Source organism: Calidris pugnax, unplaced genomic scaffold, assembly GCF_001431845.1.
Source record: "Calidris pugnax isolate Ruff unplaced genomic scaffold, ASM143184v1 scaffold175, whole genome shotgun sequence".
NCBI classification, from domain to species: domain Eukaryota; kingdom Metazoa; phylum Chordata; class Aves; order Charadriiformes; family Scolopacidae; genus Calidris; species Calidris pugnax.
Window position 1 is genome coordinate 132,757 of NW_015090888.1, and position 72,089 is coordinate 204,845.

Below are 72,089 nucleotides of genomic sequence, written 5' to 3' on the forward strand. Positions count from 1 at the left end.
ACAACAGTTAAGTGCTTGTGTTACAAGCAAAACGTTCCCCTGATGCAAGAGGATGACAATTCACTCAAGGATGATTGACCGTTGGACAAACGTCATGAAGGCAGAGAGAGCTTTCTGGATTGAAGAACACTTGTCCTCAGTGTCTTAACAGCAGAGTGGTGCAAGAGGGAATTATACAACCCAAGTCTAGGTAAACTACAGCCACTTAGAAGAAAGTTGATCCTGAGAAGACAGCAGAAGAATCCTTTTACCTGTGGGATGAGGAGCTGGTGCTAAGAATGACCAGACAATAGAATCACAAAATGAAACAAGCTGGAAGGAAGGTATAGAGGTCATCTTGATCAACACCCCTCTGAAGACCATGCTAAATTACAGTAGGTTGCTCAAGGCTTTGTCCAGCTGAATTCTGAGTATATCCAATTGTACACGTACATTGGTAGATAATGCAAAGGGCATTAGGGTAAAAGGTAACATTCAGAGAGTTTGCTTTGTTATGCAGCTGAATGCCCCAAGCTGCAAAGCTCTCTGGCTTAACAGACTTCTTGAAAAGAACTGAAATATTATGGGGCTTATTCTGCCTTGTATGATCATGCACTGAACATGAACATGTAGGAAGGCTACGAGGGCTGGAAAGAATTCTTCAGGCTTGTGCAAAAATACTGTTAGGGGTTGGCCAATTCAGTAATCTCACATAAGCAAGGCTGCTGCAGCTCCATGTCCCCAGGTCCAACCAATAGCAAGACTGAGAGGGTATTCCCAACAGGCACACACACACAAATACACATAGGCACTGCACATGTACAAATGGCCAGCCGTGAAGATCAACACAGACAGAAACACTCACCAGTCATGCAAACAGAAATAGCACCACTAACGGCCTCATTCTGCTCCCCTTTCTGGATGGTCAGGATGAAGGTCTGTTAGTGGGAAATATATATGCATTTATATACAATACGAATGTGCCTGCAATAACTGTTCTTAACCATTCGGTCTCCAGTGGCTGACCTCTGGGTCTGAGGACTCCCCATTTGCTGGCACCTGTGCATATAAGAACCTGAAGCTTGCAACCTCACACCAGTTCCTAGTATTCAGACACCCTCGCTCACTGATACATCCCGTCACACTCACACGAGGACACCTTGCAGATCTTCTACTGACTGGTTTTAGGCCAGCAGTTGGCCCTGGATTCTTGTTCTGCTAGGTTGCTGGCGCTTGGACATGTGAGCCACTAAGGCCCTCAACCAGTTGTTGTAGAGCTGCCCCACTCCACCGAACCCCACTTACACATACAAGCACGTGCACAGCTACATGCACTATGAATCCCTCTAGTACCTGGCCTTAGACAATTAGCCTGCCCAGGAGCTGGTCCTTGGATCATCCTGCCTCCAATTGCGCAGAGATACACAATATACAGATAGGACTCTCAAAGAACCCCCGGAACTTATGGTCTTCCTAATAGTTGGTCTGGACTTCCTAAATCCTCTCAGGAGATAGCTCCTCCAGCTGTCTTGCTCGCAGAGACACAGACATACAAACAGGTGTCTCATTCATCCCCCTGACTCTGGTCTCTCCCTGGCTTCCCAACCCTCTTACTCTACTAACCAGCTAGTCTGGCTTGGCATTTGCTACAGATCACAGACTCACTCATATAAGTGTGCTCACTCCAGTTGCTGGCATCACAGATCCTATGACCTATGGTCAAACTTGAGTTCGGGACACCTGATTTTCATCCATTCCAGGCTCTCCAGTTGCTGGCAGCAGCGACACATGGGACCCTATGACCTGTGGTTCAACTCCAGTTGTGGGTATTTAAACATCCATATGCACACATATGCACGCACACAAAATAAAACCCCCTTACCCAGGTAACTTGTGAAAAATTGAATTTAATAGGAAGACAGGATAGGCTGTGATGATCAGATGCAGATCAAGACCTGACAGGCGTACTGACCAGCAGCCTGTTTACACATGACTGGCTTCTTATCTCTCTACTTTCTCATCCTCCCCCAAACCACCTCCGCTTCCCCCCTAAACAACCCACAGTAAGTTTTGCAGAAGCCCCAAATGATCTCCCCTACATTCCATAGTAAGTCCTGTGCCCCTGTTGGCAGTTACCCCCCTCAATCTGCAAGGTGGTCCAGAGAGAGCTTCCATTGACCCACCTTAATGCCGTTCCTGCTCAGTGGGCTGATCACACTCCTAGGAGTGTGACCCAGGAGAAGCTGGGTGCATATTTCTCTATTACATTATTTAGGTTTCCCTGCCTTTCATTGTTCCTCTTTGCTCATTTGAGTGTGGGGAGAGGAGCCTTTTATCATGCAACTGAACAAATACACGTACATAGAGGGGCTACTGCTTGGAGATAGAATACAGTGAAACCCTAGGGAAGCCTTAAATACACTAGAACTTCTTCCAAAACTAAACAGCTACTGTGGTGAAGTAGATAATACGTCAACGGCTTGTGACATATGTAACTGTAACAATTACTTCATTTTTCAAGAATGAGTTGATGTGAAAGTGAAAATCCAAAATAGCCAAAAAATCCCACTTGTTCATTACTACTCAATACAAAGATTGCAGTTAAACTTCAACAAAAAATGTCTTCTTTACAGTTCAGCTATGACTTAATATGAAAAAACAAGATACAGAATTATAAAATACGCCTACTAATATAAGACAATTTCTTGGATAAATCTGTATATTGAAGTCATTTCTGCAATGAATGTTCCCGTATTGCTTCTGTAGTCATAAGCAATTAATAAAAAAAAGCTATTTGGAGCTAATGGGATATGTATTTAGCGAGTTCCATAAAGTATAATATTTTTTAACTATTTGCTATGTCAGAGCAAAATGCTGACACTATCAGAACATCGAAGTTGTCATCCTCATGGAGGAATTTTCACACCCCAATCAGGAGTTATGTACCATCTGTGAAAGAGAGAAATTATAGCCAAATGATCTAAGATATGGAAATACAGCTTTTTGCAAGGTAGCACAGCTTTTAAGCTTTATGAATAACTGTATTTTTCTCTTTAGCTCTCCTATTCTTTTGTTAAAGCTCTAGGGAAACTGCCAGGATTAGCATGTCGCACTAATTCCTCTGCTGATGTCAGGAAATGCAGACATCAGGAAATTTAAAAAAAAAGACATTAAATGCTAAGTTTCCACTTTGAATAAGCAATCAAATTAAATTATTATCTACAACTTTCCTAGTAATCCACTATAATACGTATTCTTTCACAGCTTAAGGGATTTATTCTGCAAACACCCACTGTTGAGTCTAGAACTTATCCAACTGCCACTGACATCAAACTGGCTACTTTTGATGACAGTACAGCGTGAACTATATCTGTTCCAGGCGCAAGTAGCTCAGGAGATAAGGATTTCTTCTCACCTGGAAGATTACCTCACCTCTGATATATTTCAATTTTAAAAGTTTTAGGGGTTAAGTTATTTGAGTAATGTCCTAAAGGGTAAGGACCTTTGTTAGAAGGAATATAGATTGTATGACATTATAAGATACTGGTATCTATAATTCTTTAAATACTGTCTTTTGCCCCAGAAGGTGGAGTTTGAGAAGTACTTGTATATAAACCTTTTATGCATAATTACAACAAAGAAGTGGACATGTTTGAGATCCTAATTGGATTATTTTTAGTAAAGAAAACATATGTGAACATACAAAATGTCTATGGACTATATGACTAATAAAGCAAACAATATCACACTTGAGATACTTGATTTGGAACACTGGAGAGTTTTTCAAGAATAAACTTAGTTTAGGCTAAGATTGTGACCTAATACTCTTGAAATTAGGACTCAACCTTATCTTAATTTTGGCCACAGGGTATTTCTAGAGCAAAGTTGGTGGAAAGTCACCACGGGAACCTGGAGTAGTGTTGCAAATGAAGAGGATAGCTTTGCAGTTATCTGTGATACCCATTTGTAGAACCTCTTTACTAAAGTAGTGCTGAGGCACACCAAGCTTGTTGAAATCTATCAGAACTAAAATACTCAGCATGTCTTAACATTCATACTTCAGTTTGCTCCACTTAAGCTAATGGAATTTGTTGGGGATGGTTTTGTAATTTTTGGCAAATAATTTATTTGCCAGGAAAACGCAGTTTGGGTTACCTTAAGGAATTCAGGAAATTGGAACTAGTTCTGCAACTTGTTTATGACCGAAAAGTATGAATCATTTATGGTATTTGAATTGAGGTACAAATAAACAGAACTATCACATATAAAATTTAAAAGAAAAGGAAAAAAATATATTATGTCTTTCAATTCAGTCACCTAATCTGTGGAAGCACTGAATTTAAAACCTTATAATATATGTTTCAAAGCAGGATTTGAATCAAAGTCTCAGGAAATGGCTATGACCCGGCTCCTACTAGGTATTTCATATTAAACTACTTTCAGTATCTCTGGGTGAAAGATAGTTTTTCTCTTTTGGGGCTAATTATAAGGAAAAGCTAAAAAGATAGAGAACTGCTGATTCTGGAAGAATTCTGTAGTTCAGCAATGTGGGCGATCTCCTGCAAGGAAAGACTCATCCTTACTTTGAATCATGGATAATGAATTTTAGAGCATGAGTTTCTGATATCACAGTGGCAGGCCATCTCCATGGTGCCCATAAAGCTGTCCCTCACTTTTGTTAAAAAAGTGCAGGCCTGCCAAAGACACCTTTTTTTTTGTAGAATAGAGCACAAATCTGTGTTTAGGTTGATTTTTTTAGCCCCATTTACTTCAATTCACCGAACTTACTATGCATGTCCGTTTCTCTGATGAAATCATGTACAAAAGGCTTTGGGATTCTGGGGAGGGCATTGCTGACTGGAAGCTAGCCAACACTATTCCAATTTACAAGAAGGGCATGAGAAAAGACCCAGGAAACTACAGACGTGTAAGCCTAACGTCAGTACCCAGAAAATCATGGAAAAAATAGTGCTAGGTGCTATTGAGAGACATTTAAAGGTCAATGCAATCATCAGGCACAGTCAACATGCGTTCACAAAGGGAAAGTCCTGTCTAACTAACTTGATATCCTTCATTGATAAGGTCACCTTCCTAGTGGATGAAGGGAAGGCAGTAGATATATTTTGTTCTGGCTATTGATACTGTCCCTCACAGTATCTTTCTGGACCCGTTGTTCAACTGTGTAATAAGCAGGTACATGGTGCACTGTGTGAAGAAATGGCTGAAGGGCAGGGCTCAAAGGGATGTAGTGAATGGGGTTACATCTGGCTGGTGACGAGTCACCAGTAGCATTCCTCAGGGTTTGATTCTAGGGCCAGTTGTGTTCAGTATTTTCATCTGGATCCAGGAGTTGAATGCACCATTAGCAAATTTGCTGATGATACTAAACTGGGAAGTGGTGTTGACTCTCTTGAGGGACAAGAGGCCTTGCAGAAGGATCTGGATAGATTGGAGCACTGAGCAATCATCAATGGCTGAAATTTAAGAAGAATGAATGTTGGATTCTGCACCTGGGATGGAGAAATGCCAGACAAAAGTATAAATTGGAAGAGACATGGCTGAAGAGCAGCCCTGCAGAAAGGGATCTGAAAGTGCTGGTTGACAGCAGGCTCAACAGGAGCCAGGATTGTGCCCTGGCAGCCAAGAGGGCAAACAGCATCCTGGGGTGCATCAAACACAACATCACCAGCCAGTCAAAAGAGGTGATCATCCCACTGTCTACAGTGTTGGTGCAGCCTCACCTTGACTACTGTGTGCAATTCTGGGCCTCGCAATTTAAGAAGGATGGTAAGGTCCCTGAATACCTCTAGAGGAGGGTAGCAAAGCTGGTGAAAGGGCTGAAGGAATATCCTATGAGAAGTAGCCAAAGACACTGGATTTGTCTAGTTTGGAGAAAAGGAGACTGAGGGGCAACTTCATTGCTGTCTACAGCTTCCCAGGGAGGGGAAGTGGAGAGAGAGGTGATGATCTCTTCTCCCTGGTATCCAGTGACAGGACATGGGGGATTTGTTCAAAGCTGCATCAGGGGAAGTTCAGAATTGACATTAGGAAGCATTTTTTTACTGAGAGGGTGGTCAAATGCTGGAACAGGCTTCCTAGAATGGTCGTCAATGCCCCATGCCTGTCAGTGTTGAAAAGACATTTGGACAATGCCCTTAATAACATGCTTTAATTTTTGGTCAGCCTTGAATTGGTCAGGCAGTTGAGCTAGATGATCGCTGTAGGTCCCTTCCAACTATGGTCGTCAATGCCCCGTGCCTGTCAGTGTTGAAAAGACATTTGGACAATGCCCTTAATAACATGCTTTAATTTTTGGTCAGCCTTGAATTGGTCAGGCAGTTGAGCTAGATGATCGCTGTAGGTCCCTTCCAACTAAAACTATTCAATTCTATTCCATTCTATTCTAAATTAAAAGAAAAGCAAACTGTATTTCAAACATTAAAAAAAAAAAAAAACGCCAACTTATTGTGTAGCCTCATGAGACAACAGAGGAGGAGGTGAATACTGGTCAAAAGGTCATCTGTTCTTGAACCCGCTTGGACAGACTAACTGAGGTCAACAGGTTTGGACAGTGTCACTGAGAGTAGGATTAACTCATAAAAATGCAACGGCTGTGGGCTGTTTGTGTTACATAATAAACCTTTAGATAAACCTGTTAGAAAAAGTCACTCTTAAAAATACAGTCATTTATGGTAATGACTACTTTCCTAATACTCTATTAGCAGTGCTGCATTCCTCAACATGTTATCTATGTAATCATCTAAAAGAATGTCCCAGAGAGTTATACATGAAATTCCAGTTCCTGCTAGGCAGTGGGGTGCTTTTTAGATATCTGAATAAACAATGTTGGTCTAAACATGAAACATGAATGCACTTGTCCTTACCTACATCAGGAATGCCTGTATTGTTGAAAAACGTTATACATTTTCTAATAATATACGCATAATTCATAGAAATAAAAACCTTTGGAAGATCAACCCAGTCCTGTTTTTAATGCAACCAAGAATTACAATATGTTATCCCCTATGATATAGTCAAAGTTTTTAATCAACATGGACCTACTGGGAGACATAAGTTATCCAAAAAGGGAAGCTCTACTCTGCAGATTCTAAGGTTGAAAATGGGGAGAGGTAATACAAGTTACTCAAGGCCATGCACCGCAACTAAATTCAGGGTTACAATGTGCTTGTAACAATTTGCCTTTTTGTTGTGTGAAACTAGGCTAACATAGGCTTGGCCATACTGTGACACAATGATAGCTCACTAACTCAGTGTTCTGTCAGAGAACACGGCCAGTGACATGTATGACAAAGATGTCAGAGGTTTTTAAAACACTAATATCAGGAACAGATCTACTCATGAAGTATATAAGGCTCTTAAGCCTGCCTTTGCGGGGCAGGGGGCACCGTGTAAACTCGCGTAACAGCATTGATGATGGGGGAATTTGCAGTACATTTCACTGTCCCTTTCCTGGTAAAGCTTCACCTTGAGAATACCATTAAACAAGCCTCTTGCATCTCCGACTGCATATGCTACATTTAAAGTACTAGGCATTGTATGAAAGTAATCTATCTTAAAAACAAACAAACCCAAACCCACAAACAAACTCTAGATTCTCTGCGCTTTATTTTTTTTTATTGCGCTGTGCTTTTTACCTGACTATATCCTGTTCCAGAAGTAAATTACACCTTCTGTAAAAAGCACTGGTCTGGTGTTGGTTTTTTTTTCAGTTGCCAACATCTCTTATTTCTTCCATTATATGAAGGACAGGATCATCATCCTCTTTCTCATTCACTGTTTCAGGAAATCTTCCCTCTATGCACATACCTTCCCACTTACTAATCTTTCTAAACCAAAAAATTTCAAATTTATCTCACATTGTAGTTTCTTCCTGCTTTAAATAAGTTTTTGTACCCATTCTTATATTCCCTTCATTTTTTTAAGACAGGATAACGAAGGCTGAACATATGATTCCCAGAGAAAGTTGTCTCACTCATTTACAGAATGGTACAGGAGCAGGTTTTCTAAAGGATGTTAGCTCTGTGACTGTTCACTTCTCTCATTGAACTTGTAGCTGTTTCTAGCCCTAAACATTACAATATTCTCATTGTTATTCTCTTCCTACTCTAAAACAGGCTAAAATTTAAAAAATGAAGTCACTACCAATGAAAATATTCTAGGATCTCACCCCTTTCCTGTTTTCAGACACGTTCCATTAATTTCATTATTTGCTTTGAACAGTTCATTAATTCAGTGGTAGTGAACATTGGTAATAGAGTAGGAGGGCCTAGAGGAAAGGTTTCCAGTTGCTAACCTTCTAGTTACTGTACAATTACTGGCCCTCTGGACTTCTGTTCTTAAGCCAAGTTTTGCTGCCTTCTTGCTCATGAATTTCTCAGGTGCAAGTCATCATGATTAAGCCAAATAGAATTACAGTATGCACACCCTAAGACTTAATAGAATAAATAACTAATCAAGCCAGTCCGGTGATTCACCCGTTTGGCCACCCACAGGAAATAAACATCCACATTGCAGTATTCAATTTCCTTAAATACCGTGCAAGAGCGGAGTCCACAGCTGCTACTGTGTTAGCATTGTGAAAATTTTTTTACCCCAACAAAACGTTTTTTTTCCTTGCTGTATTCTGACTGTCCAGCTATAAAGCATCAGCTCAGCTTTGTCATCCCCTCCCTCTCCTAAATATCATTTAAGTAGCACTGATGCTATGGGCCCTATGCTATGGATCCTGAACATTAGTAACAATGACTGTTATATGTAGCTTCCCACAAGTAAGGATTAAATACTTCTTAGACAGCCAAAACTCAGAAGAACTAGTTTGCTACCCGTTCACCAAGCACATTTCAGCGGTAGTCCCTTTGATAGCCTCCACCTTACTGGACATCACTGTCAGAAGAGGAGGATGTCAAAAGCATGGCAGCAAAGCAGGGTGGATCAGCAGTTGGCATGTTGTGTCTTGGGATGCAGATGCAGAACCATTCTGAGGGGGGAAGCTCAGACCCACCCTGGTCTCTGCACCAGGTAAGGCACTCTCCTGTACCTCCTTGTGCTGGCGTTAATTCTTGTTCAGTTGAAACCTATCCATCTGAAAACAAACCTTTTTTCTCAGGTTTCTAGTCTGCAACAAGCTCACTTCTCTGCTACAGCGCACAGCACGGCCAAGTTAGCATTAGTGTTGGCACAAGGAAGTTGATAGAGTAGATGTAAAAGGTTTTGGACATGGGGAGAAGACTGCTTTCAGTGGCAGCCAAAGCAATATAACATCGACTTACCGTGACCATGTAAATTTAGCCTCATTGAAGAGGCTGTACAATTTCTTATTGGCTGACTTTCTTCTTGCTAGGACTTTGCGTGTGCATGGGGGAAGATTTCTGTAATCTCTGTTTTACTCTCCTCTACAGTCACACAATTTTAAAATGCTTTAAAAATTCGTCCCTCTCCACAAACATTTCAGCAGAGAAGAGACCTATCAGAGAGGATATGTAATAAACATGGGTGTGACACGTAAAATTTATGGTTGCAATTGGGCCAAAGGTCAGAGTATGGCTCCCTCAAGACCACAAACTATTAATTATGGCAACAGATTCATGATCTCTGTTGTGCTTTCCCTGACAATTTGGAGCTACTGGATTCTCAGTTGTCAAATCAGCTATGCCATTGTATTGTAGTGTCCTTCAGTCTGTCCTTATAGCATCTTTGGAATGCCCATTTCTTCACACCCAATTATATATAAAATGAAGAACTGTTTCCAAGCTACCTGGAGACCATAATTAGTCTCTGCATCCAAGTCTAGGATACAAAACACGTAAACACCAGGTGGGGACAGTGGACAAGGAAAAAACCTGAAGCAAAAGGGAGAAAAAAACCACCAAGTCTTGGGCATACCCTTTTTGCTGCAGTAGGTTGATTTCATCCAGGAAAGTATCCTGAGCTCTTTCACTCTATTAGCAGTGCAAACCAGAGACTCCAGGGCCAGAGGAGCAACCCATGATCCTCAGGCAGGACCATCCCCCTGGTTGTGTGCCCTCCTCAACTGAACTCAAACTGCCACCTCCACCTCTTTCTTCATCTAGTGCCTGTCTGTAAATGACACTTTCTCCCCCTGTTCCATCTGGGATAAGACAATCCAAAGTGGAAAACAGGTGCTTCTGCAGAAAAAGTCATTGCCAAAGAAGGGCAGAAACTTGCAGCATTCGGCTCAGGCAGACCACTTGGCTGAGTTCCCAAGGCAGCCAGCCCACTGGAGAGCTGCTGAGTGAAAGAGAGCGAGCATGCACCCGCTTTCCAAACTACTTCCTGATTTAAAAAGATGTGGCTTTCTCCAGAAGCTGTTAAGAAGTCTACTGTGTTCCCCAAATAGACTCGTTTGTACTCCACACAGGACTTCCAGCACATGTGTTCAAGAACAGACGTTTTAAGAGAACCAGCAGTTATAAGAGAAGTACCAAAGGTTGTCAGGGACTACTTTTGCCTCCTTTCCCTCTCACTTTCTTTCTCTTTCAGGCACGTTTTTGTCCTTGTCTGCAGAAGAGGGAACAATGATAGTGACTGGAGACTAAATGGGAAGGATTGCTTGAAGCTCTTCTGCTTCAAGTTCTAGGCAAACTTCTCCCTTGTGTCTCTTTTCCACCACAAGAAAAGCCCGCATGCATATGCTTAAAACCCAGCCCTAAGTAACTGCTACCCATGCCCTTCAGCTATCCAAAGATGTTCTTTTTCACCTGCATGAGTCATTAAAACAAAAGTTTATCAGCAAAGGGACAGAAAATTAGTCTCTTCTGTAAGTTACCTTTAATGCAGACATCTGTTGCACCTTCAAAAATACCCTTGTGGGTACTTGCTATCCCTAAATGAAAATTTCACCATGCTAGATTGACAAATAAAAAAAAATTGAGGGCCCAGGCTGTCATTTCTTCTCTCTCATGCTGCTCAACTGAATGAGCAATGAAGAGCACACCAACCCAAAACTGCTTGAGAGGCTGAGTTAGGTCACAAGTGTCTTGTTAAACAGCTATAACAAAGCCACAGTATCATCTAGCTGTCACCATAAACCAAGGATGCCAGCCTTATTCTCTAATCACGACTAGAAATCAAAGAAAACTTGTTTTGATCCATAAAGCATGACTTGGAATGATTGTAATCTGCTGCAGGTTTGGCAGGCTGGTTTGACCCAGGTCTCTGGGTACAGTCTGCCTGATGAACTGCTTGAGGATAAACTCTGTGAACTCGGAGTCTCACCAACTTGATGGGTTTAAGATCACTGCTTTCCTTTCAAAGGGACTGGGGGGTGGGAAAGGGAGGGAGGGAGGATTTACATGGATAAGTGTGAGAACTTCAGCAACTGGGAACAATAAAACTCTATTTCCTCTTAGAATCAGGGACAGTCAGGATGAGAAATCTGTCTTCATGCAAATGAATCAATGGCTTTAAAGGGGTTGGGGGAAAATATGTAACTCCATCTATATAGCTGTCTATCATCTTTCTTACATGAGGACCTTTGTGAGTTCAGGTTAGACAGGAATGCAGGTGTTCACACCAGTAAACATACTTTATATATGACTGCACTGCTGACGGTTGTGACCAACCTTTCCTTTAAGGATAGCAGTGATGATTGTATGCACAGGAAAACTTATCCAAAATATCAGACAAACAGCATTTTTTCTGGTTCTCTTAGCAGGAGAAGAGTCTCTTGAAAAACGGTTAAATATCAAGGGCCTGACTTCTGACAAAGAAAAGGCCTAGAAGGAGTAAAATACTGTACTGCCCTCTGAAAACAAACTCACTCCCTATAAGCCATTTCATAGAATAGAATCATAGAATCACAGAATCATTTAGATTGGAAGGGACCCCAAAGATCGTCTAGTTCCAACCCCGCTGTCATGGGCAAGGACACTTCCCACTAGACCAGGTTAATCAAAGCACCATCCAACCTGGTCTTGAACATTTCCAGGGATGGGACCTCCACAGCTTCTCTGGGCAACATGTTCCAGTGCCTCACTACCCTCACAGTAAATAATTTCTTCCTGGCATCTAATCTAAATTTACCCTCTTCCAGTTTGAAACTGTTACCTCTCATCCTATCACTACATGTCCTTGTAAGAAGTCCCTCTCCAGCTTTCTTGTAGGCCCCCTTCAGATGCTGGAAGGCAACAATAAGGTCTCCCCAGAGCCTTCTCTTCTCCAGGCTGAACAATGCCAACTGTCTCAGCCTGTCTTCATAGGAGAGGTTCTACAGCCCTCTGGATGCACTCCAACAGGTCCACATCCTTCTTGTGCTGAGGACTCCAAAGCTGGAGGCAACACTCCAGGTGCGGTCTCACGAGGATGGATTAGAGGGGGTGGATCACCTCTCTGGACCTGCTGGCCATGCTTTTTTTTGTACAGTTCAGGATGCTGTTGGCTTTCTGGAATGCAAGATAGCATTGCAGGCTCATGCTGAGCTTCTTATCCACCAACACCCCCAAGTCCTCCTCAGGGCTGCTCTCAATGCATTTTCTGCCCAACCTGTATTTGTGCTTAAGATTACTGCAACCCAGGTGCAGGACCTTGCGCTTGGCCTTGTTGAACTTCATGAGGTTGGTGTGGGCCCATCTCTTAAGCCTCTCAAGTTCCCTCTGGGTAGCATCTCTTCCTTTCAGCATGTTGATCACACCACACAGCTTGATGCTGTCAGCAAACTTGCTGAGGGTGCACACAATCCCACTGCCCATGTTGCCAACAAAGATGTTAGTACCAGTCGCAGTATAGACCCCTGAGGAGCACCACTTGTCACTGATTTCCATTTGGACATAGAGCCATTGACTGCAACTGTTTGAGTGTGGCCATCCAGCCAGTTTCTTATCCACTGAGTGGCTCATCCATCAAATCTGTGTCTGTCCAATTTAGAGATCAGATGTCATGCAGGACAGTGTAAACACTTTGCATAAGTCCAGGTAAATGATGTCTGTTGCTCTCCCCTTATCCACCAATGCTGTAACCCCATCATAGAAGGTCACCAATTTTCAGGTATGACTTGCCCTCATTGACAGTGACCTCCTTATTTTCCATGTGCCTTAGCAGAGTTTCCAGGAGGTGCTATTGTAGAGCTGGCCCATTATCTTTACTTAGAAAAGTCAAATCAGGCACAGCATGTAGATAGAATTTGTTTTCCTCAGAGTTCATTAGGCACCTAAACAAAGTACAAGTTTATCCACAATAGGACACACACAAGATTGGATGCCACAGTGCTCATATTGGTGCATATACCAAGGGGGAATTCCTACAAAACAGTGACAGGGCTGAAGTATGTGTTACAAACAGAGCAATCAAACTGAGAATTATTGTTTTAAATAAGGCTACTCCAATACATGCACATGAAAATGGAAATTTGTCCAGACAGAAAAGATTATATAACAAATGCTCAGGAGACTGTTTGATTGACTGATTTTCCTAAAGTTTGTGGGGAAAATATTCTCAAATATCAATATTCTTCCATTATTTTTTTTTTTTCAGTTCCACTTATCTATTATAATCTTGCAGCATTCATATTTTCCTCAGAGTACAAGTTTGACTCATACATTATTTTTCATCTTTGAAGCATGGAGGTCGAAATACTAACATGACCCAACACGAACAGGTACTGAAACTGTCAACTGTAATTTAACAGTTTATTAAGTAAATCAGGCAACTGTCATGAGAAAAACCTTTTGATATGACACCACTCAGCTAAAAACTGTTAAAGCTAGTAAAAACTATCACTGAGATATAAATGTATCCCTAACAGACTGCCACCAGACTGACATCCATCTTCCACAGGTACTGAAAGGAAAAAATTATGACAGAAGAAAATTCATACACAAATGTGCATACATGAATATTCACAAAGTGACAGGCACACAGATATGAATGAGGCCAAAGCTGAGAGTCCTTTATACGCTTATCTAAAGGATAACATTTTTTATTTTAATCTTCTGTAATGAAATTGCTGTCCCTGGTAAGCACTGTGGGAACATCCAGACAGTCAAGAGTCTTTTACCCTCTGAATAGGCAATAGTTTTTCTAGTTTACTTTTCTGTATTTCATTCCATGTCCTCATAGGCACTCCTCTGTCTGTAATGAGAAATCAGAGCTATTTTCTGCTTCTACCTCCTTCAGTCTATGCAGGATTTTTTCATCCTCTTCATTCTTTGAAGCCAATGAGTTCACAGGGAGAAACGTAAATAGTCTATCTGCCTTCAGTCCCTCTGATCCTCTGTTATCTCCTTCTTTTATCTTTAAGATTTTTAAGGTGAAGCCAAAACAATACTTCATACCATGTCTGACAGGCCAATATCTGAGGATTGTTGTCTTCTATTTATGCCTTAAGCAAAAAAACATAAAGAAAAAGACCTGGCGGAATCTGGTGTATGCACTGAATTAGATCCATCCTTATGTCACAATGTTTTAGAGTTTCCTGTTGCATTTGTTCCATGTCTCTAGGAAACATCTCTCTTTCACATATGTACCATCAGCCTCAAAGCTAGGGAAACAACTTTCCTGAGATTCAACTTCCATTGCTTGTTTTCACCATGGGTTAGCAAAGGCTGCTGATCAGGAAACTCTAAGCCACAAATGGTAATTTCAAAATATCTTTCAATCCTGATTCACTTGGATCTCTGCTGTACTAGGATTTCAGTATATGTTAAGGAAAATAATTCATACTCCTGTTCTAGCAAATCTGGGCAATGTTGGACCTGTTTGATTCTCTTCTTTCTTTTACACCTACTATTTTTGAGAAGTAGCTTGAAAGAGTAATTAGTGCCTTTAGTTTCTAAGTACTGTATACTTACGATAATGCTTGGAAGTCTTAAAAAACAACCCCAACATTGTTCTATTAGAAAAGAGGCATTGTGAAACAATGTGAAACAATGTCTATTGTCTTGACAAAAAAAAGAAACAAGTTACTGGAAAGGAAATTTTACTTGGCAAGGAGGATACCACATAGCAGTAGAGGAGCAGGAATAATTGAATCCACATCTCCAGATGGAATGATTCATGCATGTATCTTCTCAAATACAAAATAGAACACGCACACAGCTCTGAAGCAAGCTTAAGAGACACTAAACCAGATTCCTCCAAGCTGTCCTTTCATAAAGAAAATACTTCAGATATTCTTTATTTCTTTGATGAGAATGGGTGAATGCTGGGAGTTAGCAATGCTCTACTGTCTGGAGCAAGAGCACATCCTCTCTGTGTTGGCACATCTACAGATGTTGCTTCCCTTTTTGCATTCTTCAAGTCAAGGCTGTATGAAATGAAGTCCTGCACCGCCATTCCAATGACAGTTCAACCAGTGATGTAAAGCAGAACTTCACTTGCTTATGCATAAACATCCTACGAAAGTCATGCCTCCTCCAAGACTAATATAATTTATATCCATTATATCCTCCACTCGCTTCAAGGCTATATTCCTCTTTATCCCAAGATTAAGTCAAAATGGACCATGGAGACCTTTCTTTTCTTCTGTCTCAGACTGTGATATTTTACTACTTGTAGTTAGATTTTACTATATTCATATGCCCCATGCTTACACAATGAAAAGAAATCTGAGGCAATATTTTTATTGTTTCTTTTTTGTCTCTGAAGTTGCAACTGCAGATCACCATGTCACTGGGTAGAAATCTCCCCCCTTCATCTTCATTGGAAACACCCATCACTACTCCCTGCAGATCTGTGATCACATGGTTGGTATATAAACAGGGTTCAAGCTGTGTTTTAGAGGGAGCATTCGCTTCCTGTGATGATATTAGAGAAGCTTAACCTCATTTTTGCCATAAAATCTTACAGATCTGATCTAAACCTTTTTGTGAATCACTTGACATTTGCTTTCCCCCCCATTTTTCTCTCTCTTATTGCTGTCTCTCCTCTGTTCCTCCATTTCCAGTCCTATCATTTTTCCTTTTTCCTTCCCCTCATCTTCTCCCACATGAAGAAACATGTTTATTAGAAATGATGAAGGTAAGAAAGTAGAAAGACAGGATGCAGAAAGACTGATTGCTCTAGTCAGACAGTAGTCTGAATCTACAATTGTCCTCTTACAGCTAAAAATTGCATTTCTGCTGACTTAGGCGTGACTCTCCGATTTTGAGCCCAGTTTTTAGACTGTAGGATTGGAGATCAATTGCCTAGTCTTCCAGACTTCCTTTATGACATCAAAATTCTTGGCCAAAGTGACTTACCTTAAGGTGTTCAGGAGTCTACTTTTAAGAGAGGATTCTTTGAGGATCTGCCTGGGTTATGGGTATTACTCATCTCACAGAAAGTCGAGAGGGTAAGTGTACTAAAACATGTGAGATCTTCAGATAATATGGTAATCCAATCTTAAAAGCACTCAACAAGATGGGCAATCCTTTTTAGATTTTAAAAAAGGATAAGATTAAAATATTTACTTAAGTTTAACTCCATAAAGTAATCTTGATGAAGTGCACTGAAGTGAACTAGATTAAAAAATAATTTAAATATTGTCTCAGTTTTTTGTTCTTAAATGTAGGTCTGTGCTTAGCAGAAAATTTTCCTTTACAATCCAAATGATTGTATGCCCAGTTCCATAGTCACAAAGCCTTCTGAAAACATCCTGGTAGTACTATCACTGCGAAGAACAAGGTTGTTCTCAAGGATAGAAGTTCCTGAATAAAGCAATTACAGCAATTACAACATTACAATTTACAAAAAGCCATTGTAAACTGTTTTTTTACTAAATGAACAAAGTTAAATGAATCCTCAAATGGAGGAATCTCTGACAATTTCATAATGTTTTGATAATAAAAGACTTCCCTCATTTACTTGCTAAAAGTTATTTTTAATTGCTTTCTTTTTATAATTATGTTTTTTATCAGACACATTTCTAGTTAGTAGAAATGTAAAAATGTAATAAAATTATGAGACTTGTCAAGCAATATTTTGCATAAATTCTTAATTTCTAGAGATAAGTGTCTTGACTTACTGAGCTGGCATAACTTGAATAGTTAGGCTAATGTCAGAGGCCTGCAGTCTAACCATCTGTTTGTTGCTATTTGAGAAGTAACTTCAGTTAAATAAGCACAATTAGAAACACGTTATGAAAAAACCCCACATAACTGAAAGAAAGAAAACTTACAAAAGGATTTTTGTCTGGCTTCTTGCCATATTAATCAACAAGCAGCAACTTGAAGCAGTTCACCAACTAGTAAAGATCAAACTATTTGGAAGATGCTCTAAACCTTATAGAAATGATCCACCTCAGCACAAAGTGGGACAGTATACAACCCTATCATCAAGGAAGTCTGACTGTGGTGGATCTACAGGGATGTCTGGGACCCAGCCTGACCCAACATGGTTAACACCCTATTCCTCCTAACTACTGATAATTGCCATTTTGGTTATTCAAGAAGCTGGAAAATAGGACCTGAATAAGCCCTAACAAATAACTGTTAGCATCAATATTTAAAGTCTAACATTAATATTAAGACTTCCCCAGCTGTGAAGCTCATTCAGTCCTGTGGGGCTGGTATTCATGGATTATTTACTTTCTCACCTACCTCGAAAACAAACTCTTCATCATAAAGTTTTGAGAGAGCGCCACAAAGGGCTTTCTCAAGTAGAAAAGCTTGAAAGAACTGAGAGCTGCCAAAGAGTCTTGTGCCACTCTGGAAAACATAAGCTCAAATTCAGGCAGGATATGGGATGTAGGAGCTGTAGCTCTGTGTCCCACCAAGGAGCAGGCTAAAAGCTGCCATTAGCACAGCCTGAGAACGCGCCTAGAAGATCGTGCTTAACACATGAGGTTTCCAGGGGAGTCTGAGAATCCCTCCAGGGTTTAAATACTTTATAAACCAGGTAGTCGCATGCACGTCTTGCCAAAGAAATGTTGGCAATTAAGGTACCTCATGGGCAGAAACATGCGGTCAAGAGTATTTAGGAGTCTTCAGCATTAGACAGCACTTGTGCTAAGGATTCTGTCAGAGGAATGGGAAATTACTTTATTCTAATAAATCATTATTTTCATATTATTTTTCTCATAATTTTTTCTAATAAATAATTATTTTCATATTATTTTTCTCATAATTTTTGGATGCCTTTGTTTCTTTTTTTTTTCTTTAGTGATACATAGGACCTGATCTGACAAGACTTAATGCAATTACACTGTAACTTTGATGTTGTACTTGGAGATTTTCCCAGCATCTGTGTGAATAAATCAGAAAGGGTTTAGTTCCCAACATGCCAGATCACCAAAGTTTCCATTGCTCCATATGTAAACTGGCATACACTACTTCTTCTTACATTTTCCAGCAGAGCTGGACAAAAATGTGTCCATGTTCTTCCTCAGCCTCATGTGTAAAAGGACCTGTACATCTTCCTTTTCATTGTTAAGAAATATTTATAATTCAGTGCATAGTGTTTCCACCCTGTAAAACTACCTCCATTAATAGGATCTGAACTCATCATGCACTCTGTTCCAGCTACTGTGTAAAATCGAACTACTAGGAAACCACTGTCACTCACTGCATTGCCTGTGATCATGTTTTCTGCACTCTAAGTGGAAAACCCCACATTGTCTTCAAGTCATTTGGAAAAACACTTATTTTCAATGGAGTTCTCATTGCTTTAATTTACCTATGTATGGTCAGCACAGTGTTACATCTGCACACAATCTAGTACAAGATTTTTCCACTTTTGTCCAAGAAACTCTTCCTTTTCTAATGCAGAGGGTGTGTATCTCCTCTTATGATTATCAGATCTTACAGTTTGCAATTCTCCACGACTGCATAATGACTTCTAAATCTGGGTCTTAATGAAATAGACTGATTTTTAATTATTTTTTTTAAACTTAGCTCTGGTTCCAAAACATTACATCTTCTTTATGCTAATCACTTCAATGTAATTAGTGAAGAATGAACAGAGTCTTATGGTTGTGAACCCTGTAACAAAGCCCTGCCTCTGTCATAGTCTGAACAGTAAGAGCAATACCCTCGTCTAGTAGCTATCCTAGAATAAATACTAGTAACTGTACTAGAATACACCCCATGATACTATGCTGAAGTTTACTGTGAAGCAGACTTCAAGAACTTCAAAATCATGTCAGAAGCTGATGAAAAGTTGAGTTTCAACTTTCTTCTTTTGCTTATGCTTCCATCATCCATGGTAACCTGACTAATTCAGATGTGTCCTTTCATTAGATAAGCAGAAAGCACATTTATGCGCTCAAGAGATATGACATGTGTACTCATCATTAGTGGCCAAGCAGAATAAAATTACACACATATACCATGATGACATTACAACTGCTGAAGGAGCATTTTTAACATTTTGCTTTGTCAGTCAGCCATCTCTTTGCAGGGATATATTAACGCAGGATTTAAGGAAGAGATCAACTTCATCCTATTTATCTCCATTTCCAGAGAATGGGTATCAGATAAACACCAGTAATAGCTCCGTCTTACCTGCCTTTAGAGCATAGGCCTACCCATACTCAGACACAGACTTAGCTTATTTATGTTTAGACTGTTTGCATAAAAGACCATGCACCAGTAAGGATTTGGGCAAGGGGGTAAAGACACACAACATATACCCGAACATGGAATTGTTTAGAGTATGGATGGATCAGACACATTCATTCCTCTTTTGTTGAAGTCTAGCACCAAGTGTATCTCATAACAGTTTATCTTTGTTCAGCACTGGGTGATAAATAGGGTATGGCTGTTGTAGATGCTCCCTCCTAGTTGCTGTATGCAGCAAAGCAGGATGAGGTAAACAGGACAGCCTGAACTTAGCAAGGGCATGCTGTACTTCAACAAAAGTACATTGGCCCAGCGGGCTTTCCAAGGGACAAGCCAGCCCTAAGGTCATCATGCACAGCCAAGGTGACCTATTGAAATGAACTTAGGAAACCCTCAGCAGCAATAAAACACACCATTTTTCATGACGCTTTACTTCTATTGGTATTACCTCTAGTGTATCTGATGGATGTATTTGGTATGTTTTCATGATTATTATGGTACTATGCCTGAACAAAGATGGACAAGAAGTTTCTTTTGAGAAAACCACTACATCACTCCTCTACTCTGACACTGGTAGTTTTTAGGCAAAATGGAAGAATACTGTTTGGAGGCAGAACAGAGTGATTACCATCAGGGTGTCTTGCCTCATGTCAGCAAGTTGTGTTTATTCATTTTGCTTGATATAAAAAACCCCAAGTCACTTAGATAACTAAGCATCCAATGTGTTATATATATATTGTAGGATTACATTACAGGATATGTTACATTACAGGATGACAGCATCTGTTCTTAATACTTACTTTGACACCTTTTCCAAATTAAGGCACATTCAGTCCAGAATAAAACATTCCATCTTTTTGCCACTGTAGTGAAATATCATCAAATAGAGAGTACCAAGCACTCACTAGAAAAGGATTTTCAAGGCTTCAAACATACTTTGTTGTATTTTGTTGAAGTACAACAGCCCGTGTGCCCTAAGGAACACAGACACTATCATGTAGGTTAGGATGGGAATTTACAAAAAGCCTGGCCCCACAGACTAACTGAGCAAAACTGGGAGCGGAAGGGCTACCTAAACTCAATGCTGCCCACATGAAAAGGAAAGAAAAAAAAGCACTGTTGTTCAGTGAATCTTCACTTAAACTCTTGTTGAATTATTATGCAGCTACAATGAAAATGTTCTCAGGACTTGACAAGCAGGAAGAACTGGTTGCAGCGGCATCCTTGAAGTAGGGGAGTTCAAGATATGGAAGGGCGTGAGAGTAGCAGAGTACAGACCCTGGATTTCAGGTAAGCAGATTTCAGCTTCTCCAGGTAACTAGTGGGTGGGATTCAACAGGACAAAGCTCTAGATTGAACTCTTTTAGAGTTCAGAAAAACTCGTAGGTCTTTAAGGACAGCATCCTCCAAGTGCAAGAACAGTCACCCCAGCACTCAGGAACAGAAATAGATCTCTCAAGATACTGGTTTGGCTAATCAAGGAATTAATGATGAAGAACCAATGCAAAAAGGCAGCATGTAGAAGTGGAAGCAAGGCCAGGTTACAAAGGAGAAATATTGCATAAAGAGGTAGGAATGATAGGACAGCTAAAGACCAACTAGAGTTTACACTCACAAGGGCATGAATATCAACAAAAAGAGCTTCTATTGCTATGTCTGTAGTAAAAACCAGAACAAAGAAAATTATGGCCTATTGTTGAATGGCTGGGTAATTTAGAGTCAGTGGACATGGAAAAGGCTGAGGTACACAACACCTTCTTTGCTCAGTTTTCATCAACAAGGTTTCTAAGGCCTCTGTGCCTGGCAGGAGAGTTCAATGAAAAGAACTACCAGTGGAAGACTGAGTCAATGATCACACATTGGGGAACTTCAAGCTGAATAGCTTCACTTTAACCACTGGACAAATCATGGAGCAAGTCCTCTGGGGACATAAGGAGAAGGTGATTTGGAACAGTCAGCATGGATATTCCAAGGTTAAATCATGCTTGACCAACTTGATTCCTTTCTGTGATAAAATTATTTGATTTGTGATTAAGGGGAGAGCAACAGATGTTATTTACATCAAATTTTGCAAAGCCCTCAATGCTTTCTTGCTCAGTATTCTTGTTAAGCATTGTGGTCTAGATGAGTAGACAATCACATGCATAAAAACTGAATAGTCAGGCTCAGAGGGGACTGGTTAATTGATCAGTAGACTGCAGTCTGCCAGGAGACCAGTAACTGGTTAGTTATAGCAGAGGCTATTCCTGCAGCCTGTGTTGTTCAACACCTTTATCAGTGACCTGGAGGAGGTGACTCAACTTTGGCTCAACTTTACAGATGATGCCAAATTGAGACGACCAGTTGATACATGTGGAAGCAGGACTACCATCCAAAAGGACGATGATCTCTGAGCTCCCTTCCAACCACTACGATTCTGTGATTCTGTGACGTAGACAGCATGGAAAAATGGACCAAAAGGAAGCTTCTGAAATTCAGCAGGGAGGCAAACAGTATCCTGGGCTGTATTTAAAGGTACGTAAAAAGTAGATTGGGAGAAGCGATTATTCCCCTCTACGCAACAATTCTTAGACCATATCTAAAGTATTGCATTCAGTTTTTGATTCCCTAATACAAGGAAGACAAACTGAATGAGACGAGAGGATGGCCACAAAGATAGTCAGAGGAATGGAATGTTTGCCCCGTGAGCAGGTACTGGAGAAACTGAGCTCGTTCAGCCTGGGGAAGGGAAGGCTTCAAGCAGACCTAATAGTAGCCTTCACAGACCTAATAGTAGCTTTCATATATGAAGGACTTATTGAGATGGTGGAGCCAGGTTCTTCACAGCAGTACATTGTGGGAGGACAAGAGGCAAGAGACAAAGTTAAAATGAGAGGTTCCAACTGGATATTATGAAAAATCTTTTCACTATGAGGACAGTTCAACATTGGAACAGGTTTCTCAGGGGGTTTGTGCAGTTTCTTTCCTCAGAGGCTTTCAAGATCATATTGGAGAAAGCCCTGAGCAATTTTGTCAGACCTCAGAGATGACCCTGCTTTGAGCAGGAGTATGGACAAAATAACCTAGTGATGTCCCTTCCACCCTGAATTATTTCATGATCTTATTATCCTAGTTCTCTAATCTTGCCCCTAATTTTGTGAAACGAAGTAGAATATACCCTGTTCTATCCATGTTCTCTATCACCTCCTAAAAATACAGAATAAGATGGTTAGAGAGAAGATTCTCAGTTTTATCTGTAGGCATCCCTGGCTAAGTTTTTTTGAGCTCATATGGCAGGACTTACACTTGAAAACTCAAAATCTCCTTCGAAAACTAAGTCATCTCTTCTCTGGTAGCTTTATGATATAATGAAATGGGGAACTATTCCATACTAAGCAGCTCTACCTGGTTAGGTTTCTTTTCTTTTGACCTTTCAGTGCCAAGACAATGGATGAAACATCACCCACAGAAAGATTAAATAGAATTCAATCATTTTTGGATTTGTTTCATGTATTCACTTTCCTTCAAATAACTTTTTAAAAGCTCTTCCTTTCTTAATGGATTTTATTTTAGTTATTGACATGTAGAACTAGTCAAACAGGTCTCTCAGCACTGATGACTTTATTTTTTTAATGCGTTAATTTTTAATGGGGCTTTCCTTGCCCCAAAGGTGAAAAATATACACAGGTGACAAACGCGATCAGGAGAGGATACTTGTATACATACTAAAGTTTGTAAGTGAAGAAAACGCTCAATGGTTACAGTTGTCTGTGTGTAGCTGTGTGTTTGATGTGATCAAAATGTATAGAGATCGACTAACCAAGCCTCTCCAAAAGTGCCAAGCATCTCCATTTCAGAAATCTTATTTCAAACAGATGCAACTTATAAAACAAGCATGTTAATTAGAAAATGAAAGAAAGAGGTAAAAATTGAACACATCCCTGTGTTGTCAACTCTGCTTTAACCACAAATCTAAAACACAGCACTGTATGAGCTACTGTGAAGAAAATTGACTCTATCCTAAATAAAACCAGTACATTCAATTAATTTTCTCTGTATACTATTGGGCAGGAAGCCTAGATGCCTAAATGACAGCAGAAGATAACAGTGTGGGAGAAAACTAGTCAGTACAATAATGATATAAGAAAAGAGTCCAGCCCCCAAACTTCCAAATGCAGCCCAGGTATCTAATGAAGCAATGTGCAGCCTCGGGAGAATGAATTAAAGCAACCTGCATTACATACCCAGTTATCTTATGTGCCTACAGAAAAGAAAATATTATGGAAATTGACGGAACTTTTCTGTAAGTCCTATGTTACTCTCTAGTTCTCAAAAAGCTTTTGAAGCTGCTATGCAATTATTGCTAAAAATAAAGATTCTAGTAAGCATTTGTGTCTGACCATAAAAACAAGTTCAAGAATAAACTCTGCAGTTCCTGAGAAGAAAATAAATGTGCTTTGTATAAACAGAGAAGAACTTCAGGTATAGGTGTTTTGCAAAAGTAGAAGTATGTACAGATGGACTTCTAAATGGATTTCAGCAATTTGGAGTCTGAAAAGATGATAATGAAAAGCTGGTTTGTAAATTGGTATGCTATCTCATTTCTGACCTTCGGCAATGTCACTCTGAATGACAAGTCTATTATGAGGTGGGACATGGTGGCTTTTTTCACATTACTGTTGAAAATAAATGGTTATGCCTTTGTTCTCATGGGCCCCATCTTTTTAGTACATTATTATACACAGTCACCACTGCCACAGGTGCAGTTGTGTTTCTGTCTATTTGAGTTTTTTGAATTTGATCCCTTCGCATTTTATTGTGAGCCTATACTGAATGTACCAGTTTTCATACCTTTTGCACAGGGCTCAGTGCATAAGTGGAGGTGCTCCACAGACAAATACAATTCTAGGCTTCCTTGAATTGTTTGTTACTTCAGAAGAGGCTTGTGTCTGAAAATGAAATTGATGTGATTAAGAGGTAGACAGAAGATTAGGAAAAGAGCCATGCAAAAGTACGTATGTGAGGAATCTCTCAGAAGGTTGAGCCTTTTTCTGTATTTCAGCTCCAGGATAAGATTTTCCTATAAAATCTTAGTTTCTAATAGGCTATTCATATTAGTTTTAGTATCAGGTTGCATGTGATGGTAAAAAGGGAGCTTTTCTTTGTAATGGTTCTGCAAAACCCTCTAAAGCAGCTTGTAAGTCTGTCACGTAATAAAACTAAGTCAAGTCTTGGCCATACCTTTTCCTGCCAGGGAGTGGCCCCAGTGCTACTGATCAACAAAAGGCATTTGGGTTAGAGAGATTAAAATTGGCAGACAGATCCATACCCAAAGAATTATATGGAAGTATATAAGGATGGAGGTGCTGGAGTAGTGAGCAAAGAGGACAGAATGACAGAAACAGAAAAATACTTCTTCCTTCCTACTAAAGAAAATCCAGACATTCAGAAGGTTAAAATATGAAGATAAATGCACATCTAGAGGAAGTATTTCTTCGCATAGATCAAAAAAGGTGTCAGAACCACTTATAATCAACAACACACATATGACTGTTTTGAATTAAAGGATTTATTTAATTAGGTATTAACAATATCCTCTAACCAGTCAATAGTCTCACACAGGCAGAGACACTTAAATATAAAGATTTTATTACTTTGGCATTCAGTCGTATGCCTGAGTCTTTGGAAAGCATTGGTGATGTAAGGTTTTAGAAAAAATCTTCCCAAGAAAATACAGAGTTCCTGACTATATTGTTTTACCCTTTTGCTTTTAATAGTGAAGAGTTGTGCTATAGTTAGAAAATGCCCTCATTTTCAGCATTCACATATGTTTGAGTTTAAATAGGTCACCTATTTTGTGTTTTAAGGAAACAGTTCAGACACTAGATCATTTGGTCTGTGTTGATTGTTCTGCCAATAAGAGAAGCATCATTGTGGCTGTAATTGTACTTTCCTAAGGGAGCGCTCCCTCAGGCTCTTCTTGCACCCAGTTCGCTGGTACTGGAAAGCCCTCTTAAAAACTCTCAAAAATCCCTTCCAACAAGGCTCACTTAACTTGACCAGTGTTCAAGGCTACAGATCAAATATTCAGGAAGGAAAAATGTTGAACAAAGCCATAAATGGCAACTCCTGTTTGGAGTGATGGAGCATTGCTGCCATATGTAAAGAGCATTTCAACGGAGTGATGGAGAGGGAAATGCATTGCTGCCATATGTAAAGAGCATTTCAAAATATTCTATCTCTGCCCTTCACAGAGAATAGGAGGAGAACATCCAGGCTTGTTGTGAAAAGGTGGTGGCTAAAGATCTTAGTGCAACCAAATGACCTGGACTGACCACATGCCTTCTTTCAGCAGCGATTCCACCAGGCCATGACTCTGATGAAACTGTTATGCGCTAAGTCCAGCTAGGATCATTGTCAGCAAGCTGGTGAACCACTCCTTCCATCCGCCCCTCCCTGGTGAGATTAGTATTTGTTAAAGGTCACTTGCTTTAGAATTATGATTGGCACCCAGATATGTGTGTGCAGGCTGTCCAGAGACAGTGCGGGCTGTTGACACAATGCTGGTCATGAAAGTGACCTTTCGCACATTGACATTTATGATCCATTCCGGATTATTTCGTATGTGGAATATCATGCGGTTTTACCAATGGGAGTTGGTAAGGCCCATCCCAAACATTGAGACATAGGAGGAATAAGCATGCCAGTGTTCTCAAGCATCTCAGCTACATCCCCAGTGTATCACATTAGAGTGAGACAGTCTCTATTGCTTCAACAATCCAGGGCACTGTCCCCATGAGACCAAACAAGCTAATAGCACCGTGAGCACAGCCTGAATTAAGAACTAACTCTTACCTGAATCCATTAAATTCTGTCCCATGTCTGTCATAAAGGATAGTATGTGGAAGCAGTATGTACATCTACGTGCAGAAGCAGCATAGATGGAGTTCTGAGAAAATGTTGAGCAGCTGTGATCTCATTGCTTTGTAAAAGCTTTTGTAAAAAAGAAACAGAATTATAATTCAAATTCTGCTTCTGCTTGAATCTGCCTTGTACCTCCTTAAAACCAATTCTTGTCATTTTATCTTTCCGTTGAAGTGCAAGAAAATTAATTACATACCACTTAGTCGTTTCATCTTTGTAATGTTTGGATTTGTCACATTTAGTTCAAGTTCTAACATTTCCTATGTAAGTCATCGTCATTTACAGCTAAAACTCAATAGCAGCTTTCTTCAGAAACCCAGTCTGAACTCAGAGTTTATAACCAGTTTAAACAAATAGTTGAAGAGAAAACTTTCAGATTATAATGTACATTTCTCATTGATTTACTGTAAAAATTGCTTCAGGGATTGGATTTCTGTTAGTCTTTTCTCCTTTTCTGACTAAAGCAGTACTATGAAACTCTTTCTCTAATGAGAAAGAAAAAAAAAGCCTTTAAGGAAATGTGGACTTTTTTTAGAGTCAAAGTGTCTCCGCTGCCATTTATTAAGAATGAATTTTTTTGTGGTCAGGTTTCAGTATTGACATCTAACAACAATCCTTTGCTTACAGCTGAGTTTTTCAAGAGCACAGAAGGCACTTCAGTAGGAGTTTATGGAAATTCATTAATCAGGATTCATTCCACTAGTCTGACTTGCAGTTTCTTTGCCTTGTTTGCTTTAATGCCTAATATAAGATGAAGCCCTTAACCAGGCTAGAAAGAAAACCATAGTAACAATTTAAGAAATGGCATAAACATCAGATTCATCAAACCATAATTATACACACAAAACTGGGCTATCTGTATCTGTATCTGTATCTGTTTTGCATATGTATTACTGAGAAAAGTCTCTGTACCTATGTGTATTTTGTTGCAAGCACTTATAGCAAGTGCCATCACCTCACCATCCAAAACACGTCATTCCACCACCAGGAAAATATGGTTTCTTGTCCAAAGAGCTTGTATTGCAGTTTTCACTAAACACTCAATAAATTCAAAAAAATAAGGGCCTTGATAGTTCTTATTTTGAACTGGAAATCAGTATTTGAAACTTTACAGAAATTTTGTAAAAAGAAATTTCTGAAGTGGATTGCTGTGGAAAAACAGCTTTAATCCAAAAAATTAAGCATGGACCCAAACATGACAATCTAAACAATTTGTAAACTAATGTCCATGATTACTACTGGAGAAGCAAACACAAAAAATGGCCTATGATATTTATTTTAGACACAGAGAAGCAGACAAAATACTCCATATAGTTAATATTTTTATTTTCAGCAAAATACTTCTCATTTTACTACAAGCAACTGGATCAAAAGATTCATTCTTATCACATTATTATAAACTCAGAAGTTGCTTCAATAAAGTAGAAGATATTTTGAGGTTATCAGTGTCAAGGAGGAGAGGAATGCCTGCTTTGAAATTATTGCAAATTTGTTAGGAGGGAGAGGAAAGACACCTTGCAACAGCAAGGAGGAGCAATACTGTTTCGGAATTTTTGGATACAACTCAAAAAGGGAAAAAGCTGAAGTAAATCCTGAAGCACATTCATGCAGAATATTACAGCAAAAGTACTTTGCCTTTATGTGACTGTAGTCATTGCTGTTTCCAAGTCTGAGCCAGATTGCATTGAACAAGCTCAAATATGAGTCTAGTGTCTCCTGTTACTTCATCATCTGAGGTTCATGGGCACAGTTCATGTGTATATGTCCTAATGGAAGAGGATAAGTATTCCACATTTACATATTAAATTTAATATTTCCAGCTTCTACTGTGCCCATTGTGTCTGCTGACTTTTCCCACCTCAAATTTTCTTCTATTGTTCTTCATCCTCCAGATCAAACAAATGCTGCTAAAAATGGTCTGCACCACTCATCATCAACAAAAAGATTATGCAAAGTTGATGGGGGAATCACTGGCTATTGCTAAAATATTCTGCTCTATTTTGAATAAGGTCTTTTTCCAGGATTTTTTTAAAATATGCAAGTAATCTCAGAAAACTGGAAGCCAAATTCCAATAGCAGTCAGGAAGAAATTTTTTACAGTGAGGTAGGTGACACACTGGAACAGGTTGCCCAGAAAGGTGGGAGATGCCCCATCATTAGAAACATTAAAGGTCAGGTTGGACAGGGCTCTGAGAAGCCTGATCTTGTTGAAGATGTCTCCTCTCATTGCAGGAGGATTGGACTAGAGGATCTTTAAAGGATTCTTCCAACCCAAAAATCCTATGATTCTCTATCTTACTTAAATTAGGCAATTCTAAAGGGAGGAAATAAATCACACAGTTCTGATGCTGTTCAGTGCATGCATTTTGTGCAAGGATTTTGAAAGTTAGCTATTACAGAATGTAATTTTACCAGAGGAGGCACTTCCTTAAAAATATCTGCTACTGGATTTCTTCATTTCTTTTTACGGAGAGTAGATGCAGAAATCTATGAAGGCCTAGCACTGTTAACTGAGTTCTGTTCTGCCTCCTGCAATGTCAATATGTTGTTTTGAGTTCCAAGATCAAAATTCTCATTATTGTTTATAGCAATGAAGAAGAACACAAAATCAGAACCAGGGCTTACACAGCTTATACTTCAAAGTAGTTTTTTAAATATCATTTATTATTTTTGTTATGTCACAAAGAGGAGTCTTTTTGTGGAAATGGCTATATGTGGCTCCATCATAATTGCACTTCTGCAGGTTTTCGAACTAGTGAAAAGACTACTACATTTGGGGCCAAGGAGAAGAGAGGGGAGCCATCAGTTCTTCACTTCCTGCTATTTCCCGTTCACTATGAAAGAGAATTCATTTACAATTACAGCAGCAATCTACAGTTCTGGTTAATGTGCCACTTTGTTCCCATCTCCATAGACCACCAGTACAAACCCTAAAGCTTTTGGGAAGGACTGATAATACTTAAGTAAGTAAGACCAGGCAACACTCAATTCAACAAGATGAGTCAATTCAAAAGTATGCAGTTGAATTCTGGTGCGATAGTCTTCTGTTAGTCTTCCACCGGAGCATAAATACACATTCAAGTAAGAGAAAGAGGACATTTAAATAAACACACATAGTTGCAAAGATCATGACTCTCATTACCGCACCTGCAAGAGAGGAGATGTAGGAGATGTTTGCTGTGATATTTCAATACAATCAAAAATCCACTGGATTCAGCTTTTTCATTATCTGCTTTGATTATCACAGTCTAGTGCTAGATAATAATCCTTGGTTTCTTAAAAAACAAAGTTTATGTTACCAGTCCTGTTGGAAGGAAATGTTAAGACCATGGATTGCTTTCCACACTCCTGAGAATACAAAAAAACCTTGAAATGACAGTCCATTTCTCTGAACATTTCTCCATTTTTCTTAAAGTGGCCCTAGGCAGATGACAAACTGACAGACTGGTACAGCATCATGCCTGGAAGGGAACTATGTGGATGACTCAGTTGTTCATTGGATAGTTTTAGACTTTCAGAGAGACAGAGAGAGAACACCAGTTTCTGAACTGCCTCTGCAATAGCTCTTATTCATCTATCCAACATTTCCTCTCCATTTCTTTCAGTGCTATATTGTAGCTCACTACCCAACCTTGATGGCTCAATAATTCAGAGAACTATGGTTTCAGAATCCTACTCTTTCACAGAAAACAAAAGACCAACTTCAGCTCACTTAGGAGATTAGTAGCTCTGCTGAAATTCACTCTGCTGAATGTCACCTAACCAGGTCATACATTCTCTCATTAGCAAAAGAAGTTCCCACTTTATATCCTTCAGAATCCTCTCAGGAATAACAAACACTTCATTTCAAAAGCTTAAAGTGCATTCATGTGACAACAAAATAAAACAAACAAACAAAGCAAGCCATCACCAAAAAAACCCCAAACAACAAATCAAAACAAACCCAAACCCAAAACAGTCCTGCTAAGATTGCAATATTGAAAATGAAGCTAATAGTGACTGCCTTTCTTCACAGGGCAAAATCTGTCAGGCCCTGAGTGCCAGCTGAGCAGTTACAGTCCTTTTAATCATCACAGTGTCAGCAACTGTCTTCATTCCTGAGCTGAGTTACAGGGGGGTTTTTTTCAGTTCTGTACCAAATCATAAAACAGAACTTCAGTCAGCTCTCTTTGCTATGAGAGCATTGGTGTCTTGTGAAGCTGGAGGGAGAGATTATACTGTATGTAACAGTCTGGGAGAGGGCTTACTGATCACATCTTTGTAAATGGATGAAATCCATTGATGGCTTCTTATGCTTGTTTCCATAGGGCATTACAAAGCATAACAAACCACCACAGACCTTAGCTCAACAAGCCCATCAAGCTGGTGCAAGTACCAGTTCAACAACAGGGATGCCTAAAAGTAGGAGAGAAAAGACTTCATTCACATATCATAGCATTGATGTCATGAACTGTTCACCAGCAGAGTTCTTCAAGGCTGATAAGTGTGTGTAGCATGCTAGAGTGTGTATGAATAGTTGGAGAAGACATCTGTTGTGGCAAAAGTGATCTGGGTTGTGGAGTGAAAAATGAGGCTTTTTAGACATCATAGACCTCCTCTTCTGTGGCATGATGACCAATCTCGCCACGAAGCTGGTGGAAGGTGTTGCGCCTCAGGATCTCCCAGCCACGGTGAGAACTAGTCCTGGATGTGCTCCGTGACAACGATACAGCAGACTGGTCCTTCTTGCACACGACATTACTATTGATTTCCAGCTTTTCCAAACCTTTGTCATAATTATCCCTATCCTGAGCCTTAAATGCTTCCGTGTAGCGCATCATCTTGTGTTTGTTGGGATCAACCCTGTCTTGAACTCTGTAAAAGGATTAAAAAACATAAACTGAATGAAATAGAAATGTGCCAGTTTATCAACAAAACCAAGCAACCACAAGAAGCAAGCCCCTTCCAAAAATATGCCTACTGACCCAGACATTCCAGAAAATCTACACAGAAATAGGAAACTGATTATAGGCACAGTAGTTGTGCTAGCACACAATTATCTCCTAGACCTTCATCCTCATCACTGACTTCAGTACCCCTATCTGCTTGTGGTTTCCTGTCCTTTAACTAATTTCCCAGTCATGATTTGCTCTTTCCATTTTGCTGGCTGTAAGATATTGGCAAACCTACCCCTCCTGACTCTAGCTCCAGACCCTTTTTTATACAGGCATATTCATCCATTTCCTTTGCTCTTGTCTTTCCTCCTCTGATAATCCATGGTTGCTAGCCTCAGGATGTCACTTACCTTTTGCAAAACTTTTGTTCAACTGCTCCCCCAACCCTTCTCTACATCACTTATAACTTGTCTTCTGTAATACTATCCCACACTGTATTCAATGAACATACATGTAATTTGACAGAATTAGATCACATCAACACTCTTTTCTCATAGTATCCATTGAAGAATTGTTGCTGGGATATTGCTCTTGCAAAGTTGCAGAATCTTGCAGAATATTCTGCACCTTGGACTAAAGGTGTTGCATATTGGTACACCTTTAGGTCTGCTTTTTCTGCCCAGCAAACCTGAAAATCCGTAAGGCTCGTTACTTTGCCAAAACCTGCAGAAAGTCCTATTACATACAGCCACCACTCCCCCTTCTGGCTTTATCAGCAAAAGATGATGGAGTTAGAAAAGACAAAGTTTAGTCTTCTCTCACCTTGGTATAAGTATTGATTAAAATCATAAATAATAAGGAATCCAGTGTTATCTAGACTACAGACAGTTTGTGTGTTATTTCAGTGTCTAAACTGAAATCCTAGACCCACAATTTGACACAGTCTTTGCAAAGTGTAATATAGTTACTAGGTTCACACCAGAAAGAAATCCTGCCTTTAATTATTCTTGTTCTGGTTTTGAATCATCTGTAGTGCAGTTCATTGCTGCTCAATGCCTAACTGATAGATTTTGCCTGTGCCATTTCATGCACCCAGTACATAGGGACAGCCAACCATGCACAGCAGTGAAGCTTTGTGATACGCATTATAAGAAGTTTGAAAGAAAAATTCAGGCCTTATAACCCAATAAGCAATTTCTGGTGTCTGAGCTTTCTGAGGGGACCATGCAATTTCTGGTGTCTGAGCTTTCTGAGGGGAGCAGTGCTTGTCTATCAGTCACAGACAGAAACAGACTGGGGTCTCTATTCTGGAAGGGAAGGACTCCAAATACTCTTCCCTGAGCCACTGGAAAGGCTCTTTATTAACATCCATACATTGGATTCTTCTTCTGGGATCCTTATGCACACACACTAGACGAGAACTCACCTGAGATACCATCGGTCCCCTAGCCCATATTCCCGTCCACAGATTCCAGACCGAGGCCAGAGACACCGTGGCAGTTTCCGCTCCAGCATGACAGTAGTAGCAACAACCTTTAGAATAAAAAAAATGCACAAAGAACTCAGATGAATTATAAAAAAATCAGACTCTCTTTCAAAATTATCCGTTTTGTGATACTGACCCATTACTGCACTTTTAGAGTTTCATATGTAATGAAGAAAAATCATAGAGACAATACTCTATTTATTATAGGGCAATTCTCTACTTTAGTCCTAACTGTGCCATTTTTGGAGGAATCAATGGAGCTCTTAAAACACTATTAAATTTTTTTCCTTTTATACCTAGCAATCTGATGGCAACGAGTAGGGTAATTAATTTGCAAGCAAGAGAAGAGGATAGTATTTATATCTGCATTAATTATCATCAGAACTTATCAGCGTGGCCACACAACTACATTTAACCACTTGACATTGCTTTCTCACAGAAAAATATCAGGAAATGGATTTTCTGTTAAGTAGCTATATAACTGATCTGGTTGAATTTTTTTGTCCTTTGAGCAAGAGTCATGCCAACTTCTGTTAATGGATCTTAAGAAGTTACTGACCTACTTGTAATCATTACCTTGCATTCGATGTCCCTTCAGTCAATCCCTATAGTTAAATTTTAACTCTCAGTTACACAGAAATGTGATTTGTAAAAAAAAAGATGCAACTTTAATTCTATTTAACAAGAGATTCCATGCTTAAGGAACAAACAGCTAGAGAGACACAGGATGGACAAGAAAGTCTGGATGGGCTTCTATCTGCTATTTGAAATAAGGTAGGAAAACCTGCATAGCAAAGATATGCTGGAAGACAGTTTCACATGGGAAGACGTGCAGAATAGTCTTTCACACTCATAGAAAGAATGAAAGAAATTTGGTGGCTGATGTATAGAAGCTGTAAAAGATAATTAAAAGGACATGGCTTATTGTACTAGTGCCTGAGAAAAGTGCAGGCCAGGGAAAGCTTTTAAAGCACCTCTCTTTGAGTACAAATGGCAGAGTAAGTAATTGTACTGTCTAGCACATTTTCCTGGACAGCTTTTCCCCTTTTTTATTCAAAGCAAACCCTCTACAACCTACATTAGATTACCTGGGCTCTCCAGAGCTCATCCCGCTCATGGGCTACTCTCCAGTGAGTGTCACCCATCATGGCAATCAACAAGTTGAGCATAAGGAGGGTGGCAATGATGGCAAAGGCAAAGTACACCACGCTGTACATAAAAGGCAGGTCCACATCATAGTTTGCAGGGCCATCAATGATAGTGAGGAACAGCTCAAAGGTGGTGAACAAGGACATGGGATAGTTGTAGAACTGCCCAAGGTTTTCAGGATTTTCCGTCTGGAAGATGATGTAAAAAGCTAGAGTAGACCAATGGGAGGAAAAAAGAGAGAGAGTGAGTTTAACAATGGGAATCCCATTCTAAGAGCAACAACAAGGTCCTGTAAGAGATGCTGACAACACAAAGTGGTCTGGGGATGGAGCTGCATGTGTTTCTATGTTAGTGCAGTACCCAGCATAACAAGGACAAATCCCTGACTAGAATCACTGACTCAGAATTATGCATGACACAGAATTACTTTATTTATTTTCAGAATTACTTTGATTATTTGTTTGTTCTCAAAATAGTGATCTTTTCTTCTTCAAGGGTATAATAAATCTATGGCAGTTCATGTCATTTTCCAAAGACAAATATACTAAATGCAGTGTGTTTTAAACCCTGACATATATATGTAGAATTATCTGGATTGTCCTAATTTCTATTACCCTGGAAAGAGCAAGAATTGAAAACCAGACTCATGAGAACAGAAAACAGTACTGGGAAAGTGACCATGCTCAAAGAAATAGAAGCTGTACATCATCACCACCTTTGCCAGCTAACTCAAGGGGCAACCTGAGAATAAATAAAAATCCACATACTTAATGCATACTAAAGAAGTTGGCAGGGGTAACATGATGCTGTTTTCCTTTTGTAGACTCACCTGATGCAAAGCCTAGTATCACCACAGCCATGAGCCAGCAAAAGCGCATAAGATCTCCAAATATCATCTGAAGAGCAAAGACAGAGCCACCATAAGGCCCAGCTGTCCCATCAAGCCACAATGCAACCCTATGTAAAATATTTTTCAGTCTAAGACTAAAGGAAAATTCCGCACTAAAGAGAGAATGTGAGAGTCCCAAATCCTCTGTGTAGACAAGAACTTGTCCATTTGCCTATTTTTCAGAGTCTAAGACTAAAGTAAAATTCCGCACTAAAGAGAGAATGTGAAAGTCCCAAACCCTCTGTGTAGACAAGAACTTGTCCATTTGCCATTAATGCTAGTCCTGAGGGAGAAAAATTATTCTTTCATTCTCCCTGTCTGCAAAGAGGTATCAGGGTATGTGTAACAAGCCCATCTTTGTTTGTGTCTTATACCTTCTGGATCATGATGGTAAAGGGTCCAAGCATCTGGAAGCCTCTTGCGAAGTACATGACATTGCACCATCCTAGCACCAGAGCAAAGGACATGGGCACCACCTCACCAGTTGTGCTGGTGAGACGCATCACCATGGTTACTAGAATCATGCAAGCATATGTGATGCTGCAGAGGAAGAAGAGAAAGTGAAAAAAGTTCAGTAAAGGAATCTTGCACTCCTTTTTCTTTTCTTTTCAAAAATTCCAAGACAGGTTCATATAGACATAGCCCCAAAGACAGAGACCTCTTGGTACTGTTAACTCTACCTGTCCACTCACCTGGCTTCCTACACCCTAGTTGAGCCAGTAAGAAAAGTAAATAAAGAAAAGGAATACTCTTAAAGAATGGAGAAACTGACTCATCTGGCAAAAAAGAGCCATGGGGAAAATGAGAGACAATGTATTTATTACACTTAAAAAGTGGTGTACTTACACAATTATGTGAAAAGGCCCTCCCAGGATTGTTTGTCCAAAGTATTTCGCTGCTCCAACTCTAAGGATATCTGGGATCTAAGAGAGACATTCTATTGACTTTAGAACTTAGATAGATTTCATTATACTATTAAATGTCATGGTAACCACCAATATTCAAAGGATCTTGGGGCCAGCTGCACCTGCTTTGTTTGCTGTTCCATAGATTGATTTCTGTATTACTTTAAAAAAATGAATGATTGAGTCAAGTGGGCCCCTATTGGGATGTGACAGAGATTGCTGGAAAATCTAAGAATGCTTGGGCAGATTGAGAGACTTTGGTATGTGGCAGAGAGATGTTGCAGCACAGAGCTGTGAGCCTGAAATTCATATAGATTACTGAGAAAGAGACGAGGCAAACAGCTGAGCCTCAAAAGTGAAGATCTTGGGGAATCTGAGGAGTTTGTTATAATTCAGACTCACTGTGTTAGTTGTAGCATAGTCCCAGTGTCCTGACCAAATACAGGCCTGTCCTTCTGGAACATATATGGGCAGAGAGAACGCCCCATTTCATTTCTGTTCACCCTGGCATTGTCATTTGGGTTTTCTCATATAAAAGTTTCAATCTTCTATTTCTTATTATAATAAAATCAAGTGGGGGATATATTTATTTTAATTTAAAGAATTTTTGATTTTTTTTAGAAAGTTCATGGTGTAAAAAACACCTAAAAGTGCTAAACATGTCCCCCTCAGAACTATGGTTGAGTAAAGCTCCTGTTATAGGCCTATACAGTCACTAACCTCCAATTAAATACAAACTTTTCTGTGTACACACAGAAATGACGTCTGCTTGCATCCCTAAACACAGGAGTGTTTAGGAGTGCTGGGTGAACAATGTCTAAGAATCTCATGTAACAGCTGGGATTCAGCTGGACCCGCAGATGGTGCTAATGGGAACTGTGTCATCACCCTGCAGATAGTATTTGATAGCCCTGCCAGCCCTTCTAATTGCTTCTTCCACACCTGGAGCCTTACTAATACGCTGTCACATTCTCTGTTTCATCCAATAGATACTGTTGACAGAGTCTATTACCATAGGCATAGATTTAAAGCACTTAGACTAAGCAAATGACCCCTACCAAATTGTCAGCACAAACTCACATTTGCCTAGTAAGTAAAATCTGTCTTGATTAAACTCGAGACTATATAGGCCACTGTTTCTCTTACCTCCAGGATCAAAATTACTACAGCTCCAATGACTGTGATCAGTTCCCCCACCAGCCTCAGCTCATCCTCATACGTCATATATGATTCCTGAAATAAAAAAAAAATAATTAAAAAAAAAATTTAAAAAACCCCAAAACTCAGGGTGAAAGGAAATTAAATTTTAAACGGAGTGAAAGAAAATTAAAAAAGGGAATGGGGCAAATGAAGGCCCACTAAACCCCAAAACTCAGAGTGAAAGGAAATTAAATTTTAAATGGAGTAAAAGAAAATTTAAAAAGGGAATGGGGCAAATGAAGGCCCACTATCAGCACAATAAACATGACTAGGCTGACAAAGCCACAAGAACAAGCCCAGCTGCAGGAACGGAGAACAGAGCTCACCCAATGTTCCCCACTGACAAGGGCCAGCTGGAGGAAAGAGAAAAGGAGGACAGCTGCAAGAGCTGGCAACGGGGAAAGACTTGGACTTTCCAGTTAAGTAGGTTAGATTAGAATTGCCCAATGCTGCCTCTGAGGTCGTGACTCCTATAGACACAGTACCTGCAGCATTTTCTGGACATAGATTGTATTGTCTCTGCTGCTTGTTCTGTTGCCTGTCCGGGGTTTCAGTGGTCGGTAGACGCAGCACATGGTGAAGCAGACCATATAGAGTATATAGAATAAAGCCAGGAAACAGAAATAGGGACGACCATACATGTTCCACTTCAGGCTCACCAGCTCCTTCACAGGCGTTAGGTCCAAGATCTGTCGTGCCTGAGGAAGACAAAAAGAAGGAATTGCCATAAGGATATTTGTTTATAAGCATCATTCACACTGTTTCCTGGGAGAATGTTAACGCGCTATTCTCACCTACTCTATTCGGCCATAAGAAGCTGAATTTATTTTGCAAAAATGGAATGCTCAAGTGGGTTTGGATTTGCCCAGTTTGCCAGAAAAGAGCTTTGAAAAAAAGTTAAAAAATACATCCTGCAGAGAACAGCTTTTGAGCACCAGTGGGAAGTGCAAGAGAAACATGTTAGAGACTGGAATAAATTTGTTGTCTGTGTAGGTCTGGATGCATATAAACACTTGAGCCAGACCTATGATCTAGGTCCATGAATGCAAATATATGCAGATGTGTTACAGAAAATAAAAGGTATTATTATTATTTATTTATTAATTATTAATATCATTATACTAGGATATATACATATTACAGGTGTGCTAAGTTTACAGTATAAGAAAGTTTACAAATCCTTTCAACTCCAGGGATTCAAATACAAAACTACTTCAGTTCATTAATTGTCTTTTACTGTAACTGGAATCAATTTTGAATAATATTTTGTGTTAAGCAAGACTGCACAGTCCACTTTACAACAAACAACTCCGCAAAAAATATACATCATTATTACAACATAGAATTGAAAATAAGATATTTTGAATTCTATTTTCAGCTACAGAATAAAAGTTTCTGTGCAACTGTGTGAAATTCACTGAGTTTTTTTCTCCAAATTGGAGTTCTGCATTTGTACATGTAAGTTAACACTGGTTTCAACAGCTATTTCTATCAACTTCAGTAACATTTGTGGAAACTCCTAATGTCTAGGAAAAATATCAAAAGGTCCTTTAGATCATTTACTGTCTTTGAAAAACTGACCTTGACTTAGCAGGCAACTAAAAGGATTCAGAAAGATTTCTGAAGTTCCTTTATTTCTGTCTAAATGCAGCCTGTTTATGGACTGGGTTTTCAAAAGTTTTCACCGTTCAGCTATGATGATAAAATCTGCCGTATACCCAGACTACCTCCAGGATCAAAATTACTACAGCTCCAATGACTGTGATCAGTTCCCCCACCAGCCTCAGCTCATCCTCATACGTCATATATGATTCCTGAAATAAAAAAAAAATAATTAAAAAAAAAATTTAAAAAACCCCAAAACTCAGGGTGAAAGGAAATTAAATTTTAAACGGAGTGAAAGAAAATTAAAAAAGGGAATGGGGCAAATGAAGGCCCACTATCAGCACAATAAACATGACTAGGCTGACAAAGCCATAAGAACCAGCCCAGCTGCAGCAATGGAGAACAGAGCTCACCCAATGTTCCCCACTGACAAGGGCCAGCTGGAGGAAAGAGAAAAGGAGGACAGCTGCAAGAGCTGGCAACGGGGAAAGACTTGGACTTTCCAGTTAAGTAGGTTAGATTAGAATTGCCCAATGCTGCCTCTGGGGTCGTGACTCCTATAGACACAGTACCTGCAGCATTTTCTGGACATAGATTGTATTGTCTCTGCTGCTTGTTCTGTTGCCTGTCCGGGGTTTCAGTGGTCGGTAGACGCAGCACATGGTGAAGCAGACCATATAGAGTATATAGAATAAAGCCAGGAAACAGAAATAGGGACGACCATACATGTTCCACTTCAGGCTCACCAGCTCCTTCACAGGCGTTAGGTCCAAGATCTGTCGTGCCTGAGGAAGACAAAAAGAAGGAATTGCCATAAGGATATTTGTTTATAAGCATCATTCACACTGTTTCCTGGGAGAATGTTAACGCGCTATTCTCACCTACTCTATTCGGCCATAGGAAGCTGAATTTATTTTGCAAAAATGGAATGCTCAAGTGGGTTTGGATTTGCCCAGTTTGCCAGAAAAGAGCTTTGAAAAAAAGTTAAAAAATACATCCTGCAGAGAACAGCTTTTGAGCACCAGTGGGAAGTGCAAGAGAAACATGTTAGAGACTGGAATAAATTTGTTGTCTGTGTAGGTCTGGATGCATATAAACACTTGAGCCAGACCTATGATCTAGGTCCATGAATGCAAATATATGCAGATGTGTTACAGAAAATAAAAGGTATTATTTTAATTTATTTATTAATTATTAATATCATTATACTAGGATATATACATATTACAGGTGTGCTAAGTTTACAGTATAAGAAAGTTTACAAATCCTTTGAACTCCAGGGATTCAAATACAAAACTACTTCAGTTCATTAATTGTCTTTTACTGTAACTGGAATCAATTTTGAATAATATTTTGTGTTAAGCAAGACTGCACAGTCCACTTTACAACAAACAACTCCGCAAAAAATATACATCATTATTACAACATAGAATTGAAAATAAGATATTTTGAATTCTATTTTCAGCTACAGAATAAAAGTTTCTGTGCAACTGTGTGAAATTCACTGAGTTTTTTTCTCCAAATTGGAGTTCTGCATTTGTACATGTAAGTTAACACTGGTTTCAACAGCTATTTCTATCAACTTCAGTAACATTTGTGGAAACTCCTAATGTCTAGGAAAAATATCAAAAGGTCCTTTAGATCATTTACTCTCTTTGAAAAACTGACCTTGACTTAGCAGGCAACTAAAAGGATTCAGAAAGATTTCTGAAGTTCCTTTATTTCTGTCTAAATGCAGCCTGTTTATGGACTGGGTTTTCAAAAGTTTTCACCGTTCAGCTATGATGATAAAATCTGCCGTATACCCAGACTGAGATATACTGCAAAAAAAACCCCAGGCTATTTCAACTTACTTCCTCTACATTATTAGGTTGTATTCAAAGTTTGGGTCCTTCTTTTAACAAGTGCAGTGGTGGAGCTCAAATATATTTAGAAGACCACATACATTTCCAGGAATAAACAGAATCTTCAGTAAGCATCTTGCATGATACAAAAAATAGTGCTGCTGCTTAAGATGTGGTTGTGTTTCTGTCAAAGATCTGTACATGTCCATATATACTGTGTGGCTGAGGAATTCTATGCAAAAAGAAAGCTTCATCAAAAAGAGTTGAGGCCATAGTTTTAGAAGTGACAAAGGCACTCCATAAAAAGAGCAGTGGAGTTATGAGCACTGGAGGGAAGAATCCTCTCTTATCACACAATTCCATTTCAAAAACTAATAGGAAGAATCCAGAAGTTTTCTTAAGTGCCCTCATCTGGTTGATTTACACACATGCATATAAACAACAATGAAAATACAGTGAGATGACATGGAAAAAAGAATTCAACCTCTTTTCCTATGTTGAACATTGCTAAGCTATACCTTAGAGTGAATGTATTGGCTTGGTGCTGGGATGACAACTATAAAACTCGGAAAGATCAATGTCACTCCACTCTTTTTTAACTATTTTCCTAGGATAAGATGAAATTGTGGCTATGTGAACTGTCCACTTCTTCCTGTAAACTTTGCCCCATCTATGTCCTTAAAGTATCACTACTACAAATAACCCCATCACATCTTTAGATACCTAAAGGAGGTATCTTCATTAGTGATGTGGTTATCCTAAGATTTCTTTCCTTGTAGGCAATAGGGTCCTACAGACTGCTAGTCAGCTTACCTAAGATCTAAATTGCTCTCTGGAGATACTTAGTTACTTGCATTTCTCTATCAATCACATGTAAAACTTAGGGAATCTGTATTAACTAATTAAACACCTTGGTAACAAAAGTTATATGGGATGAATCTAGGCCAAGTGCACTTTTTTTAGCTTATTTTTTCTGACATAAACACACAATATTGTGTGCAAAAAAAGTAATCACTCTCAAGCCCACCCAAAACTAGATGCTCTGCTTAGTAAACTAGTCTGTGAAGAAGGAATGAACTTCTTGGGAAAGGTGTTAACTTTAGTATGTAATGCACTGTTGGCATGTATTCAACATTGTAGTGACAACAGCACTATGCTGATATGAATAAAATGAAAGAGAGAATATTAGGGTCTTTTCATACTGAGTTCTTTTGAAAAATTTGGCCTATGATTCCTTAGGGGTCATAAACTAGATAGAGTCCCAGTGTGAGGAAGTATATTCCACAGAAATTGCAAATGCTATTTATAAAGTTGATGGATGATACTGACTCAGGTTATTGTGGCCTCCAAGATCTGCAGTAATTGAAGAGCTTGTTCTCTACTTTGGAATCAAATGATTCACCTTGAAGTACTTCCAAAACAAAATTTTCTTTTTCATTTAGTTAAAAGCCATATTCTGTTAAAGTGAAAGTAAAATAAAGATATTTTGTTTACTGGCACCTGCAAGCCTAGCAAATCAGCATGGAGTCATTTTTTGGTTTTCTGTTGTCTCATTATAACTGTTTAGGGTCTATTCACAGCCTGGAAGAAATCAGTATAGCTGAACTGAAGCCATAATTGTAATGACTTCCTGTAGTTGAAGAATGAGCCTGTAGTCCTTCATCTGTCTTCCCTGTGTGGAATTTCTATTGATGTAAGTAGAATATGTATATACTCAAAGTCTAGAAACAGGACTATGGCTGATATGTTTATGAAGGGTCAAAGTTTGCTTTGCAGGTGAAGGGGCTCAGTCTACTTGAGAGATAGTCAAAAGCAGTTGGATTTAGCTATTTTAAGAGTTAGTGTTGTTTTGTTTGCAGTTTCTCTACCTATAAAAAAGGGTAGAATTAACTTGGCCATTCTCACAAAACATATGCAGGGTTCACATGAGCAATAAGCTACTTTTCCAAGAATCCTTTTTGAGGTTGCCAACCAACGGCCAGAATATCAACAAGACCTCTTCTGTAAAAGGGAAGCAAAGGCGTATATATAATTGATTGGAAATTACCCTCAGTCCTTATGGCATCAGAAGGTAAAAGAGAAGACTAACAACTAAAACTTATCTGATAAACTTTTAAAATGTTTTTGTTGTATGTAGGAACATAGAACTGAGGATGACAGAATATTCCTGTTAGAACAGCGATGCATATCTTTTGTATCAGGTGATTTCTTCACTGAAGGGGTTGTCAAGCATTGGAACAGGCTGCCCAGGGAAGTGGTTGAGTCACCATCCCTGGAGGTATTTAAAATACAGGTAGATGTGGTGCTTAGGGACATGGTTTTGATTGTGGAGTTGGCAGCGTTAGGTTAATGGTTGGACTTGATGATCCTAAAGGTCTTTTCCAACCTAAATAATTCTATGGTTCTAAAATGGGAACATTTTTCCAAATGAGAATAGTACTTGTCTAAAGCTGCATGGCTTATGTAAAGATGTTACGTTTTAAGTTTCTGCATTATTATCTGGGTGATTTTTAATTGAATCCTCTATATCAAGCCTTCTGCTTCCACTAGAAGACTGATGCTTAGAGCATAAGTAGGATAAACAGTGTGTACTCTACACCTTGCTTTTGAATTTGACCCACACACTTTATTAAATAATGCTAGACCTCTTCCTATTGTAATGTTTAGAGGACCACAGCAATAAGCAAGAAAGAGACGTAAATCAAAGTGGCATAAGTGGGTTACTTTACAAGAAAACTTCTTACTGCAGTCTATATGTTGTCCTTCTTTTGGTACATTGCCCCACTTCCTCTAAGTCAGAAAACAGATTGCACAAAGTGCACGGAATACATATGTTTCAGTAAATGGACACTACTCTTGAATGGCTGAAGAAATACTCTAAAGGATCAAAAGGAAGTGAGAAATAATGAACCTAGTTAGATACCCTTAGGTGCTCTGTTTTGTGTAGAAGTCAGTATTCTGGAATGCTTTGCACAGAAGAATAAATTTCATTTTCAAAAGGATGATATAGGTTTAGGAGCTTACTGTAATCTTCCCGTAGCTTAGTTCCCTTCTATTTTTGCCACTTTTCATCCACTAAAGGGTCAGAAAATACCTATTCGTGTAGGCATCCCCCCTTAATACAAAAGGAACCTACCTTTGATGGGGGCCTAAATATGCTACTCTAGCCCAATAATAGACTGGGAGGGTATTGATAGGATGGGGTGACACATTGCATTCTTCTAGAGGAGACAGCAAACATTTTGGACCAAGCATATATCAAATATGAAAAATAATTACTATTTACGCATGAAAAAATTGCAATTACTCATCTTTAAGAGCATTCTGGAAAATGAAGAAATCATAATATTTCATGGTATTTGGCAACATCTTACCCTCTGAAATTTGAAATCTTGGATCTGCATGCACTGTGTTTTGGGAGAAGACAGAGGCACAATATGCATCTTTCTTTGAGGATTATGGTTTAGTCTTCTGGACAACTTCTAAGGTTGTTCTACTTTTTTTTACACAGACTTCTTTCCCCTGAATTTCTTTATGTATCACTACACATAGAAATTTAGAGGATTTTAAATAAAAGCAAATGAGAGTTTCATAGACTTCCTCCATATTGTGCAAAGCTCTTGAGTAGCTGAAACTTCTGTTAGAGAAGTTTGACTGAAAATTTGATAGATTGGAATAACACAGGATGGGTAGAACTGTGCTAATTACAGTGTCTTCCAATTTATTTCCTTCCTATTAGGATTATTTAGGGTGATTGCAACTGATAGGGTAGTGTACCTTGAAAGTCTTGAGCAGATCTGCCTAGGCTTGCCATTACACTCTGCAATTTTTATCTTAGTGATCTCTTTACAAGTTTCTGAGCCTACAGCAGAGAAAATTCACCTACTTTGTTCCAAGTCATAACCTGGACAAGCAATGCCATTAAATGAAGGGAAGAAAAATAGTGAGCGGTTTGAAAATGCATTCCAGGTCAGGATTTCTGAACCTAGTCATGACTCACAGGGACATTGTGAGAGTTAATCAGTATCACAGCTATAGAAAGCTATTTGCTACTGTAGAGCTCCTTGTTACTGGTATCTTTGAGCCTGGTGAAAGAGAGAGAACCCTTTACTGAGTAACACAATGCAATTTCCTGTAGCTTGCTCATACCAAGTTCTTTGACATCTCAGAAGAAACTGCGTGTAAAGCATCAGATGTAGGCAGATCATTAAAAAGCTGCTACATTACATGTATTCCCTGTAGCACATGGTACAGAGTCCTTCCTCTTAGATAATATAAAAGAGCTTGAACCTTTAAACTCATTATTCTTCTCCTCTTATAATCACTGTGGTCTGCACATAGAAAGCATGTGGTGCTCACAGTACCTCTCTCTTCTTGGTTGAGACAATGAGCTCAAGGAAAGACTGATCTTCAGCCCAGGAATCAATCTCTGTGAGATCATAGAGCACAGTAGTTAAGGGGCCAAAGGACCAGAGATTGTGCTTCCGCTTCTGCATAAGGTATTGAAACATCTGAGGAGAAAAGAAGGGGATGGAGGATATCAAAAGCGTTCCAGTAGATAGTGCATTTACAATGAAATAAAGTTGTAAAAAATTCTTTATTACAATGTATTTTCCTTGAATTTGGTAGTTTTTGGGGTTCTTATATCTCACAGGAACAATTATAGCAGGCTAAGAAGTGGAAGAACTTTTTTTGACTCCCATCTGATCATTAGCTCATGCTTGAGGTAAAGGATGACTGATTTTTATCCTGAATTCTAATCAAACTGCTGAAGTTATTTGACACAGTTATATATGTTGACAATAGATTTCATATGGAATTATGTATAGTTTGGGATAAAAAATCTTTTATGCTCTTCTAAAAGTTATCAGGAAAGAGGTGCGGCAAGGGAAATGATCCCACCCTTTGTGGATCCACAGAATAAATACTAAGCATCTTTGTCTTTTTGTTAAGGGGAAGGATGAAAGTTTACATTAAATATTGAGTTTTTGACTATGAATAAATGTCTATGGATACCTGAAGAAGCTTCCTATGTGTCACATTTAGGGTAATGAAATGTAGGCAACAAAGACAATAATTTGCTAGACTTTTAAAAAACTATGTGGAGTGAATCTTTCTGTTAATACCTGTTTAACCTAAATGCTTCGAAAATTGAGTCAAAAAATCTATTCTTTAAGCACTCATTTCTTTCATTAGAATAAAGAAATTTCTTATACAGGTTTTCTGGTCCTACATGAGACTTCTAGCAAATAAAAATAAAGGACTTCTTATGTATCTTCCACTCACTAAAAACATGCACAAACTTGCTTTGTCTGAAAGATGCTATTTCAAGTTCTCTGTTTCAGAATAACCTCTTTTGTATGGAGGCAACTGTGTCACTTAAACTCACCACAGTGTTGCCCTCAACTCCAGCCAGTTTGAATGGAGTAAGGCCCTCATTGTTAGGAATCAATTCAAGTGATCCTGGTCCCTCTTTGTTCCTGTCATAGGCAAGTATCAGGCTGTACATGTGGCAGGCAAATGTCTTATTAGGTTGGAGAACCAGGATGTGAAGAACAGTGTTACCTATGAAGGAAGCAGACCACATAAAGTATAGGGAATAGCCCAGCCCTGTGCAAAGACTGGCAACTGACTGATGCCAGTAACAGTGGCTTTCATTTTCCTCACATCCCTCATCCCACAGCTGTTTGTAATGAGAGAGAAATTTGTGCATGCACAGATGACAGAGTCTGATTTAAAGGGTCCAGATCCACTGTATGCAATTCACTAGGCCCCACAGCACATACCCAGGTAATCTTGAGCTCTAATGTCAGCTCCATGTTCAATAAGCAACTGTACAATCTCCTCATTTCCCACACAGGCAGCAAATGATAAAACATGCTCTCCTGCAAAGAAAGGAATGGGGAGAAATAACATTAAGATCTCAAGGGGCAGGAGAGGTTGAAGCACACTGAGGGAAAGCTATCCATGCTATGAAGCCAGAGGTTATGAAAGGAAGAGTTACTTCAGGTAACTGCCCGATTCCTCATCTGACTTGCCCCACACAACACTAAAAGGAAGAAGTATTCTTTTCAGATTATCTTCATAAGAAGGTTGACAAGTGAGTTGCAGTATATGTTGTTGGGAAGAAATTAAATTACAATTCTTACGCAATATATTTTTTTTTTGTATACATGCAAATAAATAAAATGTGTATGATTTATATATTTATATTTATGTAGTATTGACATAATCAGGTGGAATCTTACTGTCTGCTAGAAGGGGTGTGACTGATGACATGTGGAGGCAGGAGCCTCTGCTTATCCCTTTTAGATGGGAACTAAAGCAAGTCTCCCTCACATTCCCTCATTACTCTGCTGGTCCCCTCCCATAAGAGCAAGGAGGAAAGATAAGGCTGTACCGAAATAGAGAAGATTCTGGGAGCTGCGCCTGAAGAAGTGCCCAGTGGCCTGTGCTGTGCGGGCGTTGGCCCCTCTCTTGAGTAAAGCCTTCACCAAAGTGATGTTCTGGTTCACTGCTGCAATGTGGAGAGCTGTCTGCCCTGTAAGACACAGAAATAAAACCTTGCCTTCCAAGAAAGGAACTTCAGGCTGATCAGTAGCCTGCAGTTCACATTTCACTCATGGTAAATCTGGGTTTTTTAAGAACCACATCCACAGTGGCTATAAAATTTAGCTTTGAAGATATCCCTGTTGTGTGAAGAAGGTCGGACTACAGCTTTTCCAGAGGTCCCATTCTATTTAAACCTTTTATGAATTCATGAAAACTGGCTTTACAACCTGCCAAAAAAAAAACCCAACAGGATGCACTTTCTAGCTTTTTTCTGTGGGAAAACAAGACATGCCATGCTCTTCCAGGAAACATACTGAAAGCTCATGTCTCTCAGAAAGGACTATACTTTCCTTCATGGGACATTAAGGTGAGGTCAAGACAAAGCTCCCAAAGATAACAGTCTCTAATCCATCAAACTAGGTATTAGAATTTTTAAAACCCCGTCATTACTATCTTAGTGGTTTCAGGATTCTGTCTGGCATTTCTCTCTTGTCAATAAGAACCATTCTTTAAAACCTGGCTCGGAGTCTAGATTCAAAAGCAGTAGCCACAGTCGCTTTCAATACCTATTCTTTGTCAACCAAAGAACCAGTTTTTCTCCTTTTGGAGGAGATCGCGTAGGTGTCCCCTTTGTTACACATGAGTACAGCAGGAAGCAAACTGTACAGTTCTGTACAACTGTACACTGCAATTCCACTATAGCCAACCAGCCCTCTTGCAGATACGGTGCAGGTTAACATTTGCATGTTTGCACATGTATGTACTTTCAGTTTTATATAACTCCAGTTTAATTGAATGGTCAGGAGCCATTTGTGTGTTGGTTTTGCTACGTAACATTTTAGCAATCTATTGAACCAGGAACAGCATAAGCCACTTTCCTACATGTGCAGGTAAGTACTTCCTCCCTCCTCCTGTAGAAAATCCTGCCCATCCTCATTCCCTGAGATGTTACCTTCATACAGCTCTGATGTCATCTTCTCATTGACAAGCTCGGGAGCTGCTTCCATCAGAGCCACCGCAGCCTCCACGTTATCATACAAGGCAGCTACATGAAGGGCAGTCTCCCCCACCGCACCTACAAACAGTACGAGAAGTATGTCAGTCATCTAGATGTCCAACTATCTGGGACAAAAGCAGAAATAGATTTATTGGGGCGGAGAATTATGGGAGTGCTAGGTCCTTAAGTGCTGGGTCCTTAAGTGCTGCTAGGTGCTGCTTCATCAGATGACATGGTAACAGCCACATAACTGCATAGTCTTTGTCCTTCACCCTATCAAAATCTGAAAGCTGCAGAGAGGCTCCAGGTGTTTGTAAGTCACAGCAGACATAGGCATGAAGTAAATAAGCACACAGACCTTCCATTGACCACCTTCCACACTAAAACACCTCCTTCACTGCCTCCAGAAAAAAGGCCCGTTCATGCTGTAAACCTCTTATCTTCACCATTCCTTCAGGGTTTCCTGAGCTCTCCAAATTAGAAAACTCACTTTGTTGCAAAGCTGCTGACATACAGTTAAGTAATTTGAGTCGGCTAATGCAAATGTTTTAGCAAACCAACAAATATACTATTCTAGTCATTGTAGCAGGGTCTTGCCTTCCACAGAAAGCCATTTGTCAGAAATAAGTGAGTTACCTCTCTGATAAACATCACATGTTCCGTCGGTGAGAAGTTTCCTAATGGCCGGGAGGTTGTTCTCTTTGGCAGCCTGGAGGAGTGGGGATTCCCAGATTCTGCAGTCGAGAAAAAGTGGTTGATAAGAAACACAGTCAAACACATGGTGCCTCTCTCCAGAGCTAGCATGGCCTCTGCTTGAGACAGTATGTATCTTCAGCATTTTTCACCGAAATATCAGTAATGCACACCTACCATCTGAGGTATTTTTTGAATGTTAAAAAAAAAAAAAAAAGAACAGGCAAAAGCATACAAATACAGCCCTTAAGCCCCAGGTAGTCCAACATCTCCTGATTTACTGACGCTTAACCATATGGTGGCAGCAGAGGGACAGAAAGGAAAAACGAATAACCAGAATGTTTCTGGTTTATATAGCCCACATTTTGAGGTGCAAATGATGGGTCATTTGATACCCCTCCTGCCAGTAGACTAGTTTTTTCGGGAGCCAGAAAAAGCTAGTATTTTTTTTATACAGCAGGATAAATTAAAAAAAAGGCAGCATCTCAACTGGTGGAAAAGAAAAAGTACCAACAAGTCGTAGGAACACTTCCTACAGTATAACTAAAAGAATGAGTTCCAAAATGAAGTTCATCATAATATAAAGTCATGAGGAAAAAATTGAAAGCTTAGCTATACCTTTTTTTTTTTCTCTGATGCTGAGAAAAATGAGGAAATTGTTGTGAACAGAAATGTATGCTTGTCCTGGGAAGGCACATGCCATCAAACAAGTTCCAGATTGGAAATTGTTCACTTATAGTTGTAGAATGGCCTTGGGTCTTCCATGAGGTTCTGGGTTATTTCGGTAGATCTTTTGGGGCCTATGAAGAATTTTCAAGTATAGCCACCAAACCATGAGGGGAGGGTGGAAAGAGTAACCTGCAATGCCTGCTTGCTCAATACCCAAATAAGTTTTGCCAATACTCAAAATAATGACTTGGCCACCCAAAATTCACAAAAAATAGAACAAAGTCTATTGATCTGGGGTAAATAATTCTGTTATCCTCAAACACTTTCAGATTCATCTTTTAACTGATACAAGTGTTTTGGGGTGGGGATTTTTGTTTTTATGCAGATAAAGAATTCTAAGGAGCTCATGTTCAGGAGACAAAGATGTCAGGCACAGAAAGACACTCAAGCCCAAAGAAACAGCCTACATTTCATGGCTTCAAGTACGAAATAGAAAGAGATTCCTGTATCTAAACAGGATAAATTAGGTTTTAGATCTCTGTTCAGATGCAAATTTTGTGCTTTTATCTCACCTCTACTTTCTTGTAGTACAGATGCTTAATTTGTTCTTAATTTTCTAGCATGGCTCAGGTCAAGCTGTAATGGAATTAAGTCTAAGGAGCACAGCAGAATAAAGACAAATTCAAGCTGATATGAACAAGAAGAAGGTCAGGACTCATTTTTCTGCCAGCCCCAGTCTGTCCTTTTACTACTACTAACAACTGCCAGTAGACTGGATGTTAGTCTCACACATACACACAAAAAATCAAACATCTGGGACAAATACATTGGTTAAACCATATGCCCAGAGATATATTTAATGCTTTTTCCTTGTGATGTCCCAGATTTCTTCCTTGTATTCTGGTATTATTTAGTAACAAGACTAATGGCTTACAGAAATATGTATTTCCTGCTTTAAATTATCTTTTATGAACAATAGAATCTTGAAGCAAAAAAAAAGAGAATTATTTGATATGCCATTATCTCTGGATTTAATCAACCTGAACTGTGCAAGTTCTGCACAACTATCTACCAGGAAGACACTGACACACTTGAGAGAGCTTGGGGGATAAAGCAAAAAAAAACAAGTATCAAAATTACACAAATCGGAATTATTTCAAAAAGTAAAACAATGGGCATGGGCTGCAAGTAATAAAAGCATAACTGAACACGATATTTATCATTCCATAATAGGAGCATTTCCTGTCACCAACAGCACCACATTTTCTAAGTTGCTAGAAACTAGACTAGAAAAATGCTGAAGAACAGAGAAGAAATAAAAACATTCAGGATATAAAGAACCATCCTGAACAAACCTGGGAGCAATTCTGAGATATTTTTATGGGTCCTTCAAACTCTTAGGCTTGCTGCTTTGAGAAGTATTCCTTCTTTAGCTTACTCATGCATCAGTGGCACGAGTTGCGTTAGTTGCTAATTACAAGATGAGCTGATGCAAACATTGCATCTAGGATCACACAAATAGGAACAAAATAAAGAGGCACTCTGAGCAAATGTTGTCAGATTCAATATCAGTGAAGCAAGCTTGCCACCTGTGCCATTATTTTGGCTGAGAAAGACTCTGTGTTCCTGGAGAATATATATTTCAGAGGCAGGAAGTGGGAAGGAGGTGGGGTTTGAATAGTATAAACAATGCTACAATTAATATGTTGATGCTTTACTGGGTAGGCCTTTATCCCTCAAATAACCTCAGGGAGGAGGAAGGATTGGGCAAGAGACAGCGTGGGAGGACATAAACACAACACCTTTCTCACAAAATTCTCCAAAGCCCTTGTAAACAACTAATTAAAGTACAAACCTGCTAAGAGGGAGACACCTAATAACTGCTATACTCAGCATTCAGAAATTTAGGGCAAAACTGTCAAACCTTTCTATTTAATGTAGTAACCTCCAACGGGGCTTAAAGAACCAGAGATCCTAGGCCAAGCAGCGAGCTGGTGAAGAACCCAGAAGTGTTGATAAATGTCATGGCACGCTGCCTCTGAGGCCTTAAAGGTCCATGACTTACTTCTTTATACCACATGCTTTTACTCTAATTTAATTTTCTGTCCCATAATTGGGGAACCATTTTAGTCTCATTTAAAACATACCATTATAATTATCAACCCATTTTTAATACTTTACAGCAATGTGGTAACCGTGTAACCGTCAAGTACTAGATAAGCCAAATTCACCTAGTGAATAGGTGGAAATAAAACAGTCACTTGAATCTAGAACTTTCAAAACATTTCAATTTCTTTAAGTTCTGCATATTTAACCAATTTTCTTCCTGACTCATCAAACACAGCATGAATTTTAACTTTTAGAACTCTAGTTCCTGTGTGTCAAAGCAGCAGCAGGTGAAATCTTTAACTTACTCTCTTAACAGAGCTGCCTACAGTAGATGATTAGTTTTCGTAAACTACCATTATGTCACTGGATGGACAGGGTGGCTTTCAGAGAATGATTCAGCAGAGACCTGTTTAGACACTCTGAGAAGATAATTCAGCACATTGAAATTAAGCTCCTGTTCCAAACCACTCTCTTCATCAGTTATGGAGTCAAGGGACAATGAGCTCCTAATTCAGTCAGCTATGTTAGGTTGGTAACACTAGGCTATGCTGATGTTGCCTTACAGGATCAGTTTAGGATAAGCAACAGCTCCATAGCTAACCAGTATGTAGGGCAGTGACCTGGAAGTGCTCCTAGGTTCTTCTTACTGAGCTAAGGAATGTAGCTGTGTTGAGGCCTTGGCCATGCGTTATTACCAGTCAGTTTTCTTAACAGACGATTTGGTGATATGGTCAGGAATCTGTGAGCTATTTTTCAATATAGTCACCTATACAAGACAGGAACACCCGAAAATCCATTGTGAAACAGAGGAGATAGAATGTAGGTCAGATTCTGACTGAGGGAGTCACATAAAATAGTTTTAAACAAGATTAAGGATTTCACAAGCACTTTCTGCTGGTAACATGTACCCTTACGGATTTACGGCTTCTTAAGCACTTCTTTTGGAGCACATACTGCTCATTACCCTTATGAAGAGATAAAAAATGCAAGGACAAGTCCATAAGTCTTAGTTCTGCTATAAAAAGAATAATCTGAATTTATAAGGTTATTCTTTTAAAACAAATACGTTAAATATGTTAACTGTCTAGACAACGACCAATCTGAAGCTTCTTTTTCAAGACTAAGCTCACCAGAGGAGCATCTCTTTCTCCTCTTTCCTTCTCTTCTCAGGCTCTACTACTTGTGTATGAAATTTTCCTATTGTTTGCTCAAGTTTAAGCTTGGCATCTGCTACCTTCATGCTTTATCCCTAGCTATGTCTAGTCACCGAGGGTCTAAAGCTATTCTTTCTAGCTGAGCTACAAATTCATCAGCAGAATATAATTTCAGCTTTCTTTTCTTTACCAGTTGTGCTGCTCAGTGTATCCACGCTCAACCCTCCATCATGAAATTGCCGGAGGGGATTCATCTTCTCCCTTCCCTCTGCTAGTATGTTCATGTAAATGTATGCAAGACTTGAGGAGAGCAGGGATGTGTTCAAAGGAAGATAACCAGCCAGAAAGAGGATCAATGCAACCATCTGACAAGATGCTAAAGAATGAGTTACAAATTAATAGCACAAAGTGAAGAGGAGACAGATAACAGGGGCTTGGACAATCAGCGCAGGGACAGGGTCAGCAAATTTCTTCAGTAATTTCGACAGCAAGACTCATCAAATCAACTGGAATCTCTTGTGCATGTGTGTTGAAGCCCCTTCAACTGACAGTAAACACAGCTTCTCTGGAGATAAATTTAACAGGTTACTAATTGCCAGTGCTACTAGACAAGAAACTGATAGGGAAGTCTTACCCCCTCAGACATTTAGCCATCTACCACACAAAGCAATAGAAATCTTTCTCAGTCACTTCCAGCAGGGAAATCTAATTGCATTAATCTCCTTTTTTTAATTCTGTATCTGAGACCATCCTAAAAATAATCTCATGGTAGAACTGGATTAACAGTTCAGCAGATGTTAGTTATTATTTATTATCACTGAGTTATTCATAAAACAATTTTGTTCTCTGAAGCATGACCTCATCCTGCATCAAAACTTCTAACACTATTCAATAGGGATTTTCTTACAGTTTTATTTTATATTGTGTTCCTCACCCTGTCTCAAACTAGTTTTCTCTAACAACTTTTTTATTTGGCATGGGTTTTTTTTTTCAGAACACAGATTTCATATTTACTGTTTCTCAAGGAAACCTGTAGGCAAGGTCAAGAAGGCAAATAACTTCCTAAATGTATGAGTCTAAGCCACGTCTTAGGCACTGAGGTCAGATGTGTGTATGTCTGTGGGCTGTTTGCTTTCAGGGTGAGCATAGCACTTTGCTAGTATGTCTAAAGAGCCAAAAAATAAAAAAAAAAAAAAGGAAACTAACAGGGATACAATGTTTTACAATGTTTTTTATTGTACTATTTGGAAAGATCATAGCTCTCTGCAAGTTATGCAAATTGTCCCGACCACCCCTAATGCATTATTGCTCATAGCACAGATTTCTATAGTAAATTAATGTGTAAAAATGATTTGGTTTATTATTTTTTTAAAATGTACCACACAAATATTTTATTGCCATTAAAACAATTAATCTCAGAGCATCCTATGAAAACGAGGTGATGCCACTAATCCCTAAGCAGCAGTTGTGAGAGAGACGAGACACAGAGCAGATAGGTTATTTATCAATGAAAATTATAGAGGCAGGCAATAACAGAATGAAAAATATAACCTAGCAGTCCTGGATCCATATACTCACTTGCTGCAATTTATTTGTTATTTTTAATGAACAGTGCAATTCTTATATGGTGGAATTTCTAAAATTGTATGCGAGGGAGATTTTGTTCACATTTCCTTAGAACCTCTTACACTGAGAGCCAGACATGAAAGAAATCAAGCAATGGCTCTTATTTCTGGAAGATCTATTAGACTGTGACAGGCATGTGATTCCTCTTCACATCTATCAGGCCTGAATTTTCATAAGTATTTATTTCTTTGTCTGCTATGATTATGAACTATGTTGTGGTTTTATATTCATATGCTCCAAGCTATGTAGATCCCAGAGTTTACTTCCAAATGTATTTCTAGAAAGGATATATGAGATGTGACCACTGTCCCTGGGACTCCACACTGAGCTACAGGCTATTTAAAAGAGAGAATCTTGAACAGAAACCAGCAGACTTAGGCAAAATAAAGTCCTCTTTAGTATTAGAAGATTGTATCGTATTTCCTGAACTTGAATGCTCCTTTAGGAAATGTTATACAGTGCAACATTAAGGCAAAGAAATCCCTCACTGGGGATAACGCTGAGACCAACTGCCAATAAGATTCAAGGAACTATTGCACATGAAGAAAAAGAATGAACAGCAATTCTAGTGAAGGCAAGAACTACCAAAACAGTTAGCTTTCAGGTATTGCCATCACTAGTTGTAGGACAGGAAAACTCCTTCTTCTTCTCTTTCAGATTTTCTGTGTGCAGTCAGAGCACAGGAGTTAAATAGTAACTGGCTTTCAAGAAGATAATAGTAGAATTTAATTGCTGCTTATTACTGTATGTATTCCAGCACCACTAACACTAAGAAGAGCTCAAGATGAAGCCACAACACCGCAGTTCCACACAACAAAATGGAAAGATAAAGTAAAAACCCTCTTGGCTTACAACAGTTTTTCCACAAAAGCAAAGGTTTTGTAAGAGTAGCTCCCATACACACCACCACAGAAGGTTTTCATGTTGTGTTTTTCTATCTATACATAATTAAGAATATGAAAGCAATAAATCTGAAACCAGTCCTCTGCAAAATGTTCATTTACTTTCTCCTCAAACTCTAAGCATCTCTGGGGACAAGGAAGAAAAGGAAAGAGTGGGATAATAATAATAGGGAGAAATGGTCCTGTCCCTCTTTAGGAAAACAGTATCCATATATTGACATCATGTAATTTCTGATCAAATATCAGAAGGTTGATTTTTGTTAGTTGAAAGGTGTGGGAAACCCATAGCCTTAAAATGGAAGGGAACAATTGTGTCCCTGTGCAACTTTGATTTCACGAATAATGATTTCATATGCACTATGTGTGTTTTTGCTCAGAGTTTTATAAAGAAACACAGAAATGCTAGTTTTGGGGACCACTGGGGTTTCACTATAGTGATCTAAGAGAAGCTTATGAAGAAGGGTTTATATGCCTAACAGTTTTTCTATTTTCCTCTATCAATAGCAACACGCAAGATGTTCATAGGCCTGCAGCACATGACTAATGAGAACTGTCAAGCAAAGAGAAGGTTGAATGGCAATCTAATAGCGGCTTATGTGAAAGGGAGTAACAAAAAGGAAGGGGCCAAACCCTCATTGGTAACGGCAGATGGTAAAACAAGGGACCACAGCATCAAATGATGATTTTGGAGGTTCAAGTTGAACATTAGGGAAAAAAAAAACTTTTTCACTAGCAGGTTACTACAACACTTTAACTGGTACCTAAAGACACAGTGGAATCTCTGTCCTGGGAGGCTTTCAAAACTGGGCTAGACAAAGCAATGTGATCTGTTGCTGGCAATAGTCCAGCTTCAAGTGTGAGGTTAGATAGAGACTTCCAGAGATCCCTTACACATCTCTATGACTAAAAGATGTGAAGATAATGTTATGATTATAAAACATGTTGGTATATTTAGACTTTTCTTTTGCACACATTCATTTGGATATTACAGAATCTGCTGAGAACTTATTTTTTAGTTACCTGTGCTGCTGTTCATGAACATACCAAAATGTATTAATTTCTTCAGCGTTCTACAGAGACACTATTGTTCCCATTTTCCCTCCCATTTTAAATGTATTTAAGTCCCATTGCTCTGAAGTAGAATAGAACAGGCTATTGGTATTTGGTTAGAAGTTAAATGATAGCATATGTAAGTTCTATTCCTAAAGACAGGTATGTACATTTTTCCCTCTTAAGGTACTATTCTTCTTATTTCTATACATATATGTGTGTATACATACATACATATGCACAGACAGATAGATTTTGGCCCAGACAGCCACCTTTTTGTCCTCAGAGATGTTCAGAGTTTTATGAGGAAAGAAAAAAACAAATTTTACAAGGGAGTAGAACCAATTTCTTATTTGAGTACTGCAGTGGTTGTGCACACAGAAATTACAAGAAACAATGAAAAACAGATTCAGCTAGATTTTCATGAATACTCCTGCATTCCTCTGTGTGGAGGGAGAATCCCTGCACAGCAGTATCAAACAGCCTTGATTCAGTATTTACATGTGAAGACGGAGGCAATCTTCTTGATAATGTAAAGTCTAAAAAGAGTCACTGTTATGTGTTGACACCTGGGACACGGGGGTGAAAAACAGCAGTCTGACCCAGGAAGTGACTGGACACCAGAATGTGGAACAACATTAAGACCACTCTACCCCACAGAAAGGGCAACATTTGGAGAGACAGAAAGCCAAGACTCCTTGCCAAAAAGCCATCGTTTCGGCTGACTGCAGCATATACATCACACACAGTCTTAATAATAATTATAAAAACAAACAAACCCTCATGCATTTTCTTGTGAGCTTTACCAACGAAGCAGGAAAGACAATAGTGTAAGTTATTAATTTGTGACTGAAGCCCTGCACTCAGGGTAATTCAATTGCGACCTTGTAAACCCACCTGTGAAAGTAGATAAGATTGGAACTCCAGAAGCATTCCATGTTGAAAGAAGAAATCTGATAGAGAAAAGTGCTCCAGGGTTGTTTAAAGTTTATCTACTGCCAGAAAAGCCTCAGGGAAAAGAGTGAGAATCAGCTACAGGGAGAGAGCTACAGAAGAAAGCAAGACAATAAGGCTGAAATGCACCGTACCTTTTCTGCTGGAGTAAGTAGATTTCATCCAGATGTTTATCCCAGGATTTTTTGCCTTGCAGCTTCTGACTTAGTCCGTTCCAGATCCGGAAATAGAAGGGTTTGCTATCCCCAAGTAAAGGTACCCCCATAGCACGTCCTTTTTTTCTCTCTTGCCTAGCTGCCTGAAAGCCAGCAATCCCCACTTTGAAAAAAATCAGGAAAGGCTCACTACAGGTCACCACTCCTCCACCCCCAGTCTATTACTTACAGAGGAGACTGTCTGTCAGCTGCATCAGCTGATCAAAGTACATGTAAAAACACAAAATAAAATCACTTGTCCCTAGCAGACCATACCTTGAGCCTCATCAATTACTAAGTTTCCAAAATAGCCCAACCCAAAGGTGTGTCTGACTTAGAAGTATCTCGCCAGCAGTCTTACCCCTCACAAAGACCCTATACAGCACTGAAGAATTCATACAGCATCAACGTCCTAGGCTTCTCGTATTTCGTTTCTGAAGTCTAGAATTTAGAAGTAATCATCCTCCTTATATATCTCTGAATGCCTCTGGAAAGCCACATCTAAGCAATTTTGAACTAGACAGCTGAACAAGTCAGGCAAAACACCTTCTAGGTGAGTGAACATGTGGGAACGTGCCCTAAAAGACACTGTGATCTGCGAAGGTAGTATAGAGAAGGACACACCTCCCACTCCAACTGTCTGCAAATCCCATTAAAGAAATTATCATTATAGACTCCACCTTCTCTGCGTCAAACAAAATCACTTCACAAGTTGGAACAGTTTATGTAGATTAATGTGTAAACTTTACTTATTTCATTTTCTTTTAATGTCTATAGTCTTTTATCGTTTCTTCACATTTCTTCACATTTATTCCAGAAAAGCTTAGTTAGGAAAGGGACGAAAATTTCTATTTAAAATAAACCCTGGGTTTTGGTATAGAAAAACGTCATCAAAGTCATGAGGGGATTCCTGCAAAGCAGTAGACAAAGTATCAAAATGAAGAGAGGAGACATCCTTCTTCCTGGGAAGAAGCTATGTGGGAGAAATAAAGAAAAAAAGAAAAGCTCCTAGATTGTAATCTTCTTTCCCTAGAGGCTTGCCCTGATATTCTTGCATCTTGAAGAAACAGAAATGTCTCTTCATTCTTACTTCTGCTGTAATGGTAAAGGATTCTGTTCAGGCTGCCTGCACCTAGGCAGACTCAGTAGGTAAGGGAGGAAAGTGTGTAAAGCAATAGGTCTGAGTCATCTCTTTAAAACACCTGATTTATTTAGAGGTTACTTAGACTTACCAAACCAGGATTCACTTCCAAAGTTCTGTAAACTCATTATATATTCCATCCTATAAAAACATAACTCGCCACATGGGAGTTATGCTTTAAGGCAAACTTGAGGAATCGTATCCTAAAATGTAAGATTGACTGAATTGTCCAGTTCTACTAGGAAAGGTCAAGTTAAACTGTCATAATGGGAAAGATTTATTACTTGCTACATCAAGAGCTGAGTCTAACATCAGCCAGATGTTACGAGCAACACCTGCAAATATGAGCAAAATATGAGGGTGTTTTAACAATATCAATAATGTATCCCTCCTAATATTCTTGAAGGGAGGAAGCAACTCCATTTAAAGTTGAGAAAGGTATTTAGACACTCAAGTGTTAAGTGCTTATGATAGACAAACACAGTCTCCATTTCCCTGGGCTGTTCTCCCAAGCAGAGAATACTTTCTACCATCTGTCCAAGGAATAAAAGCCCTAGAAGACTGGTATCAGCAGGACAAGTGAGAAGTGACACATTACACCCTCTTCTGGGCAGTAGAGCTACTGCCACCCAGCAGCTCCAAGGTACAAGAGGTGAGTAACAGTGAGTTCTCAGCTAGCCATGAAGGCACCAGCTCCAGCAGCCACGGCAGTTCAAACAACTGCAAACCAATATCTCAGGTGGACTTCTCATATTGCCCTGGGGGGCTCATTGCAGCTCTCATTATAGCTTCAGATCACAGTAAACCTGACTCAATAGTTTTGCCTACCCACTCAGTGGATATAAAGTCTTAATACTGCAAAAGAGTGTTTTCTTGTAATCCATGATAGACATAATTTTCAATAGAGAGATGAAAGATGGATGAAATGTGTATGAATATTGCATGGACCAAAGTCTCTTTGTCAAATCATGGCCATATTTCTGAAGCACTGTTGGATGTTCAGTCTAGCTGGAGGCTGTAAACAATTTTTCAAAAACTAAGGACCTGATAAGGCCTAGTAGTTAAGGGATGGATTGTAATTCTGTACAGTTTTGGTGTATGGGGTTGCCCACATACCTGAGATCTGCTTTTTAGCTCTTTGTATCCCTCTCCACAGCTCCCGAGTCATAATGTGACTCAGGCTCTTAGCCCTCATTCTCAAGGCCTACCTTTAGCTCCTGACATTATTCTAGCTCTATTCCAGAGTCCTACTGCAAATAGGGTCTTTATCCTGGCTGCCAGTGATGCCCTTTCCTGGTGTGTGTCTTGACTTCTCTTGTTTCTGATTTGGACTGATTCTGACTGACCTGATTCCTGGAATCTTTTGATTCCAGCTTGGCCCTATTGAAGGCCGATGTCAAAATCACCTTACACACAATTTCCCTCTAGTGTCCATAGACCATGAGTAGCAAGGCAAGCATGAAGAAATACAAACCGTGACCTGGCCATATGTGATCCTCACACCACAGTGTCAAACAACACAAAATTATGTTTGCTGACTGGCAATGATAGGATGATGTTGATTCTGTGCAGTTCAGTCACCTCGTGGTTCTAGGGGATGTATCAATATTGCATGTGGCACAGTTAGGATGTCCCCCTTGCAGAGCTATAGAAACTGTGTAGGCAAGCCAGTATGTGGAAATACTTCAGCAACTACCAAGGAATTCCTGTTTTCACATACCTGCTACAAATAAAAGGGAACAAGAAGGCCAGTTTTGCCACTGGGGTTTGTGATCTTGCCAGAGACACCACTCTACACTTTTTTATAGTGCACTTATTTTCTTTTAGGTCAGCCTAGATTAAAAGCAAAATAAAACAAAACAAATCAAACCACCAAAAAAAACCCTAGCATAAATCTGAATAGCCAAGTATGAATGAACTGACTTTTGGTGACCCTGGAACTTAAGTTAGCCTTTTCCAGCAACATGCCTGAAAAGGAAAAATTATTAGAGAAAAATTATAGAAAAAGACTACAGGAAAAATTTTCTACATAGTCTCCAGTTTTCTCTTCATCCCAGCCAGCTCCTCAGTTTCAAAAATAAATCAAAATGACTATTACCTGACGTATTATAAAAGTAATTTCATTGCTAATGTAGAGACAGACGTAATTTGCACAGTACATGGCATGGATTCCTTTCCTTCTGAATGGCCCTGACCCTTACATTCCATGTTCTCACAAAATTCCTGTTAACCTTCCTGGAAATTTGGAGTGCTGAAGGTATGTAGGATTGAATCCAATGTGCTTATCTGGTGACAAATCAGGACAGGAGTGCATGTTCTTTTTTTCTCTTTCTCTGTTTTTCTCTCACAATTTCTTTAGAGGGGGGCAAATTGCAAGAGTTGGGTGATAATTTAAAGTTATTACAAAGATATAAATGTAATCCTAGTCTTTCACAAAATCCGTGAGAATAGGAATTGTGATTAGCAGCAAATGGAGAAGATAAAAGGCATTGTAAAAGCAAGGAAGCCAGTTGAATCTAAAGGAGAAACAATATTAACTGCACATGGTAGAAGCCCCCCGTTTTTATCTTCTGCAAAGATTTTAAAGGTTTCTGTTTATGAAAAATATGTAATAAATGGTATCAGGAAAACTTCCATGAGAAAGGAAAAAAAGGGAAGACAACTTATTTATTATGATGAATTGAAATTCTCTTTTACATTTGCTTTCCAAGTTTTCTTCCCAAATCCACGTTAAGCATCTGTTAGACAAAGAAAGTAGCATAACAAGATGCTTAACACATCTTCAGAGCATTGTACAGCCACTGAATAGCCAGGTTGTCTTGGCTAGCCTATAGACAACCCAAGTTGTCTATGCCAGAGATAAGTATTGCCCCAACCCTTCTGCTTGGACAAATGTTTTGCTGTCTTAAGGACAGCATCAGAGCCACAGGCTGCCAGGCCATTTCAGAAGCTCTTCTTCTTCTACTGCATTTTTCTCCCTGTCTTGTTCTATGTATTCTTTATGAGTCACATATATGCTCAAACCTTAAAAATAAAATGACATTTTCTATTTTTTGCTCCAATTCACAAAAATCTTTCACCTTATTTCTCATAAGAATTTGCTCTTAAAAAATTCGCACTTCAGAAATCACAAGAGAAATTCTGTCATTTCAGCAACAGCAAAAACAAAATGCATGGATTCCATACCCAAGTTTAGGCTACCATCTTAAGAGCAAGAGTGGAAGTGCAGCCTCCAACGAAACTTCAGTCTTTCAACATCACTCCTGTACATTTCTGGTTGTACTGCAATTCTTTGTCTGACATCACAGTATGTAATAAAAGCTCTAAAGGTGTAAGTTGTGAGAGAAAAGAATGAGAGGAGCAGAAGTACAGGAAAAAACAATGAAAAATAACATTTTCTGAGTACAGGCAGAACACAGAACAGAAAGTCAGGAACTCGCCAGGTCAGCAGTAAACAGTGATGTGGTTTCTCCAGGCGCATAATGGATAGTCTTCCATCAGAGATGGTTGTAATAATGACTAGCCAACAACTGCTTGATGTATCACAGACATGTTAGGGAATCCTGTTGGACTGTGGTATTTCCAGTCATTCAAGTTATAGTATCTTACTTGTGTAGTACAGGAAAACAAAGTTGTGGATGATTGTATGGAGATGCATATTATTATGTACAGTTTCATATCGCACAAGTGAGTGATGATATATATCAAAAACCAGAACTAAGTAACAGAGGAAAATAACTAGATATTCGACAAGAAGCGTATTAGTAGTGTATTATCTCCACCAGTCTTGAGAAACTCTTATCTTCACAAGATATCATCTACTGTGTAAACAGGAATTATTTAACCATGAATAAATCACAGATAACTCAGGAATACAAGTAACTTAAAAATGCATTATAAACTATGTCAGGGCATAGGTGTCCTTTAAGGATGTACTACACGCTCTGCAGCTAATTCTGATGCGTAATTCTGTGAATCCATCTCCTGGCCTGAAGGAGGGCAAAAGGCTGAAGGCAAGCTTGTTTTAAATAAAACATTATGCTGAATTATCTTAATTAATAGTGTGTATTTGTTGTATGTGAACATGTGTCTGTATTAAGCCTGGTTAAGTAGAGTGTGAGTAGAGTCACTTCTTGACTTGGAGTAGCAGAAGCCAGGCCTACTACTTGCAATGGAGAATGGCAGCAGAGGCACAGACTCCTTTGAAAGATGCAGTCCCAAGGTCCTGGTAAGCTGGATGAGGGATCAGCAATAGTTCCATTGGCTGTTACAGAAAATCATCGTGCAGCAGCTCAAAAATCACTAGACTTCATAAAACTGACCCCACCAACAGTTGTAGCAGACTTTGTAGCATTTCCAGGAAAAGTCAAAAGAGACAACAGCAAGAACTGAAGACCTCTGGTGAGTTCAGCTGTATTGGCAACTTAAAGGAGAGCTCTTAGTGAAATAGGATCACTAAGAAACTTCCTAATTCATAAGAAACCTTTAATGAGTGAGTCAGTAGGATTCTACCTCACTGGGGAAGCCTGGGTAAGAGTCATGTATGTTTTCCTACTGTTGTGATTTGAGCTATTAGGTTAAGTCAGAAAGCTTTCTCGAGGTGAGTTGGGAAGCTTACTGTTGGTTTAGGTAAGAGTGCAATCCCCCAACTTCCTGTCTCAGACACTGATGTACTCAATAAAAGCAGAAGCATATTCCTTTGGAAAAGATGCAATGGGTGAACGTGAAACAGATATTCCAGTCCTGCACAAAGGGAACTGGTAGCAGGGCCTAACATAAAAATAGGTAATGTAGAAAAAGTAGGAAAAGGCTTGGAATCTCACCTGGACTGTAACATAAAAATTGTGACAGTGGGATTTGAAGATATAAGATAGTGAAATAAAGCCAGAAGAACCTTCTCATCTGGATTTCCTCAAAGGTCTGGGATATTAAGATAGCCTAAGGGTGTTACTAGGATCTCTAAACCAGCCTCTAACACAGTGTGAAAAGCATTAGCAAAAAAGAGCACCTGACTAATTAGTTTTATATTGTGGCCAGGAGGGTCATAAGAATACCTAAGTCTTTATTTCAGAAATTCTAAAGTTCTGTGTGGGTCTTTGAATTGGTAGACCCTACATTTTCAGTAGAAGTTCTCCTTGCTCCAAAAGATACACAAAAGGGTGAAAATGTATAACTGGGATGCATCAATGGGAATGTTAACCCCCAAATCTGTGGCTAGCAGCATTTTTGCAGTTTGGAAAAGGGAAGAAGTTGGTGTGACAGCTGCCTGGTGTTCATGCCTTGTGGCATGGGTGGACCTAATGATAAGGGGACCTTGGTTACCATCACTGGATGTCATTCTGATCAATGGATTAACTTCCTAGCTTGATCTGAGGTCTGTCTCATCACCACAAAATTGCCTGACAGTCAACGCTCTTGCTTGAACCTGGCTGCCATCTCCAGCTCTGCCTGCTCAACTTGCTCAGGTAGCATGGGGCCCTACTCTAGCTGATGAGGCCCCTGTAATGTCTGGTGTGAAGTCGTGCTCATCTTCCTATCCCTTCGGGTGCATCCAGCCCTTGCTGCTTCCTCACATTTACCTCACAATTTAAGAGGTCCTATAGATACCTCTGCACTTACCACTCTTAAAACTGCAGTATCCAAGATTGGCTTGTTGAATGTCCAGAGCTGTTGTGAAAGTTTTGGCAGTAGCAAGAGATCATGGGAAGAGGCCAGATCTGACTGGTTGTTCTGCAAAATTACCTTCATCAACCCACTGTTCCTAGAAATAGTAGAAACAAATATCTCTGCTTACGTGGACATCTTGATTTCAACAACAGAAGAGAAATAATCACTGGAAAGGTAGTATCTGAAGAGCTGCTTACTGAATTTTCTTGGTAGAAAAGTGACAAAGGAGCCAGTGGTTTCTTGCATTAACTATTGGAATGCCTTTAATTAGGTAAGTATATCAGAATTCTATCCCAAGCAGATAGGATTTTAAAATGCCTCCACTGAAAAAGAGCAGAGAAGCTAGAAATGTTCTTCTCAAGCAGGTTATCCTGAAGAAGGATATCCATCAAAGGATTGCCCATAGACAGAGGAAGTATTTCAGTATTAATCATCTTTGGTTAGCTAGCCCAGGGAAGGTTCAGGTTACTGTGTTACTGTGTGAGTAATCCTGTTCTTTCTGTGGACGTATGGTATTACAATAGTTAAGAAAGATATTCAAAGGCTATAGCACTCATTGTCCTGAGCTTCTGGGAAAAAGACTGTTACACACCTCATGGAAAATTTTATGGTAGAAACTGAGGAGTGTTGTACGCAAAGTGGAACTGATTCAGGGAGAAGGCAATGAAGTAAACTTTAAATGGAATTTTAACAGCACTGAGAAAAAAATGACATATCTCCTGTTAATCAGAACTGGTTGCTTTCTATTTGATGCATTTATTAAAGTAACTACTAAAACTAAATTAATTTGTAAATTTACTTACTTAATAGCAATTAGTTATTTTCTTCTTTTCTTCTTCTGGAAAAATTCGTAGCTGATCTTTTGTTGTTCGGATTTTTGTTTTTCCTCAGGTTCTGCTGTTTTCACCCTATCTAATAATGCAGAATTCTTCTTTTTATTTCTGCCTGCCATAACACTGTGCTGGATCAGAGAGTTTCATTTCATTATCAATCACTCTTTTACTTTTTGCAATAAGCTGAGGTTTTCTTTACATTCATGTTATCCAATTATCTAATTTCAAACCTGATATACCATGACACCCAAAGAGCTACAAAAGCTGTATTTGCATTGGTCATTTGTTCCCCCCATCCCTGCCAAGAAGTTGAGAGATTTTTTACTGCATAGGAGAAACAGGTTTGTCATTACAACCACATAATTGCAAACATGATGAATGATCAAAATTAAATATTACCCTCTTTCCCCCCCGAGAATGTTAACTATACCAGAAAGCTGTTCCCTAAAATAAACTTGCACTGATTAAAAACTGAGTGGAGAACAGAAGTTATTCTGAGAAGACAGGTCTTCAGGCATTGCCTGGGCTGAGCTGAAGTGACGAACCTGTTGTCTCTAGGGTTTTGTTGGGGTTTTTTTTGTTGTTTTGTTGTTCATTGTTGTTTTTTTTCAGGAACTGTTGAATTTTTCTATTATGAAGAGACTCCTGACTGCATATGTTTGCAGTGACTACTAACTAGGTTCTTAAGGGGGAAGAAGTTCTATTGACTTATATAACTCTGAATAGGACAGACATTTGGAAAACAAACTCTTCAAACAAGCATTCTATCTTTCTGAGGGTTTCTGAGAAAGAATAGAACTTGAAATAAAAAGTTACCTTTCCCTTTGTAAATATGATGCACGACATTTTTGAGGCAAAGTCTTATTTATAGCCTCCCTGAAGTCTGTTACTGCCAGTGGCCAATTAAATCAAACATCTTCCTTAAACTACACCTTAACCAAGGATTTCTCTTTTGTTGTTCAGATGATGGAGAATTGCACTTTTTTCCTTAAGTAAGCAACAAAAACATCACTGCTGCTGCTGAAGGGTAGGTGATGTGACACAAAGATCACAACTTAACAAAGCACCACCACCAATTTGATATCATAAAGTGTCATTAGGAGATGACTCAGTGGCAACCTCACTTCTCCCTGATTCAGTCCTTATGTCCCAATATGGAGGTGTGGTCACTGTACATCCACTATAACTAAACACAAGCTCAAAGCTTAATGTAATGCCCAACAATTGAATAACAAACACAAATACATATTTTATTTTAGTTATTCCCAGCGGTCTCCATAGTGGGTGTCCTAGTTTTTAACCTACTTATCTATGAAATAGAACAAGAGCTGGAGTAGAGGTGGTATGTTTGCTTTGACATTCCTCAGTGCCCTGTGCGTTAATTAGCAGAGACTGACTGCCCTCTACTGGATTGATTAAAGTTCGTTCACATTGTTAATGATGTCACAAACACATTCAAAGAACAGAGAGTGCCTTCGATAAATTTGCAGATGGCACCAAATTGTGGGGATTGGTTGCTATGTTGGAGGGCAGGGCTACCATTCAGAGGCTACTTGATAAAATGAAGTAACAGGCCAACAGGAAGCTCATGGAGTTCAACAAAGACAAATGCCCAGTCCTGGGTTTGGGATAGGAAAACCTCTACATGTCAGTACAAGCTTTGGAAAGACTGGCTGGGGAGCATCTCTGAAGAAAAGAGTCTGCAAGTTGAACATAACCCAGCAGTGTGCCCTTGCAGCAACAAAGGTCAACCACATGCTAGACTGCATGAGCAATGCTATAGGCAGTAAGTCAAGAGAAATTATTATTCCCTTTCACTTTAGAGGGGTTATGCTTCATATAAGAGATTGCGTCCAGGGCTGGGCTCCCCAGTGCAGGAGAGGTACTGGCAAACTGGAGCATGTCAAACAGGCAGCCACTAAGATGGACAACACTGAAAAGATACTGAGGGAGCTGGCTTTGTTCATCATGGAGCTAGCTAAGGAGGGGTGGGGGGGGAGGGTGGGTGGAGGGAAGGTGAGGAGAGGCAATACACAGGTCTAATAGCAGTAACCACATTAGACAGGGTCATAAAGAGCCAGACTCTTCTCAGAGGACGAAAAGGAACAACTTTCAAACACAGCAGAGAGGACGGTTCAGCAGTGGGAACAGGTAGTCAAGAGAGGCTGTGAAATCTTGATTCTTTGAGCTTTTCAAAACTCAGTTGAACAAGACTCTGAGCAAGCTGATCTAGTTTTGGTGTTGGAACTCCTTCAATCAAGGAAAGACTACAGTTTTAAAGGCTATGAATCTATACACATTGACAAGTCTTCAAAATTTTGTTAATTAACATATGAACTTCCTGTATCTGATCATTACCTGTTCACTGATTTTAGTGCATGCTAGAGCTGTACAGTCAGCAAAATTACATTACTGTCCTCTTCTTCAAGCATTAACCAAAGCAGATACTGGAGTTGAACAACTACCCAATAAATATGACTGTGTTGTCCTTTAGGGTTTTTTGTGTGAACCAGTTCTATTTGTATTTTCAGCACTTGCTGAGATCTGGATACTGCTCACAAATGCTTCACACTTCAATTTGTGATGCAGTCATGAGTTGCTGTAACTCAATCAACAAATTATACTTCCAAGTAGCAAAGAGCTAAAGCTGCATCTCTTATTGCTGCTGAAAAATAATTTTTAAAGGCTGACATTAGGAAAAAAGAGAAACTTCACATGTAGCATTCATTTTTTAATTATTTTCTGAAATGTATAAGGTTTGGAGGATTTGAATTTTGCTAAAATAAACATGAAAGATCTCAAGTTGTGGGAGGAAGAAAAAAAATTTCCTTTCATAAAACCTGGGAAACAAGTGTCTTCCCAAGATGTACCCTCTACCAAATAATTTTAACCTCAACCTATTTGGAATATATATACACACCAAGGGTACAACCACACTGTAGTCACCATGGTATCTCTGTGTATTAGCTAAAGGATTTTGGAAGAGAAACTGCCACCAAGAAGCCAGAGCAGCTCAGAATTCAGTGTAAACTGATACTGCTACCACTAACCAAGCTAGCCAATTTAGAGCTAGCTCTGGTATCTCACCACTGCAGACCGCGGGGTAAACCTGCTTCAATAAAGACCCTTTTAGCTTTTTCTGCACACAAGAGTCCCCTATGAACTATTCTGCTTCTTAATCTGGTTTCCCTTGAAACACACATGATCTTTGCATTTATAGTTATGAGGAAGCAACTTCTCATCTGCTCCTTCTGATTTCAGTCAAGTTGCTCAAGGTTCAAGGCCATTGTTTTCCAAAAAGCCAAAATGGTAGCATCCTATTTTTGGGGAAGACATATCTAATCTAAGACATCTCTGAGATACCTAAATGGCAGTAACCTCCCACTTAGAGTGGGACCTCCACAAACACTAAATCAGATCAGCTGAAGATCTTAGGTAGATGATTTCTCACTAATATGGCGGAGTAACTAGCATTAGGACCCAAGTCTTTGCCCATCTTCTGATTTTAAGTCTGTAAGATCAGAGGTCACATCTCTAGAACTGCTGTAAGAACACTGTGTCTGGGTGACCTTCATCCAAACCCTGGGGAAAAGACTACAAAGTATTTTTCCACCTGAACATCCCCTGTGCACCCACGGCATTTTTCCATAATTTGCCCTTTGGAGTCACCAAGTTTACTGAAAAAGAAAGACTAACCAAACAGACATTCCATTTGGCTCCTCCTTTATGTGGGATTGCCAAGGAAAATTGCTGTGTGTTAAAGCCTTCTCTGACTCTTAAGTTCCTTCTTAAGTCAACTATAAGTATTGACTCCCAATCTATTCTCACGTGATGACATATATAAACTTTTTATGAAAACTGATTATTTCTATTACAGACCAAATCATCAGTTTTATGTTTTGGTTCCAGTCTTTAAAAAGTGTAATGTCAGCTCTTGCTCTTTTCTTTTTTAGGCTATGTAGTGTTTTTAATCTTTCCTCATTTGGAAATTTCATTTTCTCACCAGTTTGGGACATTTTCATTTCCACCATCTAGTAACAAAATTCTGTTCTTTCTCAGTAATAATGTAATCAAAACTTGTAGTATGGGAAGGTTGTACATATAATCCATATGCTAATGCTTACAAAACCTGTAGGAATTATTTTGCCAGCTCATTTCCACAGTTCACAAATCACTGCTGATTTGCGGACCCAGGGGTGCTCTGCAGCTTTGCAGCTGTTTCCTGGACACTTTTAGGTCCATAACATTTTTGGTTAAAAGTGGGTTTGAAAAGGTTACGTTATTATCAAGGAGATGTTGAGGACTGATTGTTACTGATTATTTAAAAAAAAATAATGGAAGCAACAATACTGACAATATAAACTGTATTACTAAACTTCTTATCTGAACTGGTAGTTCCTTCAACTACTGCAGCTATGTCTGAAACTACCTATGCCGATTTCTTTGCCACTGTATCATGAACACAAACTCTTAGGTGCATTTTTTATTCATACTATGCCATACAGTGAGTATTTAATAAAGGTATCTTGGTGATGACTCTATGAATTAGAGCAGTCATTCAGCTACTGTTGCTTTATTTGCATAACCTGTGGGAGATATATTTTTAATAATAAATAGATAAATGATAATCTGATAACATATTATAATATAACTTAACACTAAGTACTCTACATGGCCAGAATGTTTCCATAACTATCTACCCTAGGGGAGTGATATACACTGAAATCTTACCCAAATCAACAAATGACTTGAAAAAACAGGAGTAACTTACTGTATGTCTAATAAAAGATCATTCTGCAATTTTAAGAATACTTCCCACTACCAGGAAGCAAATATAATTTCTACCATTTTATCTTTTGTGTCAGTTCTTTAAGATTGCCTATGCTCTGTGTAGTATTATCCTTTCCCATGAAACTATATAAAATACTTTTTATATCAAAATCATGTTGATTATGTTATGTAGAAACAGCGAACATTACATGCCATGAATGGGAAGTCATGAGAAGCAACCCCTAAGAATATACCTTTTAACTATGTCATTCCACATCAAAAGACCATCAGAAGGCAGTCAAATAAGTTACTAAACAGTTGAACTTCCCCACCTTTGGGGTTCATCTTCACAAAAAACATTTGTAAATCTGCTATCTTTGGAAAGAAGGAGGAACAAGGACAAAAAAAATCTTCAAAACAACTTCTGCTATTTGTTTCCCAGGGCTAGTCTACAAGACACACACAAAGAAGCTCAATATATAGCTGAGCTCAGGTGCTGCAGTGATGGGCACGGTTCACGTTGCAAAACATACAGATCAGATTACAGGTTGGGCATCACATTATCAAGGCTGTTATGGGAAGAATGCACATTCTGGCAGCTTCTGCCCTCTGTTGCAATTCTGAGAAAGCATGACAGTATTATGGTACTAGGGAGTACTTCTGCCACTACTACCCTTTCAGAATGCCTTCACTTGCCTTATGTCATTTGTTGACAGTATCAGTGTAGTCCCATTTTGGAAGGAGTATCTGTAAAAGAGAGGGCCCCAGCTTTAAAAGAGCTTTAACCAATAGATAAAGAGAAAGTCAAGCACATTACAGAAGATGTAGACAATGCAAAGCATCTAAGATCTTATCTTCGAAGCTGCAGCCATAACTTGTCCAGTCCGTCCTGCAACACAGCCTTCTCAGACTAAATGCTTCACAGCAGGACACAAATACTTCTTTCTCCCTCTCCAGACAACTCTGTTTGCACAATTCAAATAATTTACCAAGAAATACCATCAAAACATTCAATTTTGGGTTAACTGGTCTTGTTTCAGCAAACTGAAAGCAAAAAAAAAAAAAAAAGGCACTCTAAAACTTCTAGAGTACAGTATTGTGTAACTACCTACGTCAGACACCTTGAAGACTATTTGTAATACTCCCACTTAGCTAGTACATATGCAGATACTACTTAAGCAAAATCTTGGCTCCAAATGAAGACATTGTTATTTTGCAACTGACTTTTCAAAATCAGAATACAGTTATATTTAAAGGGGCAGTGCAATCTCCTACAACTGCCTATTCCATTACAGCGAGTCCGTATTGCAAACACAGGCTTATAAATACTGAGGGAAGAAACAGTGAGACTGGAAGAGTAAAAACTTCTCTGAAGAGAAGAAACCAAATGATATCTATCCCATATGAAATTCAGAAGTGAAAGTCTCTGAGCATACAGTGTTCCATGGTTATTTAGAAAACATGACAGGAGCAATAAGAATGAAATAAGATTAATTTTCTTAATAATCATATTCAATTGTTTAAACATGGAATAATTTATTTAGTTCTTTTACTAAACATTCTTCCTTGTTAGTAGGAGTGAATGAAATACATTGCATACACAGATTATGCAGCTTCAGGGGCAGTTCATAGTAACACCTCTGACAGCAGTGAACTATCACAGTCTTTCTTACAAACTACCTAATTATCTTTGATCTCCATCTTATCATTGGACTGCCCTCATTTACCCCAAACCAAATTACAGCCTGGAAGGAGACTACAGCAGTGATTTGTGTACCTTATCTAATGAATAGTTATATCATGTGGTCAACTGTGGAACAGGTTCAAGAGAGATTAAGACAGAACCTTCTATAATTGCCCATTCATAAACAAAACATGTCAGAACAATGTCACTGACATTTTGCCTGGGGAGAAAAGAATTCAAGGCCCTGACAATGCACCTGATGACTTTTGCATTCCCATGGTAGCTATACCATTTCTTTTCTCTGCTTTCCATAAGCACATGGAGAGTTGCCTCACATTCTCATTTACAAGAGCACTGGGTATATGTAGCCTCCATCATTCTACTGCCATAATGATATATATTCATTTATTTAACAATAACAACTAACTATACTAATTCAATTAAATAATCATGAAATTGTATCTTTTTCTGCATAGGCTTTAGATCATTTCACAAATGAAGAAAAATGTTAATATCTACATCATAAAAGCAGAGCTAAAAAACAGAGGGTGGGATACATGCAGATTCCATGGAAATGAACAAAACTAGCATTGTACAAGCACTACAGTGCCTTCTGCAGAAAGACCTTTGAAGCCTACAGTGCGTCTTGGACTGAGTCCCTGAAATTTGCCAGGGGAATTTTGCTAGCTTTTAAAAGTTAGTTCCTAGATTTCATTACTGAAAAAAGAAGCCTGAAAATATTAAGCAAG

The 72,089-nt window shown here is 39.1% G+C and overlaps 1 protein-coding gene across 1 annotated transcript; it reads right to left on the reverse strand.

Annotated features, from left to right (window-relative positions):
* Positions 1 to 30,787: 30,787 nt before the first annotated feature.
* LOC106891178 (transient receptor potential cation channel subfamily V member 6-like) lies at positions 30,788 to 57,316 on the reverse strand. Its single transcript, XM_014947512.1, has 15 exons — positions 57,186 to 57,316; positions 48,531 to 48,628; positions 47,850 to 47,972; positions 46,746 to 46,886; positions 46,132 to 46,230; positions 45,735 to 45,910; positions 44,710 to 44,856; positions 39,074 to 39,286; positions 38,624 to 38,710; positions 35,638 to 35,714; positions 35,166 to 35,331; positions 34,732 to 34,798; positions 33,842 to 34,110; positions 32,694 to 32,800; positions 30,788 to 31,247 (listed from the first exon to the last, which is right to left on the reverse strand). Exons 1-15 carry the CDS (start codon positions 57,314 to 57,316, stop codon positions 30,971 to 30,973), a joined length of 2,178 nt encoding a protein of 725 aa, XP_014802998.1. The 3' UTR covers positions 30,788 to 30,970.
* Between the last annotated feature and the right edge of the window lie 14,773 nt (positions 57,317 to 72,089).

Excerpts from the sequence above, each read along its gene's own strand:
- LOC106891178 (XM_014947512.1), bottom strand. The coding sequence starts at position 57,316 with ATGGGGGTACCTTTACTTGGGGATAGCAAACCCTTCTATTTCCGGATC. Across the intron at positions 45,911-46,131 it reads TAGAGCTCAAGATTACCTGG|GTAACACTGTTCTTCACATC; the intron begins GTATGTGCTGTG and ends CTTCCTTCATAG. Across the intron at positions 38,711-39,073 it reads ATGTCCAGAAAATGCTGCAG|GAATCATATATGACGTATGA; the intron begins GTACTGTGTCTA and ends TTTTTATTTCAG.